Genomic DNA, 72,089 nt, shown 5'->3' on the forward strand with positions numbered 1-72,089 from the left:
TATTATTGATTGATTAGTTACACGTTAATGGTGTTAAACCCAGATATTATAATTATACACGAATTAATATTTTTAAGTACTAAAATAAGTATTTTAAAAATAAAAATATCATTCAATCAAAGTATAAACATCATTTATAATATTATTCATAGTCTTATTCATAGGCTTTTGCTACAAAGGGTGCCATAAGTGGTGTCGTGGCGACCCCCATGATGTTGCTTTGGAGTTAAATGTTGATGTTTCGGAGGATGCTTTGAGAGGACGAACGGGTATTTGCACGGTGCTTACTGCTTAGAGATGTGAATGATTTAGTGTTACGGGATTAAAATTTTAGATTTATAATTACAAATGAAGAGGGAGGGCTTTATTTATAGCTGAGCTCCCTTAAATTTAACGGTACATATCAAATTATGTCAATGATTCTAAAAGATAAAAGTCCTAAGAAATTTAAACTCTGTAAATGAGCATTGAGTTTCTTCTAAATAAACATTCAAAATCTAAAATGTACCCATGACATGGTAACTTTGTGCATCAATTGGGATATCGCCATGTAATTGTGGGAGGGATTATTAGCTGCTAGTCTCTAAACTTAAATTCTTCTCGTCTGGGTTTGACGAGCTATTGTTTTTTTGATGTTGTTTCTTTTCAGTTTGTAACCTGTTTGGGCAATTGATTAGCAACAGACTTGGCCTAATAGGTTTAACTATAGAGCATGAATTTTTGCTCTGGTTTGGATTGTCCTACCAAACTAAATAATCTTACAATTCACGAAGCCATTTTTCAGCCCAATTTTCTTTCGCACAAAGCCAATTTCCAGCAGTCTTTTAATTGGGTTTAGAAAATGGAGAAAATGGGTCCATACTCCATATAGAGTGACCACTGTTGGACATTGTGTTAATTGTTAGTATCTAATTCCATCGCAATTAATTAGTCAAAAAGTTGATGTATGTGGACGTTAACATCGCATGTCAAAGAAAAGGTGTTTTTGTTGATATGAGAATATCAAATTTGTTCATGTAAAAAAAATTGTGGATAAATTTGATTTTTCAATTGGCAAATCAACTAGAAAGATCAAAATAGTAAATTTTAAAGACGTCTCAACCGTAAAAATAGCACAAAAGAGTAAAACTACAAATCAACGAAAGGAAAGATAAGTAATTTTGGTCCAACCTTAATTATAAGAAAACCCTTTGTCATTAAACTACAAGCAAAAGCCATTACAAAGGCCCAATAATGGCAAGAGAAACATGAAATATTGTCCTTTTTCTATATATATATTTGAAATTTTTTGATGGAAACAGTAAATATTGTCGTGATCGAAAGACTTCCAAGCTTGTAGGAAAACTATAGTATTTTTCTTTCTCAAGTTGATTCCAACTCGGGGAATGTATCATTTACGGGGAAAAAAAAATCAGACTTAAGACTCTAAATTCTAATAATGGTTGACGAAACTTGGAGCGGTGGAAATCACCAAAGTTTTTGAAGAAAGTATGCATGTCTAAATTCTACACTCGGATGGAGCTGTTAAGGTCGGTTCCGGGATGTTGTTGTGGGGTATTTTTAGGGATCAACAGGGAAACTGGATTCTTGGATTTAATAGATGGTTGGTCCAATGTTCTGTTTTTAATGCTGAGCTTTGGAGTATTTTAGATGGCTTAACTCTTGGTAGGTCGTGTGGGTCACACGATCGTATGAAATGGGTCAACTCGTGTGGCTTTTGTAGGTTGCTCCGTTTTTTTTATTCTCGCTTGTTTTTCGCTCATTTTGCTCCAAAATACTCTATTAAGCATCAAAGCATGAATTTAAAAGATTAAGAGTGTTGACACCATTTTTTGAAAAAAACGGGGTCGACTTGGGTTTTGAAAACGAAAAAGGGAGTCGCCACCAATCCTTTTCGAGGTGTGATTGGGTCACCTTGGAAAGAGGTTGTTTTTAATAAATAATTTGATTTTATTAAAACAACGATTTTGGTCTACGAAATCTAGAAAACGGGTTCGGGTCGGTTACGTACGAGGAAGGGTTAGCACCCTTGTAACGCCCAGAAATCGGTACCTAGTTGATTATCTACTATCTTGATGTCGAAAATTGAGAACTTGAAAGAATTAAAAATATGATCCTTGTATTAAAATGAAAATTTTTGGAAAAAGAAGTATATTTCACGTTAATCAAGAAAGAGAATCATATCCAGTAAGTTAGAATACAATGTCTCAAATTCTCGACACGAATAAAAAAATGCTTATTTAAAAGATATTTTAACCATCTCGGATTTAAAATGAGATCACGACCAGTAAGTTAGGACGCGATTTTTTAATCCCGAGATCATTTAAAATTTGAGTTTAAAAAGATTCGTGCATTTAGATTTATCGTGAAAATCGAAACCCAGTAAGTTAGGGTACGATCATCTCGAATCTAATACACGGAGTGCTATTTATTAAAAATAAATAAATTTTGTTATATCGAGTAAAAATAAAGCACAAAATCACAGTGAAAGCAAATTACATTATTTATGCACGGCAAAATCATAATGAACATGAAAATATAAAAACGATGCAAGCAATAGCAATCAATATGAACGATCAAACTTACAACATACAAAATAACAAAATAAAAAACGAATAAAGTTAAATCATTCATTCAAAATAATAACAAAAATGAAATAAATAAATAGCAAATACAATTAAGTATAAAAAGATATATATAGACATGAACTAAAATATGTGTATACATGAATTAACAAAATATATAAAGTATATTTTATATAAAATAAATAAATATGCGTATATATAAAAAAAATATGTACATATATAGGTGTATAAAGCTATGGAATACGAAGATAAAGAAATACATATAAAAAGTAAGTGTATATATATATTGTAAAATAAAAGAAAAAGTATATATGTACAAACTAAAGTTTAAAACTAATGAAATATACATATGTATACAAATAAATACGTTAATTTATATACATACTAAAAATATATTGAAAATGTGTATGTATATGCGGATTTAAAAAATATATAAAAAGGGTGTATTTTAGACTATAAAGATTATATATAAATATGTATGTATTTATGAAAATGAAAATATGTATATAGATATATAGATAGGTACATAAGTTGTAAAATATATAAATATATATATGTACCAGAAGTTTAAATAAAATCAATATAAATAAATAGGTAATAATAATAATAGTAATAATAATAATAATAATAATAATAATAATAATAATAATAGGACTAATTCAAAACGGGAACGAAATCTCAGGGCTGAAATCAAAAATAAAACGGAATAAATGATCAAAATGTAATATGCGCGAAAAAAGGGGGGGACCAAAATCGTAAATACCCCGAAGCCCCAAAACGCAGTGCAGCAGAGGGTCAAAATAGAACAAAAACAGAATTCTGGGGCGAAATTGAAAAATAGGAAATAGCAAAACAGGACCAAATTGCAACGCGCTACAAAGTCGGAGGGACTACGTGCACAAATATCCCATTTAAAGAAAACACGCGAATCCTTCCCCTGGGTCGGGTCACCGCGCAGGTCAGAGCTCAATATGACGCCGTTTTGGAGCCCCTGATCAGACTCCAAATGGCGTCGTTTCACACATCATGTAAGGGCCAAAAAGAACCCTAATCTGGCAGCCTCCATTTCATTTTCTGATGAAAAGAGAAAAAAATAAAAAAAATAAAAAGAAAGAAACAGGAAAAGAGAACAGAGAGCTCGAATGCTCTCCTCTCTGCGCCCCTCTCGGCCTTAAAGCTCAAGCCACCATCTCCGCCTCCATGGCCAGTGGCCGGAGCTGCACGAGAACGGCCCCTAGGCCTCCCCCTTTTGCGGCGTCCCCAAAGGCTAAGCCTTCTCAACCGCGAGACCAAAAGGAAAAGGGATGAAACGCCCCTTTTTGCTCGACTCCGACGACGGCAAAGGCGGAGTTCCGACACCAGCCCACCGAAGCAGTAAGGTATCTTTCCCTTTCCCTTTTAGTCCCGTTTTATTTATTAAACGATTGCAGAAAAATAAACAAAAATAAAAGAAATAAAGTGAATAATAACACGAGAACAGAGTAGAAATAACTGGAGTCAACCTTTTTTGATTTGCTTTTTCTTTTTCTTGAATTCAAAATGTTGTAAAAAAATGTACAGAGATATTGTTTGGCTTTTATAGCCAATTTACATTGTATTTTTTGGTTGTATTCTATTGCTTTGCACTATCAGTTGCGTGCTCCGTCTTTTTCTGTCATTTTGCAGGTGTTGATGAAGCTAGGCACGGTAGGTGGCAATGGGACAAGGCGAACGGCAGAGGGATGGGTGCGGCGCTAGGTTTGGCTAGGGTTTCATTTTTCTGAAACCCTAGTTGGATTTTTGGGGGGAATTGGGCTCCGAATTTGGGCCTCGGGTTTGGGTTGTAATTGGGCTTGTGGGTTGGTGTTTGGGCTAGTCCAATTAATTTTGTAATGTAACTGGGCCATTTGGGCTGAAATTTGTTTTGCTGGTAGGGCCCGGGTAAATTTGGGCTTCTACAAAGAGCATTAAGAATGAGGTTAAAACATGTTACTTTCATCACTTATCAACTCTTCTTCAGAGCAGATTGTCACACCCCAAAATTGGAGTTAAAAGAATCAAGGTTTGCAAGTTGAGTTAGAGGTCAAAGTTAGATTTTTAAGTTTACTGGTTTAGTGGTAAGGAATTAGCTTATCACTTAGTCTTGTGTTTAAACCTCTACGTGTGTACTCGGGAATTATTCTTTTTGTTATTTTTCTGTTGTGTAGCTAAGTGGTTAAGTTTAATTGAAGCTGAATTTAGATGTGTATAATAGGGGGTTAGTGGAGTTGAGAGGGAAATTCTAATTTTAGAAAAAAATCCCCAAGTTCTCTCACATTTATTTTCTTCTCTCTCTCGTCAATTTCTCTATTTCACTTCTCCAATTTCAATTTTGGATTCTTTTGCTTCAGTATCCTCTTATTCCCTTATTTTCTTTGTTCATTTATTTTTTATTCTTTTTGATTCCCTGTTACTATACTCCAAAATTCTATTATTTTGTGGTGTCAACATAATTGTTAGTTGCTGTTCCTCAAAAGTTTCATTTGTCCTCTTGATTTTCGTTTGATCAAGTGTCAAATCAGGTAAGTGTAAGTGTCGTTTTGTTGATTTTTACAATGGTTTCGACCGAAGTTCTTATAGGTTTAGTATGTTGTGAAATTGAGTTTTCAGATCGATAGAATAGAGGCGTATCAATCGATATTTGGTGTTTGGAAGTGCTTTTTCAGGTGTGTTTATGAACACTTGTAGTCGGGGGTGTAATTGTTGTTAATTTTTGTGTTTTGCAGCAAATTTGGGGGTGATTTTTGGACCACATAGGCATGCGCCGCACATGGACCATCCACACGACAGTGTGCCGCTTTAACGTTAGGGTAATTTTCTTGTCACATTGCTGTGTGACCTCTGTTAAGGATTTCGATGGCCAATGTGACCTTCAAGATCTGGTCAAAACTTTTGGGCCAGATTTTGGGGTATTACACAAATGGTGTGATAGAGTATTGATCCTGATAAACAATTTAAAAGTTTTTCAAGAAATTTAGGAAGCATTTTCAAAGACACCACATTCAGCACTAGTCAGGCATATTCAACAACTCTTGTTGGAAATAGGCCTTTGGGAATTTGAACATATTCCTAGAGAATAGAACGTAGAAGGAGATGGTATCGCTAAACTAGCTTTCGACAGGAATGAAGGGCTACAACTGTTTGCAGAGAGTCCACTGAATATTACTAATAGTGTTTAATTTTATCTATTTGTTTTACATAAAAAAAAAACGTAAGTTATTCAAATCAACTTACCTTAATTACCCCAGTTGGATTGAGCAATACAAAGTTCGAAAAAAAAATTAAGGTCAAAGTTGAAATATAAATTTTATAGGGATCAATGAAATTTTACCATTATATTAACTTGTAATTTTTCGAATTTTAAAGAAATTAAATCTAGAATTTTACCTTTTTGGGGAGAGGGAACGATCATGCATGCTACCTTTTTTCACGAGTTCAAGTTTTATGAGCGAAAAAAATAATACGGAAAAAAATTTATCCCGTTTAAAAATTCAACTTAATTTAATTCTAAATTTAATCAGAAATTGATATGATTATCAATACTAAAAAATAAAAAAGAAAAGAAATCCACCTACCTTATCCAACTACCTTATCCAACTAAGAAGACATACCGACTCTAATATCCATAAGAGACCCAGCCACAAGTCGTGACATATCTTATTCCCATGCCACAAAAGTTAAAATCTTAGACTATATCTACACACATAAGTACCTTTTTTTTTTAATTTATTCATTATTTTTTTATAAAATTAATCAGTATTAACCTAAATAAAATCAAGCACCTTTGGTTTTATGTATATTTATCATCTATTTTTGTTAATGGAAATGGACCAGAAAGATTGAAAAGAGTGGGCATCACAAGAAGAAAGGGATGATTACAGAGGAAGTGGATGATTATGTCCAACACGTGCTCTTTTAATAGTAAAATCTACTAAGCAATGATAAAAGAAATTGAAATCTTTAACTTTCCAACACGTTACCTCTTTCTTGGAAGAATGGCGTATATTAGTATAATTTTTTGTATAAGAAGATATAGGTTCGAGTGTATTGAAACATAGTATGCTCCTATGTAAGAGTTGAAGAGAGATTATGAGTAGTTTTAAACTTTGTATAAAAAAAATAATAGATATTATAATATTTATGATATTACCGTAACTTTTTTTAAATCCTCAAATTGACATTCCCTTAATTGTTGTAATAACAACGATATCAACTGAACTAAAATTTATTCCAAAAACTCATTGAAATTTTGCATAAATTAATCATTTCAAGAACAAAGAAAGTTCCATTATCCATATACTTTATAATAGGTTGGATGACTTTTTTTCCAAAGAGAAACACTCATTTTGATTCTCAAACATGTGGATCACATTAATTTCTCTCTCCTTTTTTTTTAATTAAAGTATTGGATGATGGGGTGACTTTCACCTAAAGAATCAGCAAAATTCCAATGGTGATTAGACATGATATGAATTAATCGACTCTTTATTCTGTTAAATGCTCTATTTTAGAAACACCCTACAACCTTGGGTTGTTGTTTTTTTTTTTATGTAAAATAAGAAGACAAACGCTATTAAATAATAATAGTATGTCGACTCTTTGCAAATAGTTGTAGTCCTTCACTCCTGTTGAAAGTTAATTTAGTGATATCGTCAGTTTTTATGTTCTTTTCTCTAAAAATATGTTCAAATTTTTACTTATCTATTTCCGACAACATCTGATAAATACTAAATAAGATATCTTTACAAATACTTCCTGAATGTCCTAAATGAACATATTTCCCCATTCCCCACATTTGTCATTCAACAACCACCACCAGAAGTATTTCCTCCACAATCTTGTCTCATTGTTTATCTACAAGAGGTTGGATATGAGTAGCAAAGAAAAGAAGAATTAAAAGCATAAATAAGTAAAGGGATAATTCTGATTTGAATTCGAAATTTTAATATAATGATTTTTTTTTACATAACAAATTTTTATGCACATCTCGTCCGTTTTGTTATTTCTTTCATTAGCAGTCTATTCTGGTCGAGTCCTTGCTCATCCCACACACGATCTCTTCAACAATAAATTAATTCAACCCTTCTCTTTGTTCAGAAGCTTGCATTCTCTGATATGCTGTTCCCTCATAAATATGAGGAGTTGTCTAAAGATAAAAATTTGTGCTTGCATCTTCAAATTCTCCCTCAAACATTTGTAAATAAATTACATTTCTCCACTTCAGTGTTGGGCCACAATTGCGCCTTAAAGATAAAAAGATCCGAATCTAAAATAATTTAAACTTAAAAATTGATTCCACATAAAAGAATTTGACTTTTTTAGTACTTAAAAATTCATTTAATCCAAAGTCAGTCCAACTAGTCCAATTGGCAAATCTAGATAAATCCTTTAATCTTCTTTGAATTAACTCATTAAACCAATAAAATACCCCAAGAATGCACCATCTTTCACTCTCTCAACGTCAATTTTTTTGCAGCATGCTTAGTGTTTACTGTTTAGGCATTCATAGGAAGAGGGCCCCAATTGCACTAAATTTTCTGCAAACTATTCTAACTTTATGTCCTAACATGCTTTTTATTTTTCGCTAATGGAAATTGAGAAGCCTACTTGGTTTTTAGGCTAAGCTTTGCCTCCAATGAGATATGATAAGGTTAGGTTCATCCTGTTTTTGATGCTCATTTCTTTTGTCCCAATCCTTGGGTTCTATCATAGTGATGGAAATTACAATATCTATTGCTTATGGGACAAATCGAAATGTCTTGTTATCTGTACATCAATAACCCCCATTACACTAATTTGCATGTTATAGAGCAGAAAGAATAACTCGTAAAAGCAAAATTAAGCTGGAATTCACAATATAGTCCCCTCCATTCATCCTGGTCCTTATTGATCCAATTAACAAACTAGTTAAGAGTAGTATCCCATAAAAAATCACTGAGGCTGTATACAATGTTTTTAATAATCGGATCCAAGGTTGAATTCATTATACCATTGATTTTTATTCAATCAGTTTAATAGTTGGTCCAACGATAATAAAATAAATAATTAAAATTTTATATAAATTATAAAATATTAAAAATTACAAAAACCGATTAATCGCCAAATTTTATCTTAAATTTTGAATTTTTACTAGTTCTGAATAGTTCACTCAAAAATGAATTTAACTTATACTGACTAATTTTTAACATGATCGACTGAATTGGTTCAAATAACACTGATTAAAGACAAATCATTTATCAAAATAACAGCCTCAACCTTGAAAGAAGGTTTGCCCAACCAACAGCTTGCCCACTTGGGGAATTGTCACAAAAATCCAGCCAAAATCAATTGAGACCTTTGTCACATTCATTATGTCTTGGCATGCATCATAAAGGGATCCTGCCACCGATTAACTACAATCTAAACTTGTATTTGTTATACATTACAATTATTTGAGTCAAGTCTTTTATTAAAAAATTGTCTCGAATTTGAATGAATGTTCAACTAATTAAGGGTTTGCCTACTTAAAAATTGTAACAAAAATTTATTGAAATTTTCTCCGATACATTCATCATATCCTAACGTATACTGTAAGAGATTTTACCATGAATTACCTATAACATAGTCAATCATATCCTAAAAAAGATAAAACATATCTTGACACACATCCTCACTAAACCCTACTTAACAAAATGAGTGCTTATAAGGGGTCGAGGACGGCCTAACACCGAATCCACCACCTATATAAAACTCCCTCGTTCTCAAAATTGGCAATGCAAGACACACCAATCAAAAAACGGGGATCTCTTTGTTCTCTAACCTCTTCTACGGTTCTCAGCACTTGGATAAGAACCACTCCAAGTCACCTAACCTCAAACCTTGTATCCACACTATTCCTACAACAATCTAGTTCCTCAGTGCTTGTAATGATGCCATGGTCCTTTTGTTTTACCTTTTTCTCGAAAGCGCCATCAGTGGGGAAGACCAGGATAAATTTATAGGGGTTTGTAAAGATGAACAAGTAAATGCTGAAGCAAAGCTTTTTAAAGATGGAAGATAAAGCAGTTTCTTATGCTTTTGAAGACAAATATTGGGTAAAAGAGGAACAAAACTTTTTTAAAAGAGATGCATTGAAGAAAATAATAGTGTTTTCAACTGTGTGGCCAATGAGTTGGATGGGGGTATACAAGGAAAAAGATGGACAATGCAGTAAGTTTTTTGTTGGTGAAAGGTACACCTGTATATTGAATCAGATTCCAACTATGTGACCTTACAATGGGAGTCTGCTCATTTTCCATGTATAACGTTCATTGCCCAACTTAATTAAGCCAAGCAATTAATTCTCCCATCACATAATCTGGTGATACTGGTAAGAATATTAAGTTAGGGTTATCTGACACAAACATTGAAACTCCAGCTGAAAGTCAACTTGATTTTATCATACTCAAAATATTTAAAAAACGATCAAAATCTAAAATGATTTAAACTTGAAATAATCTAAGCTATAATCCGGAGTGGAAGGAAGGGGCAGGCAATGGCCTTGGCCACCCCAAAAATAAAAATTTCTTTATATAATCATTTTAGGTTTTAGGAAATCACAAAATCAGATAATGACTACTAAAACAATTTCTTCCCTTGACTGACTGTAATAATCTGAAATTTTTAAAATTAATTTAATTAAACCAATGAGTTGTGGTACGATATTTTGGGTAAAAAATCTCTCCAATCCCTTTAAATTTTAAAATTGGGTAAATTGGCCTCTATTCATAGTAATTTAACTCTTGTCAATTTTGAACATGAGAAACTAAAGGCAATTACTCACAACGTTAATGTTTTTCATCAATTGTACATGATTTTGATTGGTATAATAATAAATTTAGCCCTCAAAGTTTACACATTCTGTCAATTTGGTCCTAATTTAACAAATTTATCCCGCAATATTTTTGTAAATGTGTTGAGGCTGAATTTGTTTAATTTTGTAAAATTAAGGTCAAAATGAAAAAATATATAAACATAGAAGGCTAAATTTGTTATTATATCAATCAAAATTATGTACAATTAATGGAAGACATTAACGCCGTGATTAATTGTCCTTAGTTATTCACTTTCGAAATTGACAAAGACTAAATTACTTAAGTGTTTTTTAGAAAGATCAATTTACTCAATTTCAAAATTGAGTGAAACTGAAAAACTCATTTTACCGAGATTGTGTATTAAGAACTTTTTAGTACGGATTCTTATTATATATATTTCAACAGATTCATAATTTTGTTATACAACAGATTCATATTATATTTGATGTTATATTCAAGCTGAATTTTGAATTATATTTGGTGTTAAATTAATCTAATGATTCTTCTTCCTTATATGGTCACCTCTATAATTGGAGGTCTAAAACACATAGATTGATAGATATTATTAAAAACATTTCAAAAATACACTTCATTTTAGGTTGAATTTATAGGCATGCAGGAGATAACTTTAATATTATAATTTTCTAATTTTAATTTTAATTTAGTGTTTTTATTTTAAATAAACCTAATTGTCATGTGGCATTTTTCATTGGCCAAAGTTGCCTAACAATTTATTTTAACGTTTGTTACAAAATAAAGCAAAAATAGATAGAAATTGATACTTCAGGTACCAAATTGGGAAAAAAAGAGTTTCGATGCCAAAATGGGAAAATGGGTATACTTCAGGGGCTAACTCATAAATTAAGCATATTTAATTGCCTAAATAGTAAGTAAATAACAATGGTCTTTAAATTTTGAAGGGGCCTAGGCTCTTGCCTACCCCTAACTATGCCCTTGAACTCGAGCTTTAATATCCAAGTCCAAATTCAACATGATTTGACCCGTTTTCAAGTTCATAATATGTTATTTTTTTATTATATAAAAATAGATACATTATATTATGATGTAAGTTTTAAAAATATATATGTTAAAATGTTTATGTTTAGAAATTTAATAAAAGAACATATATGTAATGGCAGTAAATTATGTATACATATATAATTACTAAATATTAAATAAAAATAATTATAATTTAAGAATAAAAAATAACAATGGGTCTAAATAAGATTGAGTTTGTCATTTAAAAATATGAGCAAACTTGGACAGTAGTTGAGACTCATATTTTTTATTAGACCAAGTTTAAGCAACTATATATAATATTGATATCATACATAAGTCCAACACAACCCATAAACACCACTACTTCTCACTATTGAATGCGAATAAGTTTTTGGTACAATCCTAGAACAAATGGTACAAAAACTATCCCATTGAACTATTTATCGGTTGAAGTGGAACTACGAATGCACATTCACTCTTTAATATGTGGTGGTTGTATTTTGCGTTATTATTCACAAATTTCATCGATTTTGTTTTTCTCTCCAAATGGACATTTCTATTCTCTTTTGATGGTTAAAACCCTTAAAAACTTAAATAGCAACTTTTTTTTGTCTTTTTTCATTATTTTGACCTACTGTCAGTCAGTCTTAGGGTTGATTAACGACCACCTTCTTCTCCCCTTTTCTTCTCATTTTTCATTTTCTTTCTCTCGTTTTTTTCTCTTATTTTCTCCTATTACCTTCGAGTTGTCGTCGATGCCAATGCCATTGTCATCTTCTCACCAACTACAACTCCTTTTTCCCATCTCCTCAAAATACCTCTACTCTTGTTCCTTATTGCTCTTTTCTCCTCCTATTGTCGAGTTTTCGTCAATGCCCGTGCCACTGACACCTTCAGGAAGGGTTTTCTTTCTTTTACATTTGACAAGAAGAAAAAGATGAATGAAAAATGATATTTTTACCTTATTTTAACTTATATAGTTAGATTAGGGATAATTAACTTAATTAATTTAAACTAATCATGCTTTAATTAACTTTAAACTAATCTTAATTAACATAAGTGAGAGATGTCATCATAAGCCACTAAATCCTATTGAAAAGTGGTTAATTTACTATTTTTAGCTTTTAGCTAATTGCAATTTAAGTCCTTATATCTTTGGCCAATTAAAAACCTATAATGATAAGACTTTTACAATTTAGTCCATGTACCTTAATTAAGCAATTAATAGATAAAATTGAACAAAAAAAAGGTTTCGAAACTGCCTTTTTTGGTACCACTGAAAATCAGGTTGTTACAAACTCACTCGTTTTGTCTATGTTTGACTAAAAGGATTCAATGCATTCTAAAACTTTAGAGTAATCTTCGAGAATGACAAGATTGTCAAAAATGGTTACAACACACCAATTCGTGTTCTTAGTCCTTGTGGTTGGCATTTGATTATGTGCCTTTGACAATCGTGATATGGCTTGTATTCGTGACAATAACATTTTCTCCAACATCTTATGCTTGGTCCAAATATGTTTTTAGTGTAACTTGACTTTTGTCAAGTGTTTGTTCAACTTTATTTGATTTGTATTTTCAATGTAATTATAAATCAATGAAAATCATGTTGAATAAAAATAATATTGAAATCAACAATGAAATGAACAAGTGACTCGCTTGATTTAAGGAAACCCTTTTACTCTTTTGAACTACTTCTAAGGCTACCCATCTAGTGTAACACCCTTAACCCTTATCCGTCGCTTAAATAGGGTTACGGAGCATTACTAGACTTTTTTAGATCAAATACGAACATTTCGTATCATTTAACCTACATATCAAAAACTAATCATAAATCATTCATATTTTCCCTTGTATGAGCCCTGAGGCCCAAAATACACATTAGAAACAAATCGGGACTAAACCAAAAACTCAGAGAATTTTTCGTAAAACTTTAAAATTTTTCTAATGTGCAAGGAACACACACCCGTGTGGCCAAGCCATATGAATATTTTGAGCATTCTGTTTCTCAATTTTAAAAATGCAGGGGACACACGGCCAAACCACACGCCCATGTGCTAGGCCATGTGTCACACACAGCTGAGACACACGCTCGTGTCTCTGCCCATGTGGACAAAAATAGCCATTTCAAGGCCACATTTCTCACCCATTTTGATTTCAACCTAGACACAATATTTTAACACATCAATAAATCCCAGACCAGCAATCAAAACAAGCTAAAATCATGTTTTTTTAAACATAACATAACATCATATATATATACTCAAATACCTAAACTTAACTATTTAATCCATCTAACTAGTCTACTAAAGTTAACCACAAATTGAATACAATAAACCTATATCATTCACATCAACATCACCAATATATCTCATTTCCAACCCAACATATATATAAGCAAAATTATAATTATTAAAATTTACACAAGACAAACTTTGATTAAATCCACACAAACCCTATACATGCCATATAAACCATATTGAACGTTTCAAAAACTACCGGAATAAGCTGGATAGTGTGACTTGATATGCTGATCCGATATTTCAACCTCTTAAAAATCTACAAAGATATTAAACAACTCGAGTAAGCTTAATGAAGCTTAGTAAGTTTGATGGGTTAAACATAAATCTTACCAAACTTACAATAACACATCAATTAAATAAATTCATTCAATGTAAACTCCTTGCCAATCACAACTTCAATCAATGAATACACTTATTTTTTTATCAATACCAATAACAAACAATATGTTTTTCAATTTCAATTACATATTCAATTACCAAGTTTTCCCAAATCAATGAACGACTTATGGATAAGAGTACATCGTTTTCAGAAGCCCGAAGGCTTAATAGAACCTCATGAGAGCTAAACAGAAACCCATAAGGGTTGAACGGAAGCTCGTAAAAGCTGAACGGAAACCCATAAGGGTTAAACAGAAGCACATTAGAGCTGAACGAAACTCATATGAGTTAAACAGAAGCTCGTGAAAGCTAAACAGAAAGAAACACAAAAGTTCGCAACAAATGCTGAACCTTTGTTTACTTGGGTAATTTGCCACATTTTCCTCCAATGTTGTCAATTCATCGAGTGCCGAATATACTCAAATCCTGCGTTCCAATCGTTTCGAACATTCAATTTAAATTCATAACTTTAACAAAATTTCACTTTCAACAATAGACATGAACAAATACATAATACCATTCATCAATTCAATATATATATTAATATGTTAAAATTTAACCATACAAACTTGCCTGGATTAAATTGTAATATTTGCAGAAGTTCAATAACTATTCCACTAATTTTCCCTTTTCACGAGTATCTACGGGTTCTTGATCTAAAATATAAAATTACTCATACATTAGCATATATTTCAGTTCCAATTCATTTCATAATTAATACCCTTCAATTTTTAAAATTTACACAATTACCTCAAAATAGATAAAATTTTGCAATTTAATCCCTTAACTAGTTAATCTATCAAATGAACTAGTTTTTCTCAATTAATAATTTATTTAAATATTCTAGGCTATCATACGGCCCTTGATAAAACATAAATTTAATACCTAACCCTAATACTTTAACTTTTCACAATTTAGTCCTAAAATCAACATTTAACAAAATCACTTTATACAATCATCATATAACATAATTAAAGCTCTAAATCCATGTTTATTCATCTAAAACATCCTATATTCATCAATGGTAACTTCCAAAATTTTCAATAAAATAAAAAACTAAAGCAAGACTTAGGTGGACCTAATTGTAAAAGTCTCAAAAACAGAAAAATTACAAGAAAATGGCAAGAATTAAACTCAATTGAAGTAAAAATATAAAAACCAGCTTAAGGAGCTCTCCTATTGTTGTTTTTGGCTGAGAATTGAAGAAGAATTTGTCTAGAAACCTTTAAAATTTCAATTTGTAGTTTTAATTTTGCTTTATTTACTATTTTTCCATTAAATGACTATTTTTTATTATTATTTTCACTACTAATGCCGCCTTAGCCATTTCATTTTGGATTATTTACTCTTTAAGTCCTCCCTATTTACCATTTAATCCATTTAACAATTATTTCTTTTAATTAGCAAGTTTTATACCTTTTTCAATTTAGTCCTTTTTAATTAATTAACTATCAAAACGTTAAATTTTTCTAACAAAACTTTAATAATACCTTAATGACACTCTATAAATATTTATAAAAATATTTATGACTCGATTTATAGAATCGAGGTCTCAATACCTCGTTTTCTAAACCACTTGACCTAAATCCTTATAAAACACAAATTACTAATTCAAAAAATCTTTCTAAAACCACATTTGACTTATACATACTAAATATTAAAATTTACGAGCTTACTCATCGGATTTGGTGGTCTCGAACCACTGTTTCCGACACCACTAAAAATCAGGATGTTACATTTAGTCACTTAACCTAGAACATACAAGAACCCTAAAAAAAAAGTCAAGTGATGAAACCATGGTCGTTTATACTGTATCAATAATAGTTTTATAGGTTGGTATATATTTTTTCTATCTTAAACCAATATCAAACAACTTAAGTTTCATCTTCGTCAAAATCAATATGTTTAAGCTATTTTGTCGTATTTCAATTCGTTTTAATCAAGAGTAAATATACCAGTGCATCACCAACCTATACCAACTTAGCTTGGTCCATTGGAAATTATGCTAATATTCGTTGTTGAAAAGATTCATGGATCCCAGATATTGGTCCTTTAATTTCGCAAATTCCCTACTATGCTATTCTTGATTTGGATTGCACTATAAGGGATTTGGTCAAGTTTGATAGTACTTGGAATTTGGATCTGTTTCGTATATGGTTGTCTGAAGAAGTGATTAATCGTATTGTTAGTATCCCTCTTTCTCATCCTGATTCGAGGTCGGATAGGGTGATTTGGGCTCATTTGGCTTTAGGTTTCTTTCTAGTACGTAGTGCATAATGGTCTTTAAAAGAAGGAACTTGGAATCTTGAGAATAATTTTGGAAGAATTCATGGAAGTACTAGGGTTCACAAAGAGTGAGATTTTTCCTTTGGTTGGCATCTAAGCAAAGACTTCTAACGAATTCAAAGCGTACATGACGGGGGATTGGATATAACTGTTCTTGTCCTATATGTGGGTATGGAATTGAAGATAGTATTCATGTGCTCCGAGATTGCCCGGTAGCAAAGGAAGTGTGGATGCATGTGATTCCAATGGAGCATCAACAAAGGTTCTTTTCTGACACTTTTCAGGTTTGGTTATCTTATAACCTTTGTTGTCATATAAGGTTGCAAGATCGTGGCATTACATGGTCGTGTCTTTTTGGATTAATCGCTTGGCGTATCTGGAAGAATAGAAATCCTTTCATCTTTCAAAATGTTACTTGGTCAGCAATCGAAATTGTTGAAGTCTCTATTAGTTGGGCTCAATAATTTGAATTACATCACAGTGGTCACAAGAATAATACTCTTAGTTTAGGATATAACTCTCTTGCTGATGGTACGTAGGTCCATTTATTCATTTATGGCGTAGTGGCCAAAGCTACACGAAATGCTTCTATTGGAGGTGTGTTGTAGGATCAGCTTGGAAATTAGATTTTGGGATTTAATCGTTATTAGGGTAAATGTACGCATTTTGAGGCTGAAATATAGGGTATCCTAGATGTGTTTCTCGTTCTGTTAAATAAAAGGTATAGACGGGCCACAATTCAGACTAATAATCCTGATATGGTTCAGGCTTTGAGTGATATTAGATTGGAGGATTTAGGTATCATTGTGGTTAGAATGGTCCAGTGAGTTATGAGATCTGAAGCACAATGGCGGATCATATATGTACCTAGAGAACACAACATAATTACAGATTGGTCGGCTAAACTTAGTCTAATGTGGAAGTCAAGTTTACAGGTTTTTGATATGGCTCTTAATGAAATCTTAGAGGTCTTACAATAAGACAAAACGAATGTTATTTTTAAGCAATTGGTTTGATGTAATTTACGTTTTCATTTTGTTAGAAAAAAACTAATTTTTATAATTGTAACTTAACCAATTTTCACTATTACATTTGAAAATGAAGTAATTATTACATTAAGCATTAAATCCAATTATTACTTTTAAAATTGAGTTTAATTATGAATTTCATATAAATATAGTTATGGCTATGTAATTGAGGTTATATATACAATAGAACTAGAAATCAAACTATAAAAACAATTTAACCGATAAATTTAAAACGGCACACTAAAATATAATTTTATTAATATATACGATACTAACAAACAGATATTGTACAATGAACTTCAACTTCCAAACTCTACCCAAAATTCGCAAACTCAAATTCATTCAAACTCAATTTGATTAAAAAAACCAAAATTCGAAAAACCTACCAAAAACAACTTCACCAAACAAAACATTTGAGTTGTATGGCATGCCCCATCAATACACTTATATCAGATAAGACCACCATCACTATCAAAGTCATTAACCCTTCCACCAATGGCAAAAACCAATATAAATAAATGTCTAAACCAGTAAAAAACAATCAAACAAACCCTACACAACCCCAACCCCCCCCCCCAATAAAAATGGCAAACACCCTTTTAGAAGCTTTGAACGTGCGAGTTGTCGGCTCCGGCGACAGAATCCTTGTCTTGGCTCACGGTTTCGGTACGGACCAATCGGTTTGGCAACGGATTCTCCCATTTTTCACACCTAATTATCGTGTAATCCTATACGACCTCGTTTGTGCCGGCAGCGTCAACCCCGATTACTTCGATTCCACTAGGTACGACACTCTCGATGCTTTCGTCGACGATTTGCTTAATATTCTTAAAGCTCTCGGCGTTCACCGTTGCGCTTACGTCGGCCACTCCGTCTCCGCCATGATCGGTATCTTGGCTTCCATTCGCTGCCCTCAACTCTTCTCCAAACTCATCCTCATCGGCGCTTCTCCCAGGTAAAACGGAAGAAAAAAATTGGCCTTTGTGGTTCACCGGTGAAATATGTTAAAATTTAAATTTTCAAAGTTTCAGGACTAAAATTAGACCTAATAATAAAGGATTGAATTAAATCAAAAAGACTAAATTTAAAGTTTTAGCACACACAAGGACTAAAATTAGAGTTACCGAAATGAAATTTATGGTTTCCAGGTTTCTCAATGACGAAAATTACCACGGAGGGTTCGAGCTAGGCGAGATTGAGGAAGTATTTTCAGCAATGGAAGCCAATTACGAAGCTTGGGTCAACGGGTTTGCCCCAGTGTTGGTGGGGGCCGATGTGCCGACAGCGGTTCGAGAGTTCAGCCGGACACTTTTCAACATGAGACCGGACATATCATTGTTCGTTTCAAGGACGATATTCAACAGTGATCTGAGAGGGGAACTCGGGAAAGTGAGAGTGCCGTGTTGCGTGATCCAGACGGCGAAAGATGTGTCGGTTCCGGCATCGGTGGCGGAGTATTTAAAGACCCGTCTTGGGGGGCGAACCACGGTGGAGATTTTGAGAACAGAAGGCCATTTACCGCACTTGACTGCGCCGGTGTTGCTTGCTCAAGTGCTTCGGCGAGCCCTTCCGCGGTGAGTTTTCTAGTGTTTTTTTTACTTTAACAATGCCAATGGGACCCAATGGGTCGGATTTTTATTTTGGAACGTAATATCTATGTTGAAAAATAAAATCTAATTTCTTAATTTTCTCCTAATTTTATCTTAAAATGAAAAAAAAAGAAAAAAAAAAGAGATATCAATTGAGGATGAATGTAAATTTTAAGGGTCAATTTACTAATTAACCCATTTGAATTTTTCAATTTTTATCTCATTTTAAGTTATTGTGATTTTATGTTTAAGTAGTTTTAAGTTTGAGTCATTTAGATTATATTTTAGTTGAATTGAGTATAGTCAAATTCGCATCGGGTTTGATTGTTTTGATTGATGTGTATCATTCCAATAATAAATTGGTACAATCAACTTTATATTTTAAATAATATATAGAAAATATATAAAATTTCTAACTTTTATTATTATGGTAATAATAAATCATAAATTTGTATTTTTTTTATATATACGTAAATTTGTGGACGTTAAGGTCCTTGGGATTTTTTAAATATTATTATTTTATCATGATATTTTTTCCTCCCATAGGATTAGGATAAGAATACCCCCACGTGATTGTGACGTGACGAGAGGATGCTTTTCGCTATAAGAATAGTACTATATTACGAATTGTCTCGATATATTAGATCAAAATTGAAAAAGTTATTTATTTTTATTATTAAAAATTTATGTTGTTAATAGAATAATTAAATAATTACACATGTGATATATTACGTATGTCTCATTTTAATATGTAAATATCAAATTTTAGTAGTAAAAATAATTGAAATTTTTAACAGAATGATCAATTTACTTTTTAATCTAATATATAAGGGTTAATTTATCTATTTTTTAATAAATAAAGTAAAATATAATTCGACTTTTAATACAAAAATTTACTATTTCTAGTTTTTTTCCCTTTAATTTAATCTTGAAATTTGAGGTATGTTTCTATTTATTTTCTTTATTTTCATAACTGTTAATAATATTATATAAATTCAAGTGTTTTTTATAATTAAATTATTTTTTTACCAAAACAAAAATTAATTAATGATTAATTGAGGTATGAGCTTTGCATAGTTTTTTATATATATATATATATTTCAAGTTGGTTTAAACTTGCATTTAAATTAAGAGTTGGTATTTGATGTATTAGTAATATATTTTTTATTTTACAAGTATTTTTAAAAAATTGTCACGTGCCTAATTTTTTAACATTTTGTTATATTTTCTCTCATTTAAATATAAGGGTTAATGTATTATTTGGAACCTGGACTTGATATTATTTTCACATTGGGGTTTTAATTTTTCTTTTGTCTAACTTAATCCTTGAACTTTGCAATTGTTCTCACATTAGAGTTTGATTTTTTTTTGTCCAAATTAGCCCTTAAACTTGACAATTAATCCTATATTAGGGCTTGAACTTCTTTTTATCCAAGTAAATTCCATGCTATTTCCTTAAAAAAAGTTTGACCAAAATAAGTTCAGATCCAAATATGAGAGCAATTGTCAAGTTCAGGGACTAACTTGGATAAAAAAAATTCAAGTCCTAATGTGGGGGCGATTACCAAATCCAGAGACTAACTTAGAGAAAAAAATTCATACCTCAATATAGAAACAATTACCAAATTTAAGCCCTAAACAATGCATTAACCCTAGATATAACTATAAGAATATGCAAATACTTGTATAAACATAATTTATAATGGATGTACCGTGAATTTTTTTCGAAACAATTTGAGTTAAATGAAATTTGAATCAAGTTTAATCGAGTGAAATTGTTCAAGTTAAATTAAAATATAAACATTTCAAATTAAAATATTGTTACAATATAATTAATTCCATGTCATAGCACATAAAATTAAAACTATATATATTTAAAAACTATTTCATAGCAAAACAAGAGGAAAAAAAAAGATAGTTTAATATAATAAACTTAAATTGGTAATTTACTTGTTTAGGTCCTCACATTCACCATCTTAGAAAATTTTAAAAAATATTATGAAATATTGGAATTTTCAGGGATTAAAATACTAATATGTTATTCAAATTATTTGAATTATAAAATTTAACTTTATTCAAAATTTTAAAAATTAAATTATTTATTTGAATTTAGTCGAAAAAATCAAATAGAAAATAATAATTATAAAATGTAAATATTTGTTGAAAGGCTTTTGTATAACTACGTGGCGGCCTCATGGGCCGTGATAGCAACAAAATTCCACCACAGCCCAGAAGATATTTTGTGGAACGAATTTGACATTTGAACAGATATTTGAGACATCAACATTGAAAGGTAGAGATTGAATTTGGTTGGATTCGATCCGATTTGATTCGATTTTTTTTTTAATTTTTAGATAGTTAATGATAATTCGGTTTTATTTAGTTTTCGATTCCGTTATTTTATAAATAAGGTTTTCTTTCAAGATAAATTTGTTTAAAATTTGTATTACTTAAAAAATAGTACTGATAATTTTTTACAAAAGTATTTTAAGCCATGTCATTATCTACTTGAACGATTAGGTTAGTTTTTTGTCGGTGTTGTAGTTGAAAAGTGCTTTTTAAATTGTTATTAGAAAAAGTGTTGTGAAAAATATGGTTTAATAATTTTAAATGTTCGGCAATGTTGCCAAAAATTGCAATTGAAGGTTAAAATGACCTTTTTAACATGATAATTGTTATACCACTTTTCCGACTTGGACGCGTAGCAACATGAGAAGCGATTAGAGAGGCACCCACGGGTGGCCCTCCACCTTATATCGTTTAGATGATTACTTAGTGATCAACCACCCGTATGCTTCGTATCACACATGAGAGGAATCTTCCATCCTTAACCATCCGATTGGACCCTCTAATAGGTCACCCATTATTAACGAGTGTGTTTTCCTCAAGAGGAGACCACTCGAGAACCACCGCTTACCCATTAATACCCCAAGATACAACATAGAAGGGGGTTCCTCTTCTTTCCCAACGAACCCTAAGAGGCTGAGCTCTCGTCCCTCTCTTCTTCATTCTCCTACTTTTTTGGTTCTCTGCCCAACAAGGGTGAACATGCCTTACTTACACCACCACCTTCTCGTCCCATGTTGATACCTTGTATCAACAATAGTGGAAAGTAAAAAAATAGTTAAGTTTTATGATATTTAAATAATTTAATATAATGATACATGAAATATAAATTTTAAATACCTTTTATGTAATTAATATAAATTATTTACAAAATTAATGCTACATAAAATATTTTAAAATTTTAAATATAATAAACAATAGTTAAATAATTTAATATAATGATACATAAAATATACATTAATCTAATTTTTATATACCTTTTAAATAGTTAATATCAGGGGAGGGGTCTATTTACATTAGTGTAAAGCATTTCTATTTTACTTCCTTTTGCAACTTTTTTTATATGATTGATACTGTAACAATCCAAATTGTTGAATTTATCAAGATATTCGCACTTGTCATGCAAGTAAAATTTTTAATCAATCCGATATTTCTATCATATTGGTCTAAAATATTGTTTATATAAATATATGTTTAACAGTTGATTTTTAACTATTCATGCATGAATGATATGAATGATATCACGATTGAACTGTTAAGATATTAATCGTATAAAATTTTACGAAACAGTGCAAAACCAATTTAATTTTACATCTATGAAAATCTCTCCCCTAATTCTATATTATTTGTTGTAAGCTAAATAAAAATTAGGGTTTATCAGTTAAAATTAAATTTTGATATAAAATTGCAAAATTATGTTAACATGGGTATAGCTCGTGCCTTTTTTTAGTGCTACTTTGTTAAACAATTTAACCAATATTTTCTCTTTTTTTGGTAAATGAATCTTGTAATTATATTTTTTTATGGGAAAGGTTTCATGTAAAATTACTTTTTACATTGGTGTAAACAAGGATTTTGGCCATCCTTAACTACATGGTAAAATTACTTGTTAGCCCTTTAAAAAATTAAAAACATTCAATTAAAATATTTTTAACCTTTAATTAAATGGAATAATTAATTACATTTTTAATCCTTAAAGAAGATTATTTTAACATAAATATTTTAACTTTAACCCTTTCAAAATTTTATAAACAAATTTTTTTACTTCACCCCTAAATTATGTATTTAATGTCTAAACCAAATTGTGTTTTTTTTTCATATATTAGTAATGAAAAATAAAAACAAATTACCTCTAAGTTAAAAAAAAATAGAATTGTGTTTGAGATATTATATTAAAATCCAATGGTTGGTTTGTTAATCCATGATTATTTGATTCAAAATAACTATAAACATACCCATGATGGTTAGCTCAATGGGAGTGGGTTGAACTTTGGGTCAACTTTAGAACGGGATTCAAATCTTAGAGAGTTCTATTAGAGAGAGATCATACCATTTACCACTCCAAATCGCAAGAGCATAGACTTCCTAGTCTAGCCTTTTTAAACAAAACAAAAAGAATATATAAAAATTGTCAAAAAGTACGGGTACTTTTGGATGGACTGTAAAGTTAAAAATAACGGTGTTTGTGAGATTAATTATTGTAGCTGTGAAATAAAAGATTTCAACGCACCACAATCACCACCCATCCAAAAGTAGCCTAGAGAATAACCCAAAGCAATCCTCATTCATTTTCTGAATTTCTCTAATGTGGAGTAGTGTGGGATTAAGCAAATGAAAGAAAAAAAAAGTTGTTGATCACCAACAACATGCTTTTCTAATCACAACATTAAATCCTTTTGATTACCTTATTTAAGGATTAAAAAATATTTAAGAGTGGACATTGTTAAAGACTCTTGGTGGAGGTTGCAGATCTGGATTAGGTTGTAATATCTTCTTTAATTAGTTAGAGATAATTTAAGATATATATGTGAAAGAACCCAAACTCATATGCATAAGGATTAGAGATTATTGTAATGGAAGATGTACACTTTTTCATCATATTACAAAGGTCTACATGCAAAGTATGGTACCCAAACTACTCATTGGAGTAGGGCTAAATAGTTTTAGCAATTTTGAATTTAAAACTTAAAATATTAAGACTATTTTTCTGCATAGGAGAAGAGGATGATAATGATAGGTTTGAATTCTGATTTTTGAAGATTTTGATAACATCTCGATACTACACGATTTGATTATAAAATATCAATAATTTGAAACTGAATTCGACATGAAAATAATCCAAACTAAAATTATCTAGATAAAAAATGGCTATGAAGCAATTATAACCAGATCATAACTTAAGGCAAACTTGAATAACTCGAACTCAAAATGACTCAAAGCTAAAATAGTCGAACCCCAATTAATAATTGTCAATCCTCTGTTTAACAATAACCCCCTATAACAACCTAATCTTTTATATATTATTTTTACACTGTATAACAACTTTTCATCTATAACAGCAACAATTATAAAGTACAAAGTATACTCTTTATTAAAGTAAATTCTCTATATTATTTCAATACCTTCGTGTCTCAAGATTTAGCAAAATCAGTTCTATACCTAAGTGAAATAAAAATAATAAATTTTAGTTAATATATTATTTTAATAAAATATTTAAATTTTATATAAAACATATTAATATCCAATACCTCTAAAATAGTAACAATATTAACAATAAAACAATAGTTATACAATATTCAAACAATAATAACAAAATAGTAAAATGGTAGCAAAACAACGAGAAAACAAGAAGAAAATAACAATATTTTTACCCAAACCCTCGTACTTTTTAAACAGAACTTCAAACCGACCGAGTGAACTAAAATATGAAAAGTTCTAGTAAAGATGAATGGAATTAATGTCTTTTGAGTAGAAAAAAAGAAGAAGAAAAAAGAGCAGTACCCACATATATGAACTTTCTTACTCAAAAAAGGAAGCATCTAATATATATATATAGTTAATAATTCTTTTTTTGAAATTAACCAAATATTATATAATATTGGAGCTTAACCATACACCATATGGAATTTGTAAAGTGATATAACGTCGAATAAAGAGAGAAAACAACAAATCATTACAAAGCTCTTCTAAAAAGAAAAAAAAAAGTGAATAAAACCAGATATTAGGTTTCGTCTTATAAATAATCATCTATTTATATATATATTCTTTTTTCAATTTTCTCCACTATTTTTTTTGTTGGTTTGTTTCTGCTCCACAAATTTGGTTTAAGAAAAAGAAAATTGATAAACTTAAAAAGCTACTGGACCAAGCTAGTGATAGTGTGAGATTTTGACACGTAGAAAGAGGATAAGATGGTTAAAATAATTTTAGTTAACAAGAAAATCAAACACCAATAATGAATGTGGGCACCCCCTTCTTTATTTCGTCCTCATGCACGAGTTTCTCGTGGATTTCCTTTCAAATATTTTAACTATAATATATACTCCCTCTAACATGATTACTTTAATTTAGTATAATTTGATTTATTATTTTTATAATGTTATTTATTTGTACTTTCTTCTCTGATTTTCTACTCGTCAGAGAATATTGATCTATTATACCGAGTATTGAATAACCTAGTGACTTAAATAAAAATTTCTGAATAATTTAGTAACTTAAACAAAATCTTTCGAACAATTCAGTGATCATTCTATAACTTTTTGAAGTTGAATAACCAAAACGTAAACTTTTCGAATAGTTTAGTAACCTTGGATGTTGTTTACCCAGTTGTTTATTAAATAGTTCTAAGCTTTCAGCAACATATAAATTTATTATAGTTTACCCAGTTGTTTGCTAATTTTTCATATGACCTAGAAAATGTGATCGGTTAATGATCACGACGAATGATATTATAAATCCAGTCCTACTAATAATTTTATAAAAATAAAAAGATTGAATAAGACCATATTAGAGTAGAGAGATTACTTTATATAAAATATGCACTTAATTAAACCATGCAATGTTACCAAACAAAGCAAAAGTACCACTAAAACAAAGAACCCACAATTCCGGACAACAAATGACATTCGTTTATTCCACTTTAATGCTTCCTTAAACTTATAGTTTAAGAAAGAAAAAGACAAAATAATAGCATATCTAACTATTTGTTATCTTATGTTTATATCTTAAAATAATAAATTTGTAGTTTAATCTCTCTAAAAACTCTAAAATTACAAATAATTTGTATAAAAGTATAATTAAATTTTGCTTTTCAAAACTTTATTATTCAATTTTAACACATTTTCATAAAAAAAATAATTTCAGTATAAAACACATTTAAGATATCATGAGCTGATGGAAGATTAAATCAATTAGTAAAAAACTTAAAAACCATCTTTTAAGAAATAATAAATATTATCTTGGTTTTTTTTTCACATTTTTATCTAAATTTTTTAAATAAAACAATTAAAAAATACTACTAAATCTATGAATCGAACCCGAAATTTAAGAAATTTTGTATACAAAACCTTTAACCGCAATATATTTTTATATAAATATATAAAATTAAATAAGTTAGTGCCACTCTTAACTAAATCACAAACTCAATTATGAAATTATAAAAATATCTCTTTTAAAATATAATTAATATTATTATAATGACAAATTTTTTTTCTTATTTTTATATCATTTTAAAATAAAGAATTATAAATCATAAATCCAAATAGTAACATTAAAATACAAGTTTATTATCACTTAATTGACTCATTATTGAATAAATTTTATGATAAGTGTGATAAAATCTAATATGAAAATTTTAGATATATACACATTCATGATGTGATATAATATGTAATATAGTATAAAATAAAATACTGTATAACCCAAACGACTAATATATACTTCATAAAGTATGCGAAAAAGGACAAACCAAAATCCAGAAATCAATCTGCTCCTCATAAGTCTCACATCATTTTCATATCAAGATAGATTTTATACAAAGATATTTACATTTTTTATTCACATTTTTTTATCTCATAAAATCTCTATTTCAGTTTTTTTTTTCAATAATTACAATCATTTATGTGATGTAAGGAAAGATTTTTATGCTTACAGATCTGAGGGACTGGCAACAGCGTTGGCGGACCTCGGTTGTCGGAGCAGCTCTATCAATTTCTCTGCCTGTACAAAATTAATGTCCAAATTAATAAATGAATCATGAGAAACAAAACGACAACGAAATAATTCTATTCATTTTCGACACAATAATACAAAACAGTAGTAGCCTTTCATGATGAAAACATAAGAAAAAGAAATTTCAACAAACTCATTGGAAAATATTTAAATTTGAAAAGACAGTTTAGCCTCTTTTGCGACTTGGCGCGTTCGTGGACATAGTCATTTTGTTGGTTTCTTTATGGGTTTTCTTTAAATTTTTTTAATTAACCAAAATGGAAGGAGAAATTTCTGCGACTGGCGTTTGTGATTCCGCGACTACTTTTTTCCCCCCAAAAACAGCCATGCCACGTCAGCCAACAATGACTAACCAACCGGAGTTTTTCTTCCTCTCTCAGAGCTTATGGTGATTAGAAAAATGAATAAAATATCTTTAATATTAATTTAAAAATAGTAAAATACAATAATAATTTTATTTTTAATAAATTTATTGATTGAGATGGTGCTGTAACACCAGATTTAATTAGAGATTTTAAATTAATAATTGTATGAACACTCGCTATGCGAGTAAAAATGAAAATAATATATTTTAAAAGAAACTAATAATTATTAATAAAGAAATAAAAAATACATGAATGGTTATTGATAAAAGAATTTTTTTTTGACGATTAATTGATAAAAGAATTGTATGAGAGAAAGAGGGACGTGGTTTCTATTTAAAAAAATTAAATTACTTATTTAATTTTATTAATATGTTGAGGTAACTCTATTTTTCTTATTAATATTTAAAAAAATTAAATAAAATATAAATTGATTTTATTTGTATTTTTCTTAACTGAAATCCAATATTTTAAGTTAGTATAGAAATATATGGTTGATATTACCGTTACTAGTAACTTACCTTTTGCTTGGCGCGATTGGTGCCTGACTGAGACAAAGCGACTAAGGGAGGAATCGCTCCTTCGCGGGCCACCTTAGTACGGTACACCACACTATCTTCACAAATCTGCAACAAGATTGCGGCGGCGATTTCCTTTTGTCTTTGTGATCCAACTTCAATGATTTCAACCAAAACGGGAATCCCTCCTTCATCAACTAATGCCGTTTTGGCTTCCGGTACTGATACCAGCACGCTCAAAACGAAAGCCGATTTGTCAACCATGTTGGAACCGAAATCCGCCATTAATTCCACTAGCGGTTTCATGATTCCAGCTTCAACCGCCTTGATCTTGTTCTCTTTAACCGTACATAATGAATACAGAGCCGTTGATGCGTCTTTTTTGCCGCGAATTCCACCGTTTTCGAGAAGGTTAACCAAAAGTGGAATCGCTCCTGACCGTCCGATTGCAACCTTGTTTTCTTCCACTTGTGACAACCGAAGCAAAGCACAAGCCGCGTTTTCCTTCGACGTTGAAGTTCCCGTTCTCAAAGCTCTAACCAGTGGCTTAATCGCTCCAGATGAAGCTATAAGTTCTTTATTCTCGTCGCATAAAGACAGATTCAAAATCGCCGTCACGCCGTTTTCTTGAAGGTAAGGATCGGTTGATGTGATTAACGAAATCAACGGTTTGATCGCACCGGCTTTAGCGATCTTGATTCGATTCTCCGGTTTGTTCTTCGCCAACAATCTAAGCTCTAAAGCCGCGTTCTTTTGCTCATCAATCGAACAGGAGCCGAGATCCGATACGAGTTGCCGTATAAATTCATCGGAGTTATCAGAATTAGTACAAGCGAGAAATAACCTCCGGCTTTGCGATGACGCCGTGGAGAACTCACCGGATCTGTCGCTGTTACAATCACTAAAAGCAGAAGAATCATCGTTGATACTCAAATCATTAAAGCTCCTCCCCATAAACTTGTAATTCACTGCATTCTCTGTCTCCATATCCAAAACCAGCACGCCGTCACTGCATCAAAAATCTCACCGGATATTTTTGAAATCGGGTGACCCGGATCCGAATGTGAAGGCAATTTTCGGGTTACTTGAGAAGGGCTAAAAAAATAGTGATTATGGTAGCGAATATAAAGGGTGGAGTGCAAAAGACAAAAGGGAGCTACACCTGGACGCTTACAATGGGTTTTGGGTTGACACGTGCAGGGTTTTGACCGTACCAAAAACTTTTTAAGCCATGGGTTGAGCACGTGCGAATGGTCTGTCCCTTTAAGCGCGTGCGTAGAAGGTTCGCCATTCGATAAACGCCTCTTTTTTTTTTTTTATTACCGAAGACGCACTCCCCCTTGGTTCCCTTCTCGATCATCAATTAAACTCCCCCTGGTTCATTGGGAAAAAGAAAATGATATATCAAACAACTCCCCACGGTTTTGAAAGTTTAATAAATGTTTCCAAATTGTTTAATTGATTTGATTCATTCGATTACTTTAATCAAATAAATTATTTTAAAAAATTAATTTATTTAGTATTTAATTTATCTAACTCTTTATTTCGGATCAGTACATTGATCCTTAGTTCAATCCGATTCTGAAAATAGTGAATTTAATTGATAGAGAGATACATATGGATAATTTATGATAATTGAATTTAAATTTTAAAATTTTATAAGTAATTTGCTGCATTTTAAAAAAGATATAATGGTAAATTTATCCTTCAACGTTTATATTTCTTTATCAATCTGGCCGTTTTTCTTTTTTTAACTAAATTTGACCACCAACCTAAAAAAAAACATGTCAAATTGTAACTTTTTAACGAAAATACTGACTAAAACGTTAAATTTTTAAATAACTTACATGGCAATTTGGGTTTGATTTGTTTTTTTTATAATTTATATGATTCTTTTATAATTTTTTTTTGAATTTTGAATTTTTTCATTTTATAATTTTAAATTATTTGTTAACATGATATATAAGACAAATAGTGTTATGTCAATATAAAGTACATGTAGACTACCATGCGGGTTATCCCACCAAAATTGTTGAAAAATTAATATTTTAGACCGTGTTGTTGTTAAAAAAAAAGTGGTTTCACTCTTTTTGAAAGGATAATGGGCAAATCTAGCTCAAAAAATAAAAATAAAAAAGCTAAAAGAAAAATATATAAAAGTTGAAGGTTAAAAATTTTCATTATGACTTTAAAAAATCATTTCAAATTTTATAGCTTCGTGTTTGAAATACAAGTGTAATTCAGAAGAACCCCACATCACATTGATAAGTCTTTTAGATTTGTTTATTAGCCATAATATGTTATTTAACTTGCAAGAACTAGTAGAAAGGAACGAATCACGACTTCTTCATTCATTCAAGTAGTTGTTGCTTCCTATTTTCTCTCAAATTAGTTGAGTACTAACTTGTTTTTCTTATCCATGTTCTATTCTATAATAGGGAAGTGTTTGTCGAATCTTAGAGAATATGTTGTGGGCGAATTATTGTTAAGGACCGTGTTATAGATGCCTCAAGAAATGATTCCTATTTCCCTATATATTCTTCTATTGTGTTCAGCCTTTTAGGCTAAGCCCTTCGCTAATATCTCTAGGATTTAAGTCTTCGATGGGAGCCATTTCAAGCTAGGAAGCAAAACTTTGTCATTCAAAAGTGCTATAGGTGAGAGATAACCGACAACAAATACATAAAAGTGCAAATGAATGAATACCACAAATTGTTGGAAGACCTCAAGTTTGAAAGTATTACCCTATAAGAAGAATTTGTTGCTAAGTTGTTTATTGAAAAGTTGCCACAATCATGGAACGACTACAAGTAGCAATTTAAACACAATTGCACAAGCAACTCCCTCTTATAGACTTAGTCACTCGTATCATCATCAAGGACACCAACTAAAAAGAGGCAAAAAGAGGTATGGAAAAACATGATTTCAAACGCAGAACACAAAAGAAGAAGGAAATTACTCATTTGTGGCAAACTAAGCCATCATGCACATTAATGCAGACACCAGAAAAGGAGAAATGATTATCCTACCAAGCTAAATCTCTATTTGATTGAAGCAAATGACATGATTGTTGCAATCATTTCTTGAGTCAATATTATGACTAATATGAAAGAGTGGACGATAGACTCCAATGTCACTAGGCAAGTTTGCGGCAATTAAAATGCATTTGTGTCCTACTACCAAGTGTTGGAAGGAGAAGAAAATATCTATCTTGAAGATTCATGAATTGCAAATGTGCTTGAAAAATGTAAAGTTATGCTCAAACTTACATCTAGAAATACCTTAACCTTAATTGATGTGCTTTATGTTCTAATATTCGAACTAATTTAGTTTTTGTTAGACTATTAGGAAAAGTTTGGGTAAAAGTAATACTTTTTTTATGAGTAAAAGTTGTTGTAACAAGGGACTCTTTGTTCTGAATGCTTCAGAAATAATTAATCAATTACTACCAAGCTAGTAATTGATTGCTAACTTCAATGAAAAGGAAGGTGTAATACATGAAATAACTTCACCTCATCTACTTGAATCAACTAGTGTAGTTGAAAGGAAAAATAAGGCATTAAAAGATATGAAAATTTGAATGTTTGTTAGTTCTATTTCTCCCGAAAATATCTGGGGAGAAGCTATATTATCTACACGTCACTTGCAAAATCGAATTTCTTATAAGAAAACTGGTAAGACAACTTATGAATTATGGAAGAGTTACTCTCCTAATCGAAAAAATTTTAAAAAGGGGAGGTCTTGCTAAAGTTATGCTACATAAACCTAAGAAAAGAAAAATAGGTTTACTAAATAGAATTTCTTTTTTCTATGCTCCTTTTTGGAAATAAACTACTAAAATAGATTTTAATTCTATTTTTCAAAATAACACTTAGGAAATGAGTTGATTTACTCTTTTTGGAGCAAAATTTATCAGTTGTAAATGGATTTCTAAATAAAAACTTAAACTTTACGTTTTTTATTGAAAAATATAAAGCTAGACTAATTGAAATTTTTTTTACTCAAAAACAGAATATATACTTTTCGAATTCTTATATGGCTTAAAACAAGGGCCCAAAAAGTGACATACGAAATTTAATCAAGCACCGGTAAATAATAATCTCTTCTATTAAAATAGATGATGTATTTAGTCAAAATTTGATGACAATAATGGTGTGATCATATGTTTGTACGTTGATGAATGCTTATTTTTTTTTTTTAAAAAAAAGTGTGTCCTTATAATTTTCACACATATTTTAGGAAGCATGATAGAAAAATATTATCAGAAGAGTATTATGTTGAGAAACTTTTAAAGAAATTCGAATACTATCAAAGGCTTATTTTTGCACTTTTTGTAAATGTGAGGTCTTTATATAATCTTTTTACAAGATTTGGTTCTTATGTGAATAATCTTAAAAAGTTAAGCCCTAATTTAAGCATTTAACATTTAAGCACACAAATCTAACAAAGATCCCATTTTATGAAAAAGAAAAATCAAAGAAATCAAAGGTGCAAATATATGTCTCAAAGATTGATCGGAAAAAGTACAGCAAAGCAAAGATTTTCGGTACTGTGATAAGGGTACTTTTCAGTACACTGAGTTCATCCAAATATTGCCACGTGTACCCTTGCTTTAAACTCCAAGCCCTTTTTGCCTTTTCATTTTATTTTTGGCAATTCCACCAATACCCCCAATTGGTTGCACGTGCAAGCTCTCACCAATCATATGCCATCAATACAGATCACGCCACCGGATGGGAAATTCGACATGTTATTTTCTCAACTATTATAATTATTACTTACTAAGTTGGGTTCGGATGGGCGGTCCGGTGTGTTTAACTTATTTTATGTCTCACGCTATAATATTATTATAGTATCTGATCTCACCGTCACCACTGTTTTTACACTAATTGTAAGTAAATGCACCACCCACTCAAATTCACCCTAAGTTTGAGTGTTAAATACTAAATCGGATATGACATAAAGTATATTTATTCTTAATATATATGTATCTCTCATATGAGTATGGGTTAAAAAATATTTTTTTTCATATCGTGTGACCTTCATTCCCACCATAAGCATTTGAGTTGTTACATAATTTAGATTGTTAATTGGTTTCGTAGTGTAATTTCATAAAATCACTCACGAAAGTATTTGTCTTAATTCTGACCAAATTTTATTTCGTATTAAGAATCAAGAATGAAAATGTGGATATAACTAACTAAACAGTAAAATTTCTCTTTCCTAAGAAGACGGCACAGATTTAAGATAATAGAATAAAAATTTATTATAATTAATTGAAATTAAAAACATGTCATATTTAAACTGCTAATGCAAATATTAATTTAAAATCTGAACCTTAACCATGATTAGTAAAAACATTACACCATTATTGTACAAAAAAATTCAAATCATGCATTATGCATTTTCTAAATCAAAACAGGAAAGTCCTGTGGGTGTGATAATATTATTAGAATTATAACACATCAACAGCATTCAATTATTGACTTGGAAATCCAATAGTGATGGTGGGCTTTTAATTTGTTAAAGTAATATTAATTTATGTAAAATGTTTTTTTCTTTATTTAATATTTTATTTTTACTTGATTTTAGATCTAATTACGACTTAAATAATTTCTATATATAAAAGAATCTCAAACTAAAAAAATTTTCTATATTTGTTTTTTCTAAATAAATAAATAAATAATGGGAAAAATGGTCAACTTTTTTATTGTTGAACACTTGATAAAAAGCTGACTCTGGGTGCTCAATTATACCAACCCACTCCTCCAACCCAACATTTTAAAAAGAATAAATGTAATGCTTACAAATCATTTTAATGTCTGTTAACTCTTTTTGTAGTACAATATTGATTTGTAATGGTGGGATGCCCAAAAAAAACCCCCTCATAATTCTTTTAAATTAAAATTAAATTAATGTGTAGTGTTCATACTTATTTTAAATTGAATAATATATTGTTAGAGTTGTGTGATCCGAATCTTTATTAAAAAAATACAATAGCAAAATAAGGGGATATGTAAAATCCGTATAGAACTACACTTTGTATATCTGACATTGATTAGAATAAGGTTCTTCAACCTTTAAATAAATATAGTCAAAACTCCTCTTGTATCATTCAGTTTTCAATATTAGTGAATTTCTCCTCCTGTGCCCGTGGTTTTCTTCCTGAAAGGGTTTCCACGTAAAATCTATGTGTTTTATTTTTCTTTTCTTTTTGTTTTGCAATCATTCTATATTGTCGTTATCAACGCTAATTTTAGTATATATATATATGTATATAATTATGTATGTATGTGTGTAATAAACAATGTTGTCTGAATTGGATTGGATTAGTTAGTCGAATCAGAAATGGGTCGAAATATTAATCTGAGAAGAAACAAAAAAAATTGATTAACTTGAAAATATGAATAACCAGTTGAATTGAACTAAAAAATCGATTTAACTGATTTTTATAAATATTTTAATTTTCTTAGATACTGTATTTATTTTAAATGAAATAAAATAATAGGACAAAAAAATGAATAATCTAATCGATTGCATCATTGATATGATTCCAAAACATTGGTAAAAAAAGGTAGGCAGCTTAATTTAGGGGGCCATTGATTACTAGAAAAAGAGCTATTGATACTATAAAATTGGTAATGGACACTTGGACTAAACCAAGAAGTTAAGTTTAATATCGTATAATAAAAAATAAATAATATTAATCATTGAATTTAAAATTTTAAATTAAAAAAATTAAATTCTTGAAAATATATATTTAACCAAACTTAAAATATAGTATAAAGAAACCCTTGGAAGATTGCTGCATTCTCATTGGTGGATTATGGGTATTGGATATTGCTTTTTCCTATCCTTTCCCTTTGGAGATTGATGGTGATTGCGCTCGAGTCTTATTATTCTATATTTTTATTTGGTTTGTGGAGTCATTATTCACAATAAATAATGTTGAGATAGAGAAGTTTTTGAAGTATCATTGTTTGAGTAGTCAATCGAACTTTTGAACGGAGATATTGTCTTTAAGGTGTCTATGATTGATTTTAGCCTTGAGGTGTCTATGCTTTGAGTAGGGAAACAAAAACTCAAGGCTAAAATCGAGCTGATACCTTAAGAATGATGCCTCCGTTCGAGGATTCAATTCGTTGCCCAAAAGACGACACTTGAATATATATACATATTTATATACAATGTGTCAATTCTAAATATATACATATATATGACGAATAAATAAAATGATGCAACTTTATTAAAAATATTAAAAAATAATTCTTATTTTAAAAGAAATAACAGTATTTCTAAAAAATATCATATACATTTGTTTTTGACACAATACTTAGAATTACCCATAACCCCTCCCTAACCCATAAATCGGAGGATAATGTGCTTAAATACACTCGAACTCACATCTTCCTACATTGATAATAATATCCATACTAATTAAACTAAAACTCAATCAACTAATAACGCCTTATTTAATTAGTAGTTATAATGCCTACTTAATTGGATTTAAGCATGACATAAGACTCCATTAGAGTAATATGGAGCGTACAATTTTTTAAATATCTAAAATGCAAAATACTCTAATCTAATTGGTCCATAATATTTTTTATTACGATTAATCAATTTTTATCATAAATCAAGTGCATGCATAACATGAGATTTTGATTGGCTGTTAATTTATTACTACTTTTAATATTGGAAACCAATCAACTTTAATTGCTTTAGCACTTAAACTACTCATTTAAAGTGAAAGGCAATGAACATTTCTAGGTTTTCTTGGCCACCACTAAACTTGTCCAAGTGCATGTGGAAATTTCATATAATCTCCGAAAGGATTGGATAAAAATATTTCGTTGAATTGGAAAAAAATGTTTAAAATATTAATTATATATACTTGAAGAACTAAAGAAGTCTTTGTTAAAAAATTAATTAAGCCTTGATTTCCATTCCATAAAATCGAGAAACCCAGGATTTTTACATAATTTTTATGATTTTTCAGTCATTTCAATCGTAATTACAATTCATTTTTTAACCTTATTCTTATTAGTAGATGAAGTCGTAGGACTATATGATTCATCAGAAAAGGGCATGATAGTCACCTTTTTCTGTATGACAAAAATTGATCTTTGAAAAATTACTCCATGAAATCTCTTCATTAACATTGACCACACTGATCATTACATTTAGCTAACAAAAGCTAAATTTTATAAGTTTGATTTAATTGTTTTTTTTTTAACCATCGGAGCTTTAAAAAAATGCCACGATAGATAAAAGTCAAGTAGCTTCCACGTTGTCACTAATTGTTGTTGTCAGTTTATTCCGTTAATCACATTAGCCAAATGTAATAGTGAATGTTAATGAAGAGGCTTTACTGAATAATTTTCTAGAGATAAAGGGTCAATTAAGTAAAATTGTTATGAGATTTTATTTATTTTTTATTGAGGGATTTTTTTTATCTTCAAGCCTTTTTTATATATATTATGTGATTTCTATCACATTAAATTTAAATATATAATTAAATATAATATTATTATAATATAAATATTTAAAATATGTTGATTTTTTATAATTGAAATTTTAATAAAAGGAAAATTTTAAAATTAAAATAAACTAGTTTTTAAAAGAATTTAAAAAACTAATATAAGCTAACCTAAAATAAGATTGAATTAATCATTTACAATTATGGATGAACTTGGATAAAACTTGAAACTCATATTGCAAATCGAAACAAATTTATTTAAGTATGAGGTATACTAATACTATACATAAGTTCGACCCAAACCCAATTCAACTCGAACCATGAACTTTTCTAACCGTCATTTTTAGGTAGTCTTATGCTATCCTCCTTTCCAAACATTCTTTTTTTTTTTGAAAGGTAAATTGTTATTACTATTTAAATAAGTTTTTATATACCAAACGAGTGTATGATAATATCTTTAACCACCGCTCCATTAAAGTCAACACTTAATTTTTTTTTAAATAAGTTTTTTTAACATAATGTGTAAATCGAAGGATAATACGCGCTTAAATGCACTTGAACTTACATTCTTCTTATTGTTACAGTGACAACGATACCAATTGAACTAAGGCTCAATTGGCATGCTCAATTAAGTTTTAATTACTTGGTAATTACTTTAGTAAATAGTGTAATCTTATGGTAGAGTTATCTATTAATTTAGGGTGTGTTTTATAAATTGAAAATTTAAGTGCTAAAAGATTGAGTATTGAACGTTTACTGCTAAATTTTATAAGTGTTGAATTTATATTAAAATTTTCGTTGGTAAATGAGTAAATATAAGTACGAAATATAATTATGATGTTTGATAGAAGTAAATATTAATCTTAAATTTTTTTTAAAATTTTAATCTTATTAATATAATATTTTATATTATTTTTCATAGTTTTGGATAAAAGGTGGAAATTTGAATATCTCATTTTTTTAAATGATAATTTATTTTCATTTTTTAATAAAATAAAATCACATTTAAGTGAAAAAATATTTACCTACCTATTATCTTATTCAACACGTTTTTGTTAAAATATTTTATATTAAGTTAAATTAAAATTAATATCAAACACACTATTAATGTTAAGTTGGAAATCACTTTACTTACTCTTATTTATGGTGGTCTATTTTATGGGCTTAAAGCCCAATCCTCCTTAGGGCTCAAATTTCCCAAACTGTTTTGTCACCCAAAATCCAATACTCCATATTACTTTTCATTAAAAGTGTCAGATGGTTCTAGAAGTGCTGATGAGTCGAGACAAATTTGATCCGGGGCTTATATATAGAATTAATATATTTCATGTTTGTTTAAGGTTAACCAGATTTAAAATATAAATCTTAATTTTTTTTAAGTTCATCTAATTAATCAAATCATTTTCATCTCTCTATTTATTTAAAAATTTATTTTATTTTATTTTATTTTTAAGGTTAAAAGAACTCGGTAACTTTTTCTAATTCGATACTTAAACTTTTTTGTTCACATTAGGATCAAAACTTGGTAGGTTTTTATAATTTAATCCCTAAACTTGGGTTTCATTAAGGTATGATAACGTGACACTTTGAATTATGCTATCATCACCTAAATTTTTTTAAAAAATTATATAAAATCTTTAAGAATATATAATAAAAAAACATTTAAAAAGTTTCGTGTTATTATGAGACATAATCTCAAAGTGTCATATCATCATACCTTAACGATATCCAACTTCAATGACCAAATTGAGAAAAGCTACCAAATTTTAGGACTAATGTAGACAAAAAAAAGTTCAAGGATCAATGTGGAAAGGTTGCCAAGTTCAAGGACTACATGTTGCTTTATCCCTTATTTTTAATTTAATATTTTTTATTAAAAATTTAAATATAGACAACTTAGCATATCTTTTAATGTTTACATTATAATATTGGGGAGAGATCCACTTACATCAATGTTAAACTAAAATAGTTTTGCACATTTTCATGACTTTTTATATGATTAATATTTGGCTTAACGCACATTTTAGTCCTTGAAGTATACCTCTTTTCCCACTTTGGTCCTTAAAGTTTTTTTCCCACTTCAGTCCCTAACATTACCAGAAGTTCCCAGTTCAATCATTTGGATGTTAAAAATAATTTTTAGTTATTTTTAGTCATTTATAAAATTTTTAGTTATTTTTATATTTTTTGGTAATTTTATAATTGTTTTTCTATTTTTTAAATAATGTTAATAATTTTTGTAATTTTAAAAATATTTTTCATCCAAAGGACTAAATTGGGAATGTTTGATAACGTTAGGGACTAAAGTGGGTCAAAAAAAATTAAGGACAAAAGTGACAAAAACGATATTCTTTAGGAACTAAAGCATGCATTAAGCTTTAATATTTCAATAATCCAATCGTCATATTGCAAGCACCATTCATATAGATAATGCATGTCAAGTTTGGCGTAAATTAAAAATTTCTAATTATTTTTTAATGTAAAAGACTTTCAACCATTAAATATATATTAATATATACAATATTTTAGATCGATATGATAGAAATATCGGATCGGTTAAAAAATTTACATGATAAGTACAAATATCTAGATAAATTCAACGATTAAATTATTAAAATATTAAATGTATAAAAAAGTTAATGAACTAAATTAGGTCAAGCATTGGGTTTTGGAGCTCAAATCCAATTTAGATTTGAAATAGGTTTAAACTTTTTTCCCTAATCTCATTTTTTAAACATAATATTTTTTTTTCAAATTCTCTCAAATTTCAAATTTAAACAAATAACGGTAAAAATATTATAGAGACTCCTATACTAGTTGTCAGATTGCATTTTGCCCAATTTACTAAAAACCGATATTATTTGTTTTAATGACATGTACTTAAATCTATGACTGCATAGCGTTGAACAAATAAATAAGGAAAGATATTTTGATTGTAAATTTAAAATCATATCTATTTAAGGATGGAGTTATTTTTGGTAAAAGTATCATAAAGGCTCTTATATTAGAAGTCAAACTGCATTTTGTTCCTTCCATTCCAAAAGTGAGCAAATTAGCCCCTGCACATTAGATCAAAGAGCAAACTAGTCATTTTTATTAAAAATTTCATCTATTTCTACTGTTAAAAATTGACATGGTTGACAAAATAACAAAAAAATGACACGTGCCGATGTATAGAGACCAAATTTTAACAGTAAAAATGGATAAAATTTTTAACAGAAGAACTAATTTACTCATTTTTTTAAATAAAAATAAAAAATAATTTAATTTTTAATATAATAATCTCCATAATACTTTTACGAAAAAAAACTCTCCTAGATATTTAGCAATCAAAATATCTTTATTTATTTGTTGGCGGTCATCAAATTAAGTAAATGCAATAAAAACATTAGATGATTGCCCACTTGCCTTCCAACTTGAAGCGTGTAAAACGGATCACTTCCTCGGACCATGCACTACTTTTCTTTATTTTTATAGAATTTTTATTTGGGTTTAAACGTTTTTAGATGTAGCCTAAGTTCGAATCTGTATACGATAAAAAAATATATTTATTTTTTGAAACTCAAATTGTGATCTATTGATATGGTGTTTGCCTTATCCAATAATAACCTACGTTCGGACCACATTTGTGCTAAAAAAAAGTCCGCTTTGTTATAGCCTCTTCTAAAGGAAGAGAAATAAAAAAGGTACAAAAAAACTCAAATTTGAAATTGAGTAAATCGATCCTTCTCAAAAGTAATTTAATACAAAATATGTAAACATCGAAAGTCAAAATTTGTTACTATACCAGTCAAAATTATGTACAATTGACAGAAGACATTAACCTCGTGATTAATTGTCCTTAGTTACTCACTTTCAAAACTAACATGGATTAAATTGTTTTGATTTTTTAAAAGGATCAATTTATTCAAATTTAAAATTAAAAGGGGTTGCCAATGTTTTTTTTTACCAAAAATACTCACAAACTTATATTTAAATCTTTGATGAAGTAAATTGAGAATAATAAAATTGGAATTAAAAAAAAACACCATGTATATAAAACCTTTTATTTTAATATTACAATCAAAGTATCACTTAATTTTTAAATCAAAATATTCACTCCATAATTTTTTTATCCATGAGTATATCATAAGTTTAGTAATAATAATAGTTGACATTGAGAGGCAATTAGCCCATTGTTTATCATTAAAAGTAATCATAAATATTCAACCCAAAAAAGTAAGAACAATAAATGGAAACTTCCCTTCTTTATTTTAATTATCTCACCTGTTGTCCACTTACAATATCAAAGTGCGATAAAAGTATCATGAAAATATCTGTAATAATATTCGAATTGCATTTTGTCCATTTTAATAAAAAAGACAAATTAGTTATTATTATTAGATCAAAGAGTAAATTGATCTTTTTGTTAAAAATTTAATCTATTTCTAATTTTACAAATTGATCCTTGTACGTCCCATTAATGTATACATGGCACGTCGCATGTAATTGTTTGGTTATTTGTCAGCAACGCCCGTTTTTAACAGTAAAAATGTAAAAAAAAATTACTAGAAAAGATCAATTTACCCTTTAGTCTAGTTTACTCGTTTTTTTTAATAAAACAACAAGCATGGTTTTTGACACATATTTCATGTTGGGTTAATTATTTTTTACTAAATAGTTAAAATTTAAAGCTTATAATATGCTCCAAGTTTCTGTACTCTCTATATATTTGGAATTTAATCCTCAATTTTTTATTTTTAAGAATTTAGTCTCTCTATTTTTTGAATTTAAAAATTCGGGTCTAATTGTTAACACAGTTAAAATTCTTCTATTAAATTTATTGATGTGATGTTCTAAAATTTTCAAAAAAAGTACGCACCCTCAATAATCATATCACTAAAAATTGTATTATAATGGACTTGAATTTAACAAAAAAATTATTAACGATGTTAACAATTCTTTAAATTTACGTCAACAGTTTAATTAAAATACAATATTTAAACTAACTAATGACATTATAAACATTGAAGTATCAAATTATATAAAAAAAATTCAAGTATAAAGATCAAATCTCAAATTTTAACATAGTATAGAGACCAAAATTGAAAATTAATTTTGCTCCTAAAGTTTATAATTTAATTCTAACCCCTCTAAAATTATAAATTAATTTTGCTCCCAAATTATTAGTTTGGACCCTTCAAATTTTATAAAATTATAAATTAATACAATAGTAAATTTATATTTTGACCCTATAAAAAATTATAATCTAATTCTGACCTCTAAGAAAAGTTTGACTTCATCCCTATGTAGATGTCATATCATTACAATGTTCAAAAAATAACTCATGCCAAATTATTTGATAGAATAAATGGAAAAAAGTTGACCCCAAGATTAAAAATGCACATTGCAAAAATGTAAAAGGACTAAAAACATCAAATTATAATATATATATAAGGACTAAATCCTCCAAAAACGCATAGTAAAGGATCTTCTATTAAAATTGACCTAAATTGAGAGGATAAAAATGATACTTCATAATTGTTTAAGAAAAACTCCTTTTCAACTTTTTCTCTAAAGTGGGTTAATGTATAAGAATACTCAACTCCCTCTACTTTTACTTATTACATAAGCAAATGATTGCTAGAGGAAGAAGAAACAATACATCCAATAAATTATTTTTTTTATCTTTCACAATCATTTTACAATTTATAAAGATCGTAAGTAAATTATAAATATTTGGGGGCCAAAATAAAATTTTACAACTATAGTAACAAGTATTCTAACAATTTTTAAAAGGGACCTAAAGTAATTCTACCCCTTTGGGGGAGCAAGGCCTTGCCATTCTCCCCTCTAGTTTCACCACTAACAATTGGGGTTTTTGGTTGCCCGTCTTAATAATATCATCTCTCGTATATAAATTTTCTCGATAAAAATAAAAATACAGTGTAATTTATCATTGTAGTCAACAAATCTAACAATTTGTATCATTCAAAAGAGAGTCATACATTAACCATCACACTATCACACCTACTAAGATTAACAATACAACAAATTTCATTTTCATTGTTTGGCAAACAAGAAAGACAATAACAACATTAAAGAAAACAACAGGTTAATCAAGCCAAAGCATGTAGTTGAGGAACAAAAGAGAACCACCTAAACCCACAACTCCATTTGTCAGGCAACCAAGGACACTTTGGTAACCAATGCCAACTCCTCCTCTCAACCTTATAATACAAAATCTCCGGCCAAGTATGACAACAAACACAAATCATCCCACGGTGCCAAAAGCAATACACATGTTCATAGTTATGGTAACAAACAGACACAAATTTCCTACACATCAATTCAGGCAATCTCTCTATTTCTTCCCATTTCTTTCCTTCTTTTAATTCCCATAATCTCATACTCCTTGAAATCCCATTCCTCCCAATACCACCCAACATATACAACTTTTTCCTATCACTAACACCACTCACTAGCCTCACAAACGTTAGTTCCCTCGGCATTTCAACGTTGAGATTCCCCCATTTGCCAGTTCCCAAGTCGAAACACACCACTGAAAATGGCTCCGGTGTGGTGAAACATAAAGACCCGTCGTAGAACGCACCTTGCTGATGGAAATTTTCGAATAAAAGTGGTTGATAACCATCGTGTTCGGTCCAAGAATGGACCACCGAGTCGTACACGAAAGCTCGATTGGAAGAGAATTTGGTACAAAGGGTGAAGATTTTGTACCCTTTTGGGGTTGAAACTAGAGTGAGGAGCTCGAATGAAAATGGGAAAAAAGGGAGTTCAATAACCCTTGATGATTTGGCTAACATGTTACATACTAAAAAAGAACAACAACTTGGTAGGGCAAAACATAAAAGACCATTAGACGATGAAATAAGAGTGAATTGTGAAGAACCAAAAGGAGGAAACAAAGAGAAAGGTAGTGCTAAATCACGCCATGACCCAATAATGGTGTCGTACAAAGGGAAATGACTGTAAAACTGTTGGTGTGAAAGCAACAAAAATGAACATAAACCAGAACCAGAACTGTGTTTGGTAATGAAAGTAGGAGAGAATACAAGGGAATTGAAATGCTTACACGTTGACCTTAAGCTCAAAAACGTTTTAAGAGGCAAAAAACACAGTATGTGTTCGAGTAGTTCTTGGGGTAACTTGCTCCATATTACAGGATCCATTGCTGTTGAGCTTGGTTTAGATTTTGAGCTTTTTGTAATCATGGGGTTGTGTTGATTTTGTATTTTGATGATCTTTAAGTATTTTGATTTTCAAAGGAATACTTATAAGAGGAAACTGAGATGGAAATGGATAAATAAATAAGAGAGTAGAATAAAATAAGTAATAACAGCTTTGTGCTTCCATTGACTTGTTGATTGCTAATTTAACACGCAGTGTTTTGAAAATTGACGACGATTTGACCAGATAATATTAATATTTTGGGATAATATAAATTTTGTCTATTCGATACTTGAATTCAGTAACTAGGTTCATTCTGGTCCTTGAATTTAGATTCTGTCAAGATCTGATGACGTGACCAATGTTACTGGAATAAGATCAGATCAGACAGATTAAGAATTGATCGATATAATGGTCCAAACAACAGGGTTGAACCATTGACTCGAAAACTGCTTGAAATTGATAAAAATTGAAAATCAGGACAAAAATCGACAAATGAAGAGGTTGAACCAATTTAATATTTTAAAAAAAATTCTTTTAGATTTTTATGAATTTTTATTATTTATTTAACTACTTTCGGTCCGACAATTGAACCAATCGAACTACTTGAATCAGGAACCGGTGATCTGACTTATTCAACCTTTAGTCCGATCATTAAAACACCGAATGTAACACTCTGAGATTGTACCTCTTATCGTCTAGAAATTTATATAAATTATTTAACTTTCAACTGATGGTGTGACATAATCTCAAAATGCCACATCATCAAACTTTTATATTTTTCAGGTTTAGGGACCAAAATGAACCTAGTTGTAAAGTTCAAGTGCTAAAATGGACCAAAAAAAGTACAAGTACCAAAGTGAACTTAGATGCCAAGTTCAGGGGCTAAAAATTATAATATCCAATTTTATGTGTGGGCTTTGAGCAAAATTTTCAAAACTAGATCAGTAATCAAATCAATAATTAAATAACACATCGATATAAATTAAAAAGAATTGATAGTAAGTGGACTCACTTATTAATTATATCAACTATAGAGTTCAACTCTATGATCTAATAAATATTAAATTAAATGACTTGTAGATATTTTATTTAATTAGATAATGAGATCCGTTAATCTATGTATACATACTTGTTAATTTTTTAATTATGATTGGTGCACTTAATAATCAAATTAAGATAAGAAATACATCAAGGTTTACAAGATTTGATTCTCTAATAACTAAATTAAATTTGCTTTTAGTACTATTTCTTTGAAGCATTGTTTTCTTTTGGTTGCTTTAAACTTATAATTTTTCTCAGATATTATATGCTTAAACGTATTTGAATTCGTATCCTTCAAGTTATTGTAACAACAACGATGACAATTAATATAAAACTCGACCGGCCAAATCGATTAACTGTTAGAATCGTAATGTTAGAGTTCTATAAATTAAAATTTCCATAAAAAGTATCAAATATATATGTATAATATTCTATACTTGTCCCTCCCGTGTGCAATTACTATGTGTGAGTTTCCAGTTCCACCATAAGCAATTGTCATGAGTGAGTGAGTTTTGTTCGGTTATATTCCGATTCTTCATCTATTTATACTTTGTATTGATTTGATTAAACTATATTTATACTTGTAAACTCTAAAATATATATATATATATTTTACAGGGTTAAATCACTATTTGGGGCCTGAACTTTTTTTTATCCAAGTTAGTCCCTAAACTTAATAATTGTTCCCATATTGGGGCCCAAACTAAATTAGGCAATTGTTCACACATTTAGTTTTGAACTTTTTTTGTTCAAATTAGTCCCTGAACTCGACAATCTTCCCCATTATTATTATTATTATTACTGTGGACATGTTGTCAAGTGCCAACATTAATATTTTTTTTCTAAAAACAACACTCTCCATGCTTGTGTTTTTTTTATTACTATTTTAAACGTAGAAGATTCAATTATTATTAAAAAAAAGAGAGAGAAACAAAGGAAATATATTTTTTATGTTTTGTTTCAATTTATATTTGCAATATTTTAGCTAACAAGTTAAACATATGATATTTTTTACTATTTGGTCTAAGTTGTTGCAATTAAAAATGAAAATTGTGATGTCAATATCAATATATATTTATTGGATTGAATTGTAAAAAAAATATTTTTTACATAAAGTTTTGAATTTTTTATTTTGCAAAAATTATAGATTTAATCTATGTATTTTAATTTAATCATTTTTAGTTATGTATTTTTAAAATTTTAAAATTTTAGTCTTCACAAACGTTAACTATTAAATTCACTAACCTAAGTTTTGCTAGTTTCAAAATCTGGTGCGCCAAACATATTATTAATGTCATGTCAGTTTGTTATTTCCACTTATTACTCACTAAAAATTCAATTAATGGATTAACGACCATCATTTGCGTCAAGAATGAAATTTCGAAATTAGAAAAGTATAGAGACTTAGAACAATCCAAGTGGAGAACAGAGACAAAATCTACAACTTTTCCGCGTAGTACAATACTAGTAATTGAATTTAACCAAACGGATTTAGTTGTTATTATTTGGGTCAGGACTAAAATTCTAAAATTCAAAAAGTATAGGGACTAAATCTATAACTTTCGTAAAGTACAGAGACTAATAACAGAATTTAACCTTAAACAAAGTTTTAAATCCGAGTATTGTAAATGAAAAAGACAACAATGTTAGAGAGCTCGCCTCTCATTTAACAATCTTATCTAACTTGACTCTGAATTTAGTCAGAATTCAGCTAATTTATCTTTAAAATTCTCATAATTTAATATCTCTCGTAATTTATTATCATGTGTTTTTTTATATAATATTTAAATTTTTATAAAAAAATTATTTACGAAAATAACACAGCATCGTTTTTTTTTATATTAAAATCATATGTCATTTGATTTGTTTTACTTTTATTCTTCATTCATATTATTTTTAATATGACTATAGATGCAAAATATGAATATATAATTATATAATGTCATTTTCTCATGTTATTTTTTATTCATAATTTTTTAATTAATAATTACTTTAATTATATTCATACTAAAATATGAATGCATAATCTTAATATATATAATTAGAATTTTTATACGTGAAATTATATTATATATATTTATCTTGATATAGGTGAAAGCTATCATCAAAATTTTTAGATCGGGACAGGTGGTCGAATTGGTCAAACCATCAGTTCGTCAATTCGAGAGGTGTTCAATTAAATAAATCAATAAAAAATTTCAAAAAATAAAATAATATATTTAAAATAAAAAGTCATGTTCAACCACCTAGTTCAATCGATCTCTACTAGTTCTCAAATCAATTAATCTAATAATTTTTTTAGACCGATATCTCAACTAATTCTCGATCTATCTGATTCAAACAATATTGACTATTACCCAGGTTAAGTAAAAAAAATGAGGTGAAATTAATATTTATCAAATATACCAAATACCTTACGTGGCCAAGTTGTTGTTTTTGCAGGCTTTGAAAGCTCAAGTTCACTTTATTAAATAGGTCAAATTTGCAATTAGACCCTACACTTTGCATAAGTTACGGATTTAGTACTTATACTTTAATTTGGTCATTTTCAGTTTCTATACTTTTAGAATTTGAAAATTTTAGTCTTAACCAAATGATAACTATTAAATTTATTAAGTTAAGTTCTGTTATTTTCAAAATTTGATGTGTCAAACATACTATCACATGTGTAATGCTCTGTTTGTATGTTATTTTCACATATTACTCACAAGAAAAATCAATTAATAGATTTAACGACCGTCGTTTGTATTAATACTGAAATTTTGAAATTCAAAAAATAAAACCACTAAGAATGATCCAATTAGTGAACCTGGACTAAATCTATAACTTTACGTATAATATAGGACTAATAACATAATTTAACCAAATAAATTTAACTGCTACCATTGGGTCAGGACTAAATTTTCAAATTTTGAAAAGTATAGGGACAAAAATTGACAAATTAAAATACAGGTTCTAAATTCACAATTTACACAAAGTACAAGGTGTAATAACAACATTTGACCTATTAAATATGTCACATAATTTTATTTATTTTTCGTATCCAAGTCCACTAAACTGCGAGGGTTTAAGGTTTTGGGCTAAACACTAAATATGTGACAATAATGGGCCATGCTTGGATAAATCTATACTTTCTAAAATAAAAGAATTAATAATATTATTATTTTATTTAGATATTTTATTTGTAATTTTATAAAAATTAAATAAAATTTTCAATTTTTTTATTTGAAATTTAATAAGTTAAGTTTAATACATCATTTAGCACCCAAATTTGATTTTTTATAATGTGATATTTAATTTTAGTAAAAGTTATTTATTTTGATATTCGTGCGTAATAGTGATAAAAAAAATTAATTCCGGTTTTAAGAATGATTTGATAAAAAATTATAATGAACTAATAACGTTAGCAATCCACCTTTCATAAAAAATTGCTTTAAAACCTAGAAAGAAGATCCCGGCCACCAAATTGCATTTAACAAATTAAACAAAGTCACAAGTAACATTGATTTATTCTATTAAAAAAATCATGAGAATTCAAACCCAATAATATTAGTAATTAAATTTCATTAAATGAACACTAAATCCTAAAGTAATCATCGAAAAATTAAGATCGTTATGTTCAGATACCAAATTATATAGTTTTTGTCAAATACAAGCATCGTGTTGGATAAGAAATAAACACCGTATAAAAAAATGTCAAATTCAAGTACCAAATATTATATTAAAATCAATAAGTTATCAATTTTTAATATTTATCTGCATAACTTTTTTGTCTTTAAATTATACTTAAATAAATATTTTAAAACTTTATTTGAATACAATAAAATATTATAATTTATCTATCTACTTTAAGTTAGCGTAATATATATTTTTTATAATGTTATTAGTTGGTTCAAATTGATAACATTATTAATTTATATAGTTAAAGTGACGAGGTAAATTTTTTAAAAAATTAATATTAAGCATTAGACTGTTCTATAAATTTATTATAAATTGAAGTTGATTTGATTATTTTAAAATAGTATTTTAGTATCACTATTTGGGATCTGAACTTGACAATTATTTCTATATTCGGACTTCAACTTTTTTTTTTTGGTCTAAGTTAGACTTTGAACTTAGCAATTGTTCTCACATTGGCGACCTGAATTAAACAACTATTCTTACATTGGAACTTGAATTAAACAACTATTCCCACATTGGGGATTGAACTTTTTTCTGTCTAAGTTAGTTCTTTAACTTAACAAGTATTCCCACATTGAGGCCTAAGCTTTAGGGTTTAACTAAAAATATTAAGAACTAACTTGAACAATGGCGGAGCCTAGTAAAGGCCCGGGGGGGGGGCATGGCCCCCAAGGTTTAAATTTTTTGTAATTTATCCCTTTTTAGATAAACTATGATTCTCTCAAAAATATAAGTAGGTCCCCCAAGGTTTAAGATTTTTGTAATTTCCTCCTTTGTATATATACTATAGCCCTCTCAAAAATTGATTGTTTATATGTTTAAATCGATTGTTATGTAGCACATCTAATTTTAGCTTGCCCCCCAAAATTAACATCCTGGCTCTGCCATTGAACTTGAACAAAAAAAGGTTTAAACCCTCGATATGAGAATAATTATCAAGTTAATCAGATTGAAAGTATTAATAATATTATACAAGTCCAAATAGTTAATCAGATTGAAAGTATTAATAATATAATACAAGTCCAAAATACACTAAAAGATTAAACCTTGAACTTTAAAAGGACCAAATTAAAACTTTAAAATATTTAAAACTAAATCTAGAATTTTCTTGACTAAAATCCAACACTTGTTTAGGGCAGAGCTCCCATTATCAAATTCAAGTTACAGAGAAGAATTTAGACAATTGAACTTGTCAAAAGAATGAATTGAGTCCTTCAATCCAACACCAAAAACACAACCAAAAGCAAAAAAAGAATGAAAAAACATATAATTTTTTTTTTTTAAATCCTAAAAATTTACAGAAGATTAATTACATAACATAATCAGCTTTTCTTATGGTAATCACGAACAGGAGATGAAGACTTACTTCGAACAACCTCAGATTCATTGCTCAATTTTCTTAGATGATCTTTCTTCTTCTTCTTCTTCATTATTCCTCTTCTTACATTACTGTAATTCCCTCCTTGTATTGTAGGAACCATATACCATCCAACACAAGTTAACAATATCGAAACCGATCTTCCAAAGAACACTAATAACACCAAAACCAACACAAAAAATGTTGGTAAATAAAAATATGGTCGCTTCCATGAAAACCCTTTTTTGTTCTTCTTCTTGTCTGGTTGTAATCTTGATATCTTCTTCATTACATCTTTGGCTTCACTTAAGGTTTCCATTGAATGCTTATGATCCCATGCTTCTTGTTCTTGTTGTTTGGTTTCAACAGGTTTTGGCTTTGGTTCTTTGTCTTTGAGCTTTACAACGACAGGGACAAAATCTGTTGAATCCTTGTACATGAAACGAACCATGGATATGTCTCGAGAACCTGTCTGTAGATGGATCTTTTGTTTCTTGTCTTCAAGCTCTGATAAAAGTGCAGAAAACTTGTCGAGACCACGGCCGGAATATGGGTTCTTGTTGTTGTCCTTGTTATGGCTTTTATGATCATAATCAGCATCTTCTTGATGATTAGAAGCTCCACAGATCAATGGATGAAACATTTGAAAATTTTGGGTTAATGGGGATTTTTTGGAGGGGGATTTGTTTGATTGAAAAAGAGAAATGGAGGACTTTGGGACTTAAATATGAAGTTTTGTATCAACTTGGTCAAAACAAAGCAAAAAGATGAAATTCTTGCGAGTAAAATGGAATCTTCCTCTTGTTTTAATTAGGGTTGGAGACTATAAATGTAAATAAAATGTTTCACCTTTTTATAATTTTTTTTATTTATTAAGGCTAAAGATTTTGACTTTGTATTTGCTTTGGGAAGAGGTGGATTTGTATTGACTTTTAATCAAAAGAATGACGTAATGATGCAGAGTTATTATTAGGATTGCTCCTCAAATTATGATTTATGTTTTAAATTGGTCCTTTAGTTTCAAAATGTTCTTATTGAATCTTTAGTCGTATTGTTCGTCGGTCTAAACATTAGCTTGAATATTAAAGGACAACTCAAATATGAGATGAAACATATTTAAAATGCACTAATCAAATTATAAAAACGTCAATCATAAATTTTAATATTACTATTTTTAACACGTTACGTCTTAAAATACCTTTAACCCACATGTTTTAGATATGTTCCACGATAGATTTCAATTGGCATTAAACATTTAAAGCTAATGATTAAATTGACAAAAGAATCTGATTGATACAATATTGATATTTTATGATCTCAATTAAAATATTTTGAAGTTTATGGACCAATTTGAAATTTAAACTAAGTCTGAGATCGTGTGATGGAATTGACACTACTATTAATTTGTAGTGTGATCATTAAGTCATGTATCCAACTTAGTCAAATTTAATGATTTGAAACTTGCGAGTAAATGGAAGCTTCGTCGTGGATTACAGTATGGTTTGACATCTAGTTTGAGTACAACTTTATTTAGTGTTGGAGAGGATGAATGCGAATAAAATGTTGTTCCTTAATAAATTATTTATTTATGAGGGCTTGAAATGGTGGTGGATTCATATCGACTTTTATAAAAGAAATGATGCAATGATAGTGGAATTATTATTAGGGTTGGTCCTCAAACTATGATTTATATTCTAATTTAGTTTTCAAAATTTTAAAATAACAATATCGCATCAACCAAGTCTTTTTACATAAACGTCTTGGATCTAACTTGTTTAGAATTGCAGACATCGTGTCAATAAAAATTTGAGAAATTGCTTTTTCTTTTAACATGTCAAATTCAAGTACATTTTACCATGTAGTCCACATATTTTAAATATACTCCACGATAGATTAGAAATGACAATTAATACCCAAACTACCAAGGTACTTAAAGAACTTAATTAAAACGATCTAAAGTTTGAAGACCAATTTGATATCTAAACCATACTTTAAGAACACATAGTGAAACTAACCCTTTTATTAACTTGTACTGTAATTATTAACACTTTCTAGTTGAGAAACTCTAGAATTTGGAACAAAGGACTTATTATTATACAAAAAGAAAGTAAGCCATTGAAGGGGGAAAATATGATAAGAATAGTATGAAATATGATAAATCTGTAATTTTCCAATTAAATTAGTACGAATATATGATGTCAACAGTTACCAAATGTTTGGATTTTTCTTGCAATTATTCAAAGAATGGATATCTACTTAGAGATTTTTCTTTTAGAAAAACAAAATAGTCAAAAATATGAAATAAATACTTGGGAATCACGTGCCATATATATATAAATAAACCTTCAAAGGTCATATGGTAAGACAATGACCATGTCGTTAATGGTGACCATATCCACATTCAATTCATTGTATAGGATTAATTGCACTAAACATCCCTAACCAATTGTCCAATTTCTAAATGATCTCTAAACTTCAAGAACGTCATAATTGAAGCATTAATTGCATTTTTACTTTAAAATAGAGCAAATTTAAAACACGTGAATCAAATTGCAAACAAATATATACATACTGCATTGACAACTTTAATGTAATGTGTTAATAAAAGCCAACATTTTTTTTTAGAAGATATCATATCTAAGCTATTCATGTAATAAGTACACACGTGTTCACAATTTGATTTATATATTTTAAATAATGATATGATAATGATACTTTGAAGTTTGAAAAAAAACCGTTTTGAAGTTTGAGAACTAATTTAGAATAAGATAAGGAAGATCGATAGCTGTATAAACTTGAGGTTATCGAGTCTAGATTCATAAAATTCACATATAAACAAGGTAAAAAGAAGGCATAGTGAAGGTGGAACCTCACTCAGTTCGAGGCATGGTTAATCATCATTATTGAAATCTTCATCGTCCTTCATGTATTTCTCCTGTACAGCAGCAGCTGTGAACCGATTCATTAAGAAAAACTTGCTGATGTATCGATACGGTATTTCACAATGTTAGGTAGATTATCGCATGTTATATAAATAAAGAGCAAATTAAACGATAGATGAGAAGGATATCTGTAATAATCCCAATCGACTTGTCGTACTGCAATCTTGCTGAATTCAACCGCACTGGCATCTATACCGGCAAATATGTATCCATTGCTCTTATCGATAAGTTTCACAAGATTCCCAACGCTCTCCTTATCCTAAAAGGAGACATCCGATTAACAGCGTAAAAACTATAGAATGAAGCATAGTTGAACAATATAACTCGAGAAAGATATAGTTCCCGGCATGCCTGAATATCTAAGGTTGTGAAATTGACAATACTAAAGTCTTCAATTACATCGCAAAGCTCCTTTGTAAGTTTTCTGTAAGAAGAAATTAGTGAAAAACCTCGATAACAAACCTCCATTAAGGATTTTCAAAAGCAAAAGTTTAAACTCGTAAGCAAAACCTCGTAAGATGTAAATTTATCAAACGGAGGAACATTTGTGACTCATGCATAGTGAAAAATGCAAAAATAAACAGGTCTCAATAACAAACCTAAACTTGGCAGAGCGGGGATCTTGGTCAAGATGGTGCTGTAAATACGATAAATCTTGGACATCCGTGTAGAAATCCAGATTGAAAGCTGCATCACATCCGAAGAGAAGATGAATAACCACGAGTTCTACCATTTTGAGGCGTGTAACATAATTAAAACAGCATACTCACAGAGCTTTCCATAGCTTTCAATTAAGTCAATCTTAGAGAGGATATTGATATGTGGCAGCTCCAAGTGCAACATGGTAGATAACGAGAGAATCAAAGCACTGACATACTTCGCCGGGTCACTACATAGGTGGGCGTCGACTAAATGTACAGAAGTCAACTGCATAAAATAAATTAACTCGGTTTTCTACGGTTCTAACATCGGAATAACACCCGGAAATCACCTTTACTGTCAGCACCCTACAAGAGGAAAAGATAGAAGCATACCCTAAGATTCAACTTTTTAATAAGCTTCATGACTACATTCTTGGCATTCGAGTGAAGGAAAAATAGTTCAACCTGGCCGGGAAAATCGAAAAGAAGATAGTGATCTGCAAATTATAAAAAAACATTAGAAAATTTATCGGCAATAAGCACAATAGCCTACAAATCGCTGCATAATACCAAGGTTACTCCCTTGTACATGTTCCTATTGTTGGGTTTTCTGAGAGAAAGTGAAAACCACAAACACATAAAAGCAAAATATTCAACTGTTCAATCGTAAGGCTCCACGTGAAAGACAGGCTCAAAGCCCTGTGCACATCATCCCTTTTTGAGAAAGCCAAATGGTCTTCCATGCACGATATGGTATTTATGAAACAAAACCGAGTGCCTAAACTTGAGAAAAGAAGAGAAGGCAATAGATACAGACCTTTCAAAAGAGGTGCCAGTTTAGACTGCAGCCAATCGATATTCTTCTCTAAATAATCCATACAATAGACAAGACCTGATTGTACATAAAAAATATACATTAGATACCATACGACAATCGAACCGGAACTAGAGACATAACGACCATAAACACAAATTATATGCACTTTTGTATCCCACAACAAACCAGCAGATACCGCATTAAGTGCATCATCACTAAGATATTTAGGAAATATTTAACAGAACCGGAATCTAAGGTTCTTAATTGCACATGAAAAATATACATTCGATACCATATGACAATCGAACCAGAACTCAAGCCATAACGACCATAAACACAATTTATATGCACTTTTGTATCCCACAACGATCCAGCAGATACTGTGTAAGTGCATAGTCACTAAGAACTTTAGGAAATATTTAAAGGAACTGGCATCTAAGGTTCTTGATTGCACATGAAAAATATACATTAGATACCATAGGGAAATCGAACCGGAACTAGAGCCATAACGACCATTAGCACAATTTATGTGCAGTTTTGTATCCCACAATAAACCAGCAAATACCACATAAGTGCATAGTCATTAACATATTTAGGCCACTTATACGGATATCACTTGCCTTGTTTTACTCGTTTTATGATTTATCCGACCGAAATTCTGGAATCCCTTTTATAAAATCATAGCCTAAAAGCAAAAAAAAAAATTAACCAAGAGAGCAAAACAAAAGTACACCTCCATTAGGCCCCAAAGAATGTTCTGTCATGACATCACTTAGTTTTATGAGATCCTCGATATTGATAGCACACTCATAGCTACATTCATGTCAAGGAAAGTTCATATAAGATCAAACATTCAGGACAATGAAAAACAACATCACAAATCAAAATTTTCGATTAAAAGGATACGGTAACGAATCGTTGGCCGGATCCAAATTGATTACAGCAACTTTCCTAAAAAAATAAAGCATGGGAACAGTCAATTTTTTTTGCTATATTTAATAAAAATTATATCTAAACAAGTGAGCATATAAGCAAAATTCAGAAACCTTCCAATAAGTTTGAGGAACTGAGACATGCCATTACAGTAAGTAGTCTTTCCTGATCCAGGTGGACCAATCACAACTTGCCCAAACACCATCTTAATTCAAAGGGTTTTCCTACAATAAAAAAGGTAGCTGATTTTCAGTAAAGAAGAAAAGAGGAACTTTTAGAAAACAAATTTTTAGATTATTTTATTATATAAAACAAATTTAAAAAATATAATAGCAATGCAAGATTTCCAAACACTTTGAGGGAAAAAGAAGTTGGTGTTTTCGTATCTACTTCGATGCTCATGAGTTAATTATTAATAAAAGAAATATTTTCAGATAGCTAACCAAAAATATCGAGTTTTTGCTCAGATTTATGCACCATTAAAGTATAGGATCTCAACACTGTCTTCATCCTCAACAACAAAAAGAGTAAACAAAAGAAAATTCCTTGTAAAGTAATAAAAGAACAAAGAAAAGCTTTAACCGCTTAATCTCCAAATAAATCAGTTCAGACAGAAAAAGGAACAATGTGAAAATTGCTAATTAAGTTCCTCGGTTTTCTCGGCAACCAAACAGTGGTTAAAGTAACAATAGTTACATGAAAAAAAAAGAAATAAATTAACCATTAAATGTGCACAACAGATTAGAAAAAACTGAAAAAAAATTAAGGTAAGGCCAATATTAGTTCTCTCGAGCTTATCATTGAAATGCCTCCATTTACCAAAAGAAAATCAAAATTAATGAAAAAAAAGGATTTTGAAATTCACCTGCTCTGAAACGTGAGCTGAAAGTGAGACGTCCTAAAACTTGAAACGTTTCAGAAATAAATGGCAAGCTTGCTCGCTCGACGCGTATTAAAATTATAAAGTCGCCAGCAGGCGTGTGGTGGATTGGTGGTGACTGCCTGACTGGTGAACGATGATGGTGGTGGCCGGTGGGTGTTGGAGTGGAGAAGGAAAAGTTTTTTTGTTAGGGATTTAGAAATTAGCTGTTAGGGATTAGAAATTGGGGGAGTCGGCTGAAGAGGAAAAGAAAAGAAAGGGAAGGCAGGTATGTGAACACGGGCCCAAAATTTTCTTACCTTATGCCCGGCTCGATCGCAAAAGGGCCTTATTTTTTTTATCCAAGCCCACTTTTGGGCCTATATTTTTAACTAACTCTCCCACTTTCAGGCAGACCTTCGAGTTTAAACAGGTGGCTTGACCCATTATGGGTCTAATAGCCCAATATAGAATTCATCATGGGCCAAGTCGGATCAATCAATGTAGAATTTTAGGTCCTCTTTTTAAGCCCGGGTTCAGGTCGAAAAATAAGCTTAAAATTTTACCCATATTCGACCTATATTGAAAAAACTAAACTCGAGCCCGATCCTATCCAACCATAATATTTTTTTTAGATCCTTTTTATATAAAAAATAAATTTAAAAAATATAATACATCAAATACACTAAAATTATTAAAATAAATGTTTCCCAACAAATTGACAATATAAAAAAAAGTATAGACGTGATTTGGGCAGGCCTAAGACTCGGCCCGTTTAGAAAACGAGTATTATTTTTGTCCAAGTTCATTTTTCGGACTTATATTTTTGCCCGAACGCTCCCACTTTTTGGAAGAACCTTTGGACCTTATTTTGCATTTATTTGAGAAAATATTATTCGTAAAATAAAAAAAATCATAAACCAATTCAATTTGTTCAATCGTCATTTTTTTCGATTTTTGGTATTTTTCTTCACAGTGGTTTGCTCTATGTTGAGCACTATTTTTGTTAGAATTAAGTGACCTGAATCCTTATTCAAAAAAAATATTGTGGTAAAATAAAATAAAAGTAAAATCCCTATAGAATTATACTTCTTTTATTTTATTTTAGAATAAGATTTTTTAAATATTATTAAACTCCATCTATTTGATATTGATTAGAATAATGAGTTTTACTCCTATTTTAATAAGGTTTTACAAGCTTATAAATAGACATAGTCTACTCTACTTGTAAAAAAATTCGAATTTGACATAGTGAATTTTCTTCTCCTCTGCCCGTGGTTTTTTCCCGAAAGGGTTTCCACGTAAAATCTCTGTGTTCTTTATTTTTCTATCTCTATTTTCTTTGCGATATATTGTCATTATCGACATTTATTTTTTCCAAATTGGTATCAGAGCTTCCGAGTTTTTCATCTCAATCATGGTAATGACGTCTTTGAAGTATGAAATTCCGTTGTTGGATCGCAACACCAGATTCGCGTTGTGGCAGATAGAGATGCAGACAGTTCTTGCACAGATGGACTTAGAGGAACCCCTGCTAAGGGTAGATAAGATGCCTTCAACATTGACGGAGGATGAGAAGAAGAGCAAGGATCGAAAGGCATTAACACAGTTACATCTGTATTTGTTTAACGAAATTCTATAGGATATGACGAAGGAGAAGGTCGTCGCTGGATTATGGAAGAGGTTGAAACAAATATGTATGTCGAAAACTCTAACTAGTAAGCTGCATATAAAGCAACGTCTTTATGCTCATCGTTTCGAGAAAGGTGTGTCTGTGCACGAACACTTGACAGTGTTTAAAGAAATTCTCTCAAATTTAGAGGCCATGGAGGTTCAGTATGATAAGGAAGATCTAGGGTTGATTCTACTTTGTTTTTTGCCCCCGTCTTATTCAACCACAGTTGATGATTTTTATGATTCTTTAACCTCTTATGATAAGATGAAGCATCTTGTGGTTAAAACTGACTTTCAAGGAAGGGGTCTAATTGTTCGTGGGAGACAAGATCGAAATGCTGATGATGATCGTGGAAGGACACAGGAACGGAATCATCGCGGTAAATCTAAAGGTAGATCGAAGTCTTCAAACAGAGGTAAAACTTGTAACTTTTACGAGAAGAAAGGGCACATTAAATCTGAGTGCTATAAGCTACAGAACAAGACCAAAAGGGAGGCTGCGAATCAAAATAGAAAACAACCAAAAAATTTCGGTAAGGCTGATGTTGTAGAAGACTACAGCAATGGTGAGCTTCTAGTCGCTTCTGTCAACAATTTTAAAGTAAGTGAGGAGTGAATTCTTAATTCGGGCTGCACCTTCCACATAAGTCCCCATAGGGATTGGTTTACAACTTACGAAACAGTGTCTGAATGTGTTGTTTTGATGGGAAATAATGTTTCATGTAGAATTGCAGGTGTTGGAACAATTAAAGTTAAGATGTTTGATGGAGTTGTCAGAACACTTAGTAACATACGACATATTCCAGAATTGAAGAGAAATTTAATTTCATTGAGTACTCTTGATACAAAATGGTACAAATACACAGCTGAAAGTGGTGTTTTAAAGATTTCTAAAGGTTCCCTCATTGCGATGAAATGGCAGAGAAAGACTACCAAGTTATATGTTTTGCAGGGTTCTACTGTTACTGGTAATGTAGCTATCTCATCCTTTTCCTTGTCAGATGATGATATTATTAAAATTTGGCATATGCGCCTAGGGCATATGAGTGAGAATGGCATGGCAGAATTGAGCAAAAGAAGACTTCTTGATGGGAAAGGAATTTGCAAACTGAAGTTCTGTGAGCACTGCATTTTTGGGAAGCAAAAGAGAGTTCGATTCACCAGAGGAATCCATAACATGAAGGGAACGTTGGAGTATATTCATTCCGATCTGTGGGGGCCATCTAGAGTACCTTCGAGAGGTGGAGCTGATTATATGCAGAAAAGTGTGGGCGTTCTTCCTGAAGCAGAAAAGTGATGTATTTTCCGCATTTAAGTCTCGAAAAACCATGATTGAAAAATAGACGAAAAAGCAAATAAAATACCTCTGCACAAACAATGGCTTAGAGTTCTCTTCGGATGAATTTAATAAATTGTGCAAGTCAAAAGGAATCGTGAGACACTTGACAGTTTGTCGAACTCCACAGCAAAGCGGCGTTGCAGAACAAATGAATAGAACGATCATGGAGAAAGTTCGGTGTATATTGTCAAATGCCAACTTACCAAAGTCATTTTGGGCCGAAACAGCCTCTACTGTATGTTTTTTGATCAACCGATCTCCATCCATTGCCATTGAGAAAAAGACTCCACAAGAGGTATGGTCTGGTAATCCTGCTGACTATTCTGATTTAAAGATTTTTGGTTGTCCTGCGTATGCTCATGTTGATAATGGAAAATTGGAACCGAGATCCATTAAATGTGTTTTTCTTGGTTATAAAGCTGGTGTAAAAGGGTATAAGTTATGGTGTCCTGAAAATAGAAAAGTTGTGATTAGCATATATGCTATTTTTGATGAAACTGTTATGCTACCTAACTTATCTCTTAAAGACTCTCCCAATAAAGAAAATCAAAAGCAGGTAGAGCATCAGATTAATACAGAATCTACAACAGAGTCTACTACTGAAGCCAATACAAAAATTTAAAATAGAGTTGCTTCTTCACCATAATACTTTATTGCCAAAAATAGAACTAGAAGAGAAATTAAATCTCCAAAGAAGTATGCTGAGGCTATCTAGTTACTTATGCTTTAAATGTGGCTGAAGATATAGATGCAAACCAAGAGCCATCTAATTATTCTGAGGCAGTTAGTTGTGAAGACTCAGAAAAGTGGATGTTTGCTATGCAAGAGGAGATGAAATCACTCCGCAAAAATAAAACATGGGATCTTGTGAAATTCCTAAAGGTAAAAAGGTTGTTCGTTGTAAATGGGTGTTTAAGAAGAAAGAAGGGACTCCAAGAGTTGAAGAACCCAGATATAAAGCAAGGCTTATTGCAAAAGGTTACAGTCAAATTCCAATAGTGGACTTCACAGATGTGTTCTCTCTAGTTGTGAAGTATAGTTCAATTCGAGCTTTGCTTGATATTGTGGCCATACATGATTTGGAGCTGGAGCAGTTAGATGTAAAAACTGCATTTTTACATGGAAAACTTGAGGAGGATATTTACATGCAACAACCAGAGGGTTCTACAGTCTCAGAAAAGGAGGACTATGTTTGCTTGCTGAAAAAGTCCCTTTACGGTTTGAAACAGTCACCAAGACAGTGGTACAAGAGGTTTGATTCTTTTATGACTTCTCATAGTTTTAAAAGAAGTAGCTTTGACAGTTGTGTTTACTTTAAGAAAAACAATGATGGTTCTTTTATGTATCTACTCTGTAACACCCCGAACCCGAGACCGACACCGGAGTCGGACACGAGATGTTAACAAACTTTGAAAAATTTTTCCAGACACTGCCCAGTCTGAGTACTAGTCGCTTCAAAAATCATATCTTGAGTTTCACAACTCAAAAATCAGTTTTGTGATTTTTCCCTGAAACTAGACTCATGTCCCCACCTATGGATTTTTTTCTAGAATTTTTGGTCGGGCCAATTAGTACAGTTTATTAGTCAAAGTCTCCCATGTTACAGGGGTCGACTACACTGACCTTTTCCCATTACGACTGGGATATCTCTCTGCACAGAGCTTCAATACTGATGCCGTTTGTTTCTATGGAAACTAGACTCAGAGAGGAATCCATACATATATGGTATGACCCCTAATTATCTCTGGTCAATTTATAGTGAATTTCCAAAGTCGGAACAGTGAATCCAGAAACTGTTCTGGTCCTGTTCCACAAGAACCCAAATATCTCTTACTGTACTGTTCCTATAATTGTTTCGTTACTTCCATATGAAAGTAGATTCATCAAGGTTCGTTTACATAATTTATTCACTATTTAATTCCACTCCTACGAATTCTTGTGATTTTTCCAATCCACACCACTGCTGCTATCAGCTTCTGTTTTCAAAGTGAACCTTACCTAATTTGGGGTTTCATGGACCAACTAGGGCCTTGTCATACATAAGCCCACATATGATCATACTTAGCCATTCTAGTGGCTGATCATTTGCTCAACACTTCCATTCCAACTATAGTTACATCATGAAACCATCTATACATTCATAAATACGGATGGTCTAATGCCATACTCCACTTCTACGAGCCATTTTCGCATGGCTGTACACTTATACATTTCATAAAGTACTCGAAAGACAACAATGGGTAGTCCTATACATGCCATAACAAAATTCAACCAAAATAGTACCCAAAAGAGCCTTTGATAGTGTGGGCGACTTCGACTTCAAGATCCCGAGTCCGATAGCTGGAGAACCAAAAATCTATAAAACAGAGGAGCAATGTAACGAGTAAGCAATTTATGCTTAGTAAGTTTGAGCAAGGAATTCCAGCATAAACAAAGAATATCACACATTTAGCTAAACGGAATATTTCATAATACGCAATTTATCGATATTAAACTTGCTTCACAACATTAACAACCCTTATGCACATACACAATAGACTAACTTAGCCGAAGGCCGATAGCTCGTTTATCAACTGAGCGAACATTTATTTGTAAGGGCTCGATTAAATTCAACACATACGTAACATATCCCCATATTGGGATGTTTTTTTCGAGTATGCGCTGGAATTTTACAGCAAGCTCATTCATTACCAAATCACGTACCTTCGGGATTTAACCGGATATAGCTCCTCGTTCAAATGCCTTCGGGACATAGCCCGGATTTAGTAACTCACACAATGCCTTCGGGACATAACCCGGATTTAACAATTCGCACGAATGCCTTCGGGACTTAACCTGGATTTAACAACTCGCACGAATGCCTTCGGGACTTAACCCGGATTTAGTATCTCGCACAAAGGCCTTCGGATCTTAGTCCGGATATATTCACTTAGCACAAAGCCTTCGGGACTTAGCCCGGACAGCATTCAATTAATCATGCACATCCAACAATAATTCATGGTACATTCATATTTCATTTTCGTTTACGAAACTCAAACACAAGGCACATATTGTCCTTGCACATTCGGCTCAATAGCCACACATAGAGCATGATTTAATCACATCGAAATTTAAGCTCTCTTACTCAAGAACTTACCTCGGGTGTTGTCGAACGATTCCGCTAGCTATTCAACCACTTTTTCCTTCCCTTTATCGGTTTTATTTCCCCTTTGCTCTTGAGCTTAATCAAACAAATAAATTGATTTCATCATTTAGGCATCAAAAGATGAACACAAGGCACTTAGCCCATATTTATACATTAGACATTAAAGTCTCATACATGCAAAAATCATGCATCAACACAACATATTAGCTAATTTCTTTGCCCTTGGCCGAATATGCATGTCCATTTTTGGGGTCGATTTCAACACTTAATACACACATATACACACTAGTAAAGCATCCTCCCCCTTTTCATCAATTTAACACATGCATTGCTCATTAACATGCAAAGTTACATTCGGCCTTAGCACACATCTTGCTAGCCGATTCTTCTCCATTTAGCAACCAATGCACATATGTGCTCACACAAAAAAATGCTAAAAAGGAGGTTCAAGAATCATCAAGCCATCATCACATGCATCATTAACAAGCTTCATATTTTGCATGCAATGGCATTAACACAACCTCCACCTAGGCCGAATCTTAACTCATCCTCATGCCTCATCACCACAACATCAAACATCAACCAAGAATGATGCATCCATGGTCAAGTGCCATTTCCATCACATAACAAGATTTAGACCATGGGTTAGGTAGAACTCAAGCTAACAACTAAAACATGCATGCCTCTCATGGAACATCATCAAACATACCTTAGCCTAGCTACATGCATGGCCGAATCTCTTCACCTTTCTTCTTCTTTCCTCCTTAAAATTTTTGGCCAAGGATGAACCAAAGGATGAGAAAATTTTTCTTTGTTTTTCTTTCTAGTTTTGGCAAGCATGAAGATGAGAAAAGGATGAACAAAATTCCCCCTTTCTCTTCTTTAGCTCACGGCAATGGGGGGACAAACACTACACACACATTTTTTTTCTTTTGTTTTCCATTTCTTTATTACCCATACTCCTTATTTTATTCTTCCACTAACAAAACATGTTTCATGACATGTTTTGCCCATCCTTCCTTGTCATGGCCGGCCACTACTCATTAGGGGGGGAAATTTGACATGCAAGTCCCCCCCTTTGTCCACATGCACTAATAGGTCCTCACACATTGACCTATCACATTTTAGAATTTTCTCACATAAGTCCTATTAACTAAATTCACATGAAATCAACCAAATTGAAGCTTGAAATTTTCACACATTCATTATTACATATTCTAGACAATAAGTATCACATTCAAACATTTTAGTGACTCGGTTTAGCGGTCCCGAAACCACTTCCCGACTAGGGTCAACTTTGGGCTGTCACAACTCTCCCCCACTTAAGAAATTTTCGTCCCCGAAAATCTTACCGGTAAATAGGTTTGGGTATCGTTCTTTCATCGAGCTCTCGGTCTCCCAAGTTGCTTCCTCGATCCCGTGTTTGAGCCATAACACCTTTACTAGCGGAACTCTTTTGTTTCGCAACTCCTTCACTTCACGAGCTAGGATACGCATCGGTTCTTCTTCATAGCTCATGTCGACTTGAATTTCAACCTCTGATGGGCTAATTATATGCGATGGATCAGATCGATAGCGTCGAAGCATCGAAACATGAAAGACGTCATGAATCTTTTCAAGCTCCGGGGGCAAAATCAATCTATACGCAACCGGACCAACTCGTTCGGAGATTTTGTACGGCCCAATGAATCTTGGGCTCAACTTGCCCTTACGGCCGAACCTGAGTATCCTTTTCCAAGGTGAAACCTTAAGGAACACTTTGTCTCCCACCTGATACTCGATGTCTTTTCGTTTCAAATCTGCGTACGATTTCTGACGATCCGTGGCTACCTTCAGACTTTCACGGATTACCTTTACTTTCTGTTCAGCATCTCTAATCAAATCAACTCCGAAAATTTTGCTTTCACCGAGCTCGGTCCAAAACAATGGTGTTCGGCATTTACGACCGTACAAAGCCTCGTAAGGTGCCATCTTAATACTTGATTGAAAACTATTGTTGTAAGCGAATTCAATCAAAGGTAAATACATTTCCCATGAACTACTGAACTCGATGATGCAACATCTCAACATATCCTCAAGTATCTAAATTATCCTCTCGGATTGACCATCGGTTTGGGGGTGAAAAGCAGTGCTAAAATGCAGCTTGGTACCCAGAGCTTCTTGCAATTTCTTCCAAAATCGTGAGGTGAATCTCGGATCTCTATCCGACACGATAGAAACAGGTACCCCGTGTAATCTCACAATTTGATAAACGTACAATTCAGCTAGTTTATCCAATGAAAAATCCGTGCGTACGGGGATGAAATGAGCCGACTTAGTCAGTCTATTAACAATAACCCATATCGCATCCTTCTTACTTGCTGACAAAGGCAGTCCGGACACAAAGTCCATTGTGACTCGATCCCATTTCCACTCGGGTATCATGATCGGCTGGAGTAATCCTGAAGGCACTTGATGTTCCACTTTCACTTGTTGACATATTAAACATCTCGAAACAAAGTCAGAGATGTCCCGTTTCATACCATACCACCAAAATTGACGTTTCAAATCATTGTACATTTTCGTACTCCCCGGGTGAATTGACATTCGGCTACAATGGGCTTCGTTCAGAATCATCGAAATGAGTTCCGAATTCCTTGGAACACACAAACGATTTCTGAACCTCAAACAACCATCATCATCAATTTGAAACTCTGATTCCTCGTTCGGAAAACACTTAGCCCGTTTTGCAACCAATTCATCATCGACTTTCTGAGCTTCACGAATTTGGTGAGTCAACAATGGTTTAGCTTTTAATTCAGCTACTAACACACTGTCTGGTAGAACAGACAAATGCACGTTCATCGCTCGTAAAGCAAACAAGGACTTCCGGCTTAAGGCGTCCGCAACCACGTTAGCCTTTCCCGGGTGGTAATCAATGACAAGCTCGTAATCTTTCAACAACTCAAGCCAACGTCTTTGTCGCAGATTCAAGTCTCGTTGAGTCATCAAATATTTGAGACTTTTGTGATCCGAAAATACATGGCACTTCTCACCAAACAGATAATGTCGCCATATTTTTAAAGCAAACACGATGGCAGCTAATTCGAGATCATGGGTCGGATAATTCCTCTCGTGTGGCTTCAATTGTCTCGACGCATAGGCCACGACTCGACCTTCTTGCATCAATACGCAACCCAACCCAAGTAGGGATGCGTCACTATAAATGACAAACTCTTTACCTGATTCGGGTTGCACCAAAATTGGAGCTTCAGTCAAATGAGTTTTCAGTTGGTCGAAACTTTTCTGACATTTCTCCGTCCACTCGAACTTAACATCCTTTTGAAGTAGCTTCGTCATTGGTGTGGCTATCATCGAGAAACCTTTCACAAATCGTCGGTAATAACCGGCGAGCCCCAAAAAGCTCCGAACTTCAGTAACATTTCTCGGAGGTTTCCAGTCAAGTATGGCTGAAATTTTGTTCGGGTCAACTCGAATACCCGACGCGGATACCACATGACCCAAGAAGCTAACCTCTCTTAACCAGAACTCACACTTACTGAACTTAGCATATAACTGCTTATCCCGCAAAATTTGCAGCACTAACCTCAGATGCTCAGCATGTTCGGTCTCGTCTCTTGAATAGACCAAAATGTCATCAATGAACACCACTACGAACCGATCCAAATACGGTCTGAAGATCCGATTCATCAAATCCATAAATACTGCAGGGGCATTAGTGAGCCCAAACGGCATCACTAAGAATTCGTAGTGACCATATCTCGTTCTGAAGGCAGTTTTGGGAATATTTGAATCTCGGATTCGCAACTGATAATAGCCCGATCTCAAATCTATTTTTGAGAACACTGAGGCTCCCTTCAGTTGGTCGAACAAATCATCGATGCGCGGCAACGGATATTTGTTCTTTATCGTCACTTTATTCAGCTGACGATAGTCAATGCACAACCTCATGGTTCCGTCCTTCTTTTTCACGAACAATACTGGTGCACCCCAAGGTGAGAAACTTGGTCGAGCGAAACCTCTATCCGTCAGTTCTTGCAACTGAGCTTTCAACTCCTTTAACTCGGTTGGTGCCATACGATACGGAGCTATCGAAATCGGCGTAGTCCCAGGTACAAGCTCAATACCAAACTCTACCTCCCGAACAGGTGGTAAACCCGGTAATTCTTCCGGAAAAACATCCGGGTATTCACAAACCACCGGCACAGATTCGGGTTTCTTTTCTAATTCTTTGTCACCAAGTACATACGCAAGGTATGCTTCGCACCCTTTTTTTACATATTTCTGTGCCAACATTGCTGATATTACAGCTGGCATCCCCTCCAAGTCCGCAGACTCAATTCGGACTACTTCGTTATTTGCGCACCTCAAATCAATAGTCTTGCTCTTGCAATTCACAATCGCATCATGCGCGGTCAACCAATCCAAACCAAGGATAACATCAAATTCATCAAACGGCAAAAGCATCAAGTTCGCCGGGAAACAGGAACCTCGAATTTCCAGGGGACATTTCTTGCACACTTTGTCGACAAGCACGTAACGACCCAAGGGATTTGACACCCGAATTACGAACTCAGTAGACTCAACAGGTAAAGTCTTACTGGATGCTAAGGTTTCACATATGTAAGAATGAGTAGAATCGGGGTCAATCAAAGCAATTACATTAGTATCAAAGAGGGTGAATGTACCGGTAATAACATCAGGCGAAGAAGCATCCTCGCGGGCACGTATAGCATAAGCTCTAGCAGGCGCACGGGCTTCGGATCTGGTTATATCATCTCTAGATCCTCTCTGACCACCACCAGCATTGCCCATATTTCCAGATGGTCTACCTCGAGCAGTGGTAGCACCCGGTCTCCCACTCTGATTTGCATTCTGTCCCGACAACCTCGGGCAATCTTTAATGAAGTGGTCCACTGATCCGCATTTGTAACAGGAGCGGTCAGGAAATCTACAACTCCCCGAATGCCATTTACCGCAATATCGGCATTTCGTCCTGTCTCGACGTTTATTCCCAACACTGGCGACCGAAGTGCCTCGTGTACCCACAGGGGGTCGATCACGATCTCGTCCAAAAAGGCCCGAAGTGCCTCTAAACTGGCCCGCATCATCTCGAAATCTCTTCGATGTCTGTTGAAGAGACCTCCCCGAGGATCTTTTACGAAACTCTCCAGTTCCCTCATCAACTCTTTGCTTTTCTTTTCTAAGCTCTTCGGCTTTACAAGCTCGTTCAACAAGTACCACGAACTCTTGTATTTCAAGAACGCCAACGAACATTTTTATATCTTCATTCAGCCCATCCTCGAAGCGTTTACACATAATAGCTTCGGACGAAACACATTCCCGAGCGTATTTGCTAAGTCTAACAAATTTTCGCTCGTAATCAGTAACCGACATGGAGCCTTGCTTAAGCTCAAGAAATTTCTTCCGTTTTTGATCAACAAATCTCTGACTGATATACTTTTTCCGAAACTCAGTTTGGAAAAACTCCCAAGTTACTTGCTCTCGGGGCACAATAGAAGTCAGAGTACTCCACCAATAGTAGGCAGAATCACGTAGCAAGGAGATAGCACACTTTAGGCATTCATCGGGTGTACAAGATAGCTCATCGAGTACCCGGATAGTGTTGTCCAGCCAAAATTCAGCTTGCTCGGCATCATCGCTATCCATAGCCTTAAATTCAGTAGCCCCATGTTTTCGGATTCTGTCAACTGGGGGCTTATTTGACCTTATTTGGTCCGTTACCGGTGGTATTGTAGGTGCGGGGGTAGTATTTGTCGGGAATGGAGGTTGTGGAACAGCCATATTAGTTCAAATGTATTGGTTAAACCAATCATTCATCACGCTATAGAATGCTTGTCTAGCTTCATCATTCGGATTACTAGCATTAGGTTGAGAGTCTGCCGGCACTGTCCCTTGTGCGGGAGCAGGCGTTACACTCTCAAGATCATCAGCTACCTCTCGGTCACGATCGGGATCCATTACTATAAATAAACACATTTACAATTGTCAGAAATCACCACACTATCAAGTAATCACATAAAATGGCATGTATAGCTAGACCCAAAACATTAAGGTAGTCCTAGAATCGACTAAACCGTGGCTCTGATACCAATAAAATGTAACACCCCGAACCCGAGACCGACACCGGAGTCGGACACGAGATGTTAACAAACTTTGAAAAATTTTTCCAGACACTGCCCAGTCTGAGTACTAGTCGCTTCAAAAATCATATCTTGAGTTTCACAACTCAAAAATAAGTTTTGTGATTTTTCCCTGAAACTAGACTCATGTCCCCACCTATGGATTTTTTTCTAGAATTTTTGGTCAGGCCAATTAGTACAGTTTATTAGTCAAAGTCTCCCATGTTACAGGGGTCGACTACACTGACCTTTTCCCATTACGACTGGGATATCTCTCTGCACAGAGCTTCAATACTGATGCCGTTTGTTTCTATGGAAACTAGACTCAGAGAGGAATCCATACATATATGGTATGACCCCTAATTATCTCTGGTCAATTTATAGTGAATTTCCAAAGGCGGAACAGTGAATCCAGAAACTGTTCTGGTCCTGTTCCACAAGAACCCGAATATCTCTTACTGTACTGTTCCTATAATTGTTTCGTTACTTCCATATGAAAGTAGATTCATCAAGGTTCGTTTACATAATTTATTCACTATTTAATTCCACTCCTACGAATTCTTGTGATTTTTCCAATCCACACCACTGCTGCTATCAGCTTCTGTTTTCAAAGTGAACCTTACCTAATTTGGGGTTTCATGGACCAACTAGGGCCTTGTCATACATAAGCCCACATATGATCATACTTAGCCATTCTAGTGGCTGATCATTTGCTCAACACTTCCATTCCAACTATAGTTACATCATGAAACCATCTATACATTCATAAATACGAATGGTCTAATGTCATACTCCACTTCTACGAGCCATTTTCGCATGGCTGTACACTTATACATTTCATAAAGTACTCGAAAGACAACAATGGGTAGTCCTATACATGCCATAACAAAATTCAACCAAAATAGTACCCAAAAGAGCCTTTGATAGTGTGGGCGACTTCGACTTCAAGATCCCGAGTCCGATAGCTGGAGAACCAAAAATCTATAAAACAGAGGAGCAATGTAACGAGTAAGCAATTTATGCTTAGTAAGTTTGAGCAAGGAATTCCAGCATAAACAAAGAATATCACACATTTAGCTAAACGGAATATTTCATAATACGCAATTTATCGATATTAAACTTGCTTCACAACATTAACAACCCTTATGCACATACACAATAGACTAACTTAGCCGAAGGCCGATAGCTCGTTTATCAACTGAGCGAACATTTATTTGTAAGGGCTCGATTAAATTCAACACATACGTAACATATCCCCATATTGGGATGTTTTTTTCGAGTATGCGCTGGAATTTTACAGCAAGCTCATTCATTACCAAATCACGTACCTTCGGGATTTAACCGGATATAGCTCCTCGTTCAAATGCCTTCGGGACATAGCCCGGATTTAGTAACTCACACAATGCCTTCGGGACATAACCCGGATTTAACAATTCGCACGAATGCCTTCGGGACTTAACCCGGATTTAACAACTCGCACGAATGCCTTCGGGACTTAACCCGGATTTAGTATCTCGCACAAAGGCCTTCGGATCTTAGTCCGGATATATTCACTTAGCACAAAGCCTTCGGGACTTAGCCCGGACAGCATTCAATTAATCATGCACATCCAACAATAATTCATGGTACATTCATATTTCATTTTCGTTTACGAAACTCAAACACAAGGCACATATTGTCCTTGCACATTCGGCTCAATAGCCACACATAGAGCATGATTTAATCACATCGAAATTTAAGCTCTCTTACTCAAGAACTTACCTCGGGTGTTGTCGAACGATTCCGCTAGCTATTCAACCACTTTTTCCTTCCCTTTATCGGTTTTATTTCCCCTTTGCTCTTGAGCTTAATCAAACAAATAAATTGATTTCATCATTTAGGCATCAAAAGATGAACACAAGGCACTTAGCCCATATTTATACATTAGACATTAAAGTCTCATACATGCAAAAATCATGCATCAACACAACATATTAGCTAATTTCTTTGCCCTTGGCCGAATATGCATGTCCATTTTTGGGGTCGATTTCAACACTTAATACACACATATACACACTAGTAAAGCATCCTCCCCCTTTTCATCAATTTAACACATGCATTGCTCATTAACATGCAAAGTTACATTCGGCCTTAGCACACATCTTGCTAGCCGATTCTTCTCCATTTAGCAACCAATGCACATATGTGCTCACACAAAAAAATGCTAAAAAGGAGGTTCAAGAATCATCAAGCCATCATCACATGCATCATTAACAAGCTTCATATTTTGCATGCAATGGCATTAACACAACCTCCACCTAGGCCGAATCTTAACTCATCCTCATGCCTCATCACCACAACATCAAACATCAACCAAGAATGATGCATCCATGGTCAAGTGCCATTTCCATCACATAGCAAGATTTAGACCATGGGTTAGGTAGAACTCAAGCTAACAACTAAAACATGCATGCCTCTCATGGAACATCATCAAACATACCTTAGCCTAGCTACATGCATGGCCGAATCTCTTCACCTTTCTTCTTCTTTCCTCCTTAAAATTTTTGGCCAAGGATGAACCAAAGGATGAGAAAATTTTTCTTTGTTTTTCTTTCTAGTTTTGGCAAGCATGAAGATGAGAAAAGGATGAACAAAATTTCCCCTTTCTCTTCTTTAGCTCACGGCAATGGGGGGACAAACACTACGCACACATTTTTTTTTCTTTTGTTTTCCATTTCTTTATTACCCATACTCCTTATTTTATTCTTCCACTAACAAAACATGTTTCATGACATGTTTTGCCCATCCTTCCTTGTCATGGCCGGCCACTACTCATTAGGGGGGGAAATTTGACATGCAAGTCCCCCCCTTTGTCCACATGCACTAATAGGTCCTCACACATTGACCTATCACATTTTAGAATTTTCTCACATAAGTCCTATTAACTAAATTCACATGAAATCAACCAAATTGAAGCTTGAAATTTTCACACATTCATTATTACATATTCTAGACAATAAGTATCACATTCAAACATTTTAGTGACTCGGTTTAGCGGTCCCGAAACCACTTCCCGACTAGGGTCAACTTTGGGCTGTCACATACTCATTTATGTTGATGACATGTTGATAGCAGCGAAAGATAAATGAGAGATAAGAAAGGTCAAAGCCTAACTAAGTGAAGAATTTGAGATGAAAGATTTGAGACCAGCAAAAAAGATACTTGGTATGGAGATTCTCAGAGATAGAAAAGCAAGTAAATTGTACCTAAGTCAAAAGGGGTACATTGAGAAAGTTCTTTGCAGATACAATATGCAGAATGCTAAGCCTGTTAGTACTTCTTTAGCAGCCCATTTCAGACTTTCATCGGCTTTGTCTCCACAATCAAATGATGAGATTGAGTACATGTCACATGTTCTATACTCTAGTGCAGTGAGATCTCTCATGTATGCTATGGTTTGTTCATGTCCAGATTTATCATATGCAGTCAGTGCAGTTAGCAGATACATGGTGAATCCCGGTAAAAAACATTGGAAAGCAGTTCAGTGGATTTTAAGATACTTACGAGGTACTACTGATGTTTCCTTACAGTTTGGAAGAACTAGAGATGGAGTCACTGGGTATGTTGATGCTGATTTTGCTGGAGACCTTGATAGAAGAAGATCTCTCACAGGTTATGTCTTTACAATCGGAGGTTGTGCAATCAGTTGGAAAGCCACTTTGCAAACTACAGTTGCTTTGTCTACCACTGAAGCTGAGTATATGGCGATTACTGAGGTTTGTAAAGAAGCTATTTGGTTGAAGGGACTCTTTAGTAAACTCAATGAAGACCTTCAAATTAATACAGTATTTTGCGATAGTCAGAGTGCTATATTCCTTACAAAAGATCAAATGTTTCATGAGAGAACAAAAC

The 72,089-nt window shown here is 31.9% G+C and overlaps 5 protein-coding genes across 6 annotated transcripts; 1 reads left to right on the forward strand and 4 right to left on the reverse strand.

The window, feature by feature from the left end:
- The first annotated feature begins 17,741 nt into the window (after nt 1–17,741).
- Nucleotides 17,742–19,114, forward strand: LOC107930575 (strigolactone esterase D14). The gene is made up of 2 exons (XM_016862239.2): nt 17,742–18,384; nt 18,578–19,114. The coding sequence occupies exons 1-2, from the start codon at nt 17,948–17,950 to the stop codon at nt 19,005–19,007; spliced, it is 867 nt and encodes a 288-aa protein (XP_016717728.2). The 5' UTR covers nt 17,742–17,947; the 3' UTR covers nt 19,008–19,114.
- A 7,722-nt stretch (nt 19,115–26,836) lies between these two features.
- LOC121218186 (U-box domain-containing protein 4) lies at nt 26,837–29,106 on the reverse strand. Its single transcript, XM_041094975.1, has 2 exons — nt 27,978–29,106; nt 26,837–27,082 (listed from the first exon to the last, which is right to left on the reverse strand). Exons 1-2 carry the CDS (start codon nt 28,959–28,961, stop codon nt 27,011–27,013), a joined length of 1,056 nt encoding a protein of 351 aa, XP_040950909.1. The 5' UTR covers nt 28,962–29,106; the 3' UTR covers nt 26,837–27,010.
- Nucleotides 29,107–42,391: 13,285 nt separating this feature from the next.
- LOC107938310 (F-box/kelch-repeat protein At5g43190) lies at nt 42,392–43,727 on the reverse strand. The gene has a single exon (XM_016871408.2). It carries the CDS (start codon nt 43,665–43,667, stop codon nt 42,552–42,554), a length of 1,116 nt encoding a protein of 371 aa, XP_016726897.1. The 5' UTR covers nt 43,668–43,727; the 3' UTR covers nt 42,392–42,551.
- Nucleotides 43,728–49,670: 5,943 nt separating this feature from the next.
- On the reverse strand, nt 49,671–50,348 carry LOC107938312 (uncharacterized). Its single transcript, XM_016871411.1, has one exon. The coding sequence runs from the start codon at nt 50,346–50,348 to the stop codon at nt 49,671–49,673; it is 678 nt and encodes a 225-aa protein (XP_016726900.1).
- A 2,126-nt stretch (nt 50,349–52,474) lies between these two features.
- On the reverse strand, nt 52,475–56,186 carry LOC107938300 (GPN-loop GTPase QQT1). 2 transcript variants are annotated; one of them, XM_016871397.2, is made up of 12 exons: nt 55,904–56,186; nt 55,152–55,262; nt 55,012–55,056; nt 54,839–54,918; nt 54,106–54,180; nt 53,754–53,785; nt 53,639–53,654; nt 53,418–53,555; nt 53,247–53,334; nt 52,999–53,071; nt 52,776–52,906; nt 52,475–52,656 (listed from the first exon to the last, which is right to left on the reverse strand). In XM_016871397.2, the coding sequence occupies exons 2-12, from the start codon at nt 55,241–55,243 to the stop codon at nt 52,596–52,598; spliced, it is 831 nt and encodes a 276-aa protein (XP_016726886.1). In that variant the 5' UTR covers nt 55,244–55,262; nt 55,904–56,186; the 3' UTR covers nt 52,475–52,595. The 2 variants fall into 2 exon arrangements, with proteins under 2 accessions (XP_016726886.1, XP_016726885.1); XM_016871396.2 differs by lacking the exon at nt 53,639–53,654 and having other exon boundaries at nt 53,418–53,574; nt 53,682–53,785; nt 55,904–56,184.
- Between the last annotated feature and the right edge of the window lie 15,903 nt (nt 56,187–72,089).

The sequence above is a fragment of the Gossypium hirsutum genome, chromosome D06 (genome assembly GCF_007990345.1).
Source record: "Gossypium hirsutum isolate 1008001.06 chromosome D06, Gossypium_hirsutum_v2.1, whole genome shotgun sequence".
Classification (NCBI taxonomy): domain Eukaryota; kingdom Viridiplantae; phylum Streptophyta; class Magnoliopsida; order Malvales; family Malvaceae; genus Gossypium; species Gossypium hirsutum.

Excerpts from the sequence above, each read along its gene's own strand:
- LOC121218186 (XM_041094975.1), bottom strand. The coding sequence starts at position 28,961 with ATGGAGACAGAGAATGCAGTGAATTACAAGTTTATGGGGAGGAGCTTT. Across the intron at positions 27,083-27,977 it reads CCAATCGCGCCAAGCAAAAG|GCAGAGAAATTGATAGAGCT; the intron begins GTAAGTTACTAG and ends AATTTTGTACAG.
- LOC107938312 (XM_016871411.1), bottom strand. The coding sequence starts at position 50,348 with ATGTTTCATCCATTGATCTGTGGAGCTTCTAATCATCAAGAAGATGCT.
- LOC107930575 (XM_016862239.2), top strand. The coding sequence starts at position 17,948 with ATGTCTAAACCAGTAAAAAACAATCAAACAAACCCTACACAACCCCAA. Across the intron at positions 18,385-18,577 it reads CTCATCGGCGCTTCTCCCAG|GTTTCTCAATGACGAAAATT; the intron begins GTAAAACGGAAG and ends TATGGTTTCCAG.
- LOC107938310 (XM_016871408.2), bottom strand. The coding sequence starts at position 43,667 with ATGATTACAAAAAGCTCAAAATCTAAACCAAGCTCAACAGCAATGGAT.
- LOC107938300 (XM_016871396.2), bottom strand. The coding sequence starts at position 55,243 with ATGGTGTTTGGGCAAGTTGTGATTGGTCCACCTGGATCAGGAAAGACT. Across the intron at positions 54,181-54,838 it reads TTCTTTGGGGCCTAATGGAG|GTCTTGTCTATTGTATGGAT; the intron begins GTGTACTTTTGT and ends ATGTACAATCAG. Across the intron at positions 53,575-53,681 it reads TTAAAAAGTTGAATCTTAGG|TTGACTTCTGTACATTTAGT; the intron begins GTATGCTTCTAT and ends TATTTTATGCAG.